Source organism: Triticum aestivum, chromosome 7D, assembly GCF_018294505.1.
Source record: "Triticum aestivum cultivar Chinese Spring chromosome 7D, IWGSC CS RefSeq v2.1, whole genome shotgun sequence".
NCBI classification, from domain to species: Eukaryota; Viridiplantae; Streptophyta; class Magnoliopsida; order Poales; family Poaceae; genus Triticum; species Triticum aestivum.
Genome location: NC_057814.1, coordinates 554,279,909 through 554,351,997, shown reverse-complemented (window position 1 = coordinate 554,351,997; position 72,089 = coordinate 554,279,909). Strand labels below are relative to the sequence as shown.

Sequence of the window (72,089 nt, the reverse complement as noted above, 5' to 3'; positions counted from 1 at the left end):
GGGGGAGGAGATAGCGATGTCGTGGGAGGCGCAGTATTTATAGCGAGCAATGGCACACCTACGTAAGATATGGACTGAGCTGCACTGACTTAACTACAGGTCCAGTTGCGTCACTGACATGTGGGCCAGACCCCTGTTGGGCCCATATGTCAGTGACCCAATGCACCTGCAGTTAAGTAACAGCTACGTGGGCATATTTGTTGGAGTAAATTACAGGGGAGCGAAGGGGTGGAAATATTGCTGGTCACAACGGATTGGACGAGCGTGGGGGGAGGAGAGTCATGCATGCAGATTTTTTCACACGGGGTGGAGTGGTGGGACCGCCGGAGGGAGAAGGAGAGTTTGGCAGGCATATTGTTTCCACACATGGAGAGGAAAAGATTTGGAGACGAACGGGCTTCCTGCAGGTATGGGGAACGGTGCATAATAAGTCATCTTGCATGCCGGGCTAGGTATAGTCTCAAGTCATTAAAAACATACACGCCCCACACATGTTCATATTTCAAGGTGCACTAAATTATTGCATGCGATGATTAAGGCTGGCCATAATGGTGGTATCTTAGCTGGTATCATGCACACGGGAATAGCAAACATGCTGATGTGGCAAAGAATTAAAGAAGAGAGGGGGGTTAGAGTAACTAGTGTTCATGCATGCATTGGTAAACACATTTTTTTGTGAAGAACGACAGCACTAGTTGAGTACTTTTGCAGACTTCAAAAACTATTCCACCGCCTCTACTATCTTGCTAAGAGTAGGTGAAATTTTTGAATCGAGCCCTTTAAACTAGAAGGGAGGTAGTGGTACTCTAAGGCTGGTCATAGTGGGGAGTAACTTAGACTAGTAACATGCATATGTTACTAGTCTATGTTACTACCTCTATAGTGCATAGTATCATAGATTAGTATCATAGGTGGTCTCATTTATTGCCATGCATGACACATAGTAGCATCACATTTATTATGTTACGGTATCTACCTATGTTACTATAATCATCTCTCTCTTATACTCATTATAATCAGTATTGTAGATATTGATATTTTTAGTATAAATTTGGTCGTGGGATTTCATTGATGCCTGTCAAAGCGTGGAGGAAGCGGAGCTTAGGGCTTGCATTGCCGGTCTCTACATAGGTATTTCTCTTCATAATCCTGTAATTTTAGAGACTGATTGCGCTTTTGTGGTAGCGTCTCTTGCATCGGGGGACTATGACAGGTCTGCTATGCGTGACCTGAAGATGAAAGCGTTGAGCATCTCGAAGTTGATCAACAATCTTCAATTGTCAAAGATTAGCCGTTCGGCCAATAAGGTGGCACACTTAATCGCTAAGTATAGCTTTGACAATAGATTAGATGGTATTCTTGTAAATAACGTACCGCCCTGTGTGGTGAATATTGTATCGAATGAGTGTACTGGTGTGGCTGGTTAATTAATATAAGGTGGTGTTCAAAAAAAGTATAAATTTGGTCAAACACTTTGCAAACGGTTGACGGGAGTAAAAAGGACCAGAGGGAGTATCATGCATGCGGAGTAGGCAAAAAAATTGCTTGTCTAAAAAAAGGCAAAAAAATTGCTCATTTATAGCCGGTCGAAGTCTCAAAGGGCGCGACCGCGCGAGGGAGGCGAAGGTCGTGGGAGGCGCGACGTTTGACGGAATTAAGTGAAGTTACATCCACGCGCCGGCATGGCGTGCGAACAGGCAGAAGCTATACCGTCAGGCCTACGATATGGGTCTAGTAGACATGACATCTAGTGGGTCCCGCATAGTTCTCGAGAACTCTTTGGGGCTTGCAGCCGTTTATCCATCGGGCAAGCCAGCAACCCCACGCCGTTCGCACGCCCTACTCGTCCCCGTCTTCTACCTTACAACAGTTCGCTCCCAGTCGTCCCGTCCTTTCACATTAGTTCGCTCCCAGTTTTTTTGCGGGGTACAACAGTTCAACTTCTCCTAACCCTCCTCCAAAATCCATGGCCTCCCAAATCTCCATGGTCGCCGCTGAGTACTAGGTTAGAGCCATCACCGGCGATCAGTTCATCGTCATCTACACACGTGGATCCGAGACGGTGAAAGCATGGCTTGCTCGCTTCCTACGCATGTTCAACAGGTCAACGGATGAGTGGGTCGCTGGGGTAGATGTTGAGTACACCACAGTCCTGGGACGAGAGAAGGATCTAAAGGACGAAGAGAGGAAGAAGCCCGCTGTGATCCAGGTTTGCGTACATAACATTTGCTTGGTCTACCACATATGCCATGCCGACGTTGAGTGCCAGGATTTTAAGAACTTCCTCAAGGACAAAAGAGTGAAATTCATTACTGTAGGCTTTAAGAACGACAGGGATGTACTGCGTCGGATAGGTCTCGTTGTAGGCCAGCCCTTCGATCTCCAGAAGGCAAGCCTGGTGTCCTCCTCTCAACCTTCAATGCTGACCCTGGCAGCAGCCATGATTGATCCTTCGTACGCTAAACTGAAGAAACCTCATCACGAGTTTCATCATGCATGGGAGTCGAAGACATTAGATGAAGATCACATCCTGTACGCAGCAATGGATGCCTACCTTTGTTTAAATATCTACAAGGGTTGGATGAAGAAGCAGAGCCCAGTGTCCGGTTCAAGCAAAGAAGCGTCGGCGAAGAGGAAGAGGAAGAGGGACGAGGACGAAGTCGAGGACGTGGACTCGGACTCCGAGTAGGTGGCAGTGCCGTCGCTCATGCTGGTTCTACTGCAGTGTCAAGCGGACTAGTTGCTTAGTTTATTTTCAAGGGTGTGTTGTGTTGAGGCCCCAGCAGAACTATGTTTATGTTCTTTCTCGTTATTTGAACTCTTTAGTACGTACAGTAGTACTAGTACTATGTCTTACTACTGTTCTTCTTGCAGTTGGTACTACTGCTCGTATCTTCGTGTTCCTACTATACTTAATACGTTTGTACTAGTAGTATAATTTGGGTCAGTCGATTTGTGAAAGAAGTTCGACGGAGCGAAGGAAGAAGACGGCAGAAGAGGTGCAAGAAGCCCTTCTAGCCATCCATGTTGCATCAAACGGCTCACATGAGTCGACTGACCCAAATTGCTCCTTCAGATTGCAGGATCCACGTGGCATTCAAGGTCTCGAAGGTAGATTCCGCGTCCGCACCCGGTTTGCGGGCCCGACGCGCGCGCGACCGGCTTCCGCCACGACAGCCACCATGCGCGCCTCCTCCGCGCGGGCGGAGACGACAATAACACGCTAGTTCCTCCTCGTCGGCGTGCTGGAGCACGCGCTCGTCCTCCTCTTCGTACGCTGCGTGCATAGACACGGCTCCACCAGCTACGCGCATGCTTGGCAGCGCGGCGGCATCGCGAGGAGGGACTGCAGACGACGTGAACGGGTGAGCCTTCGGCTTCATGGCACAGGGATGGCGGCGACACGGCGGTGATGGGCGAGAAATTGTTGGCCGGAGCAGGCGGGCGGCGGCATGCGCAACGGCGGTGGCGGCATATTGATGAGTGCATGTGTGGGAGCTTACTTTAGTTTTATATATAAGGTTGGTCAAACTTAAAAGAAAACCGTACTAGTACACGTAAACATTAGACTTAGGCAGTGCTTTTATTAGTTAGTACCACAGCCACGATACGGAATCCTGTGCAAGCGCGTGAACCGCGGCCGCGCGGTCGATCGAACGGTGCGTCCGTGTCGCGCTCGAAGGACATCCACCAAACCTTTTTGTGTGTGTGAAAACAATCCTCGAATATTACTCAACTTTTTTTCCTGTGAAAGTTCTTGAGGCTGCAATATTTCCATATATTTGAATTTAGCTCCAGTTCGTGTTTATTTGGATTTGGACGTTTTAGGTGCGCCCTAGTTTTTTTTAATACTGATTTTGTGTGTGTGACTGAGAGGGAACGTGTGTATGTGTCCATATGTGTGTTGTGGCGGAAGGGCAATGTGGAGACGGTGTGCGTGTGATACAGACATAGAGAGGTGTGAATGTGCAAATGATCATGCATGAGTGAGACATAGACAGATGCCGATACGTTGTGTATACATGAGAGAACGGTCTTCTAGTTTACTTGTGTGTGTGTGTGTGTGTGAGAGAGAGAGAGAGAGGGAGAGAGAGAGACAGAGAGAGGAGCATCCGTAACACAACAACCATCTCTCTCGATTCGTCCGTCCCTCGCACGGTCGCATGCAACACATGCATCAACGCGCACATTTTGACACCCTCACCCGGCCCCTGCCCACCTCAAGGCCCGCACAATCTCTTCGTGAATACCCATTTCTCTCCTTAGGTTTGTTTTCTCTCAATATCTGACACACACACACACAGAGACACACGCAGCACAACACACACACACACACACTCCCCCGAGCACACAATTCATCCCCATCCAAGGTTATACGGCGACCACTCTCGCTTGTGCTTCTTTGCACCCCAACATGCACAACACCTCAATCTTCAAAGAGGGCATCGAGCAGATTGAAGACGGCGACCACACCGCGCTAGAGAATGCGGGGTCATTTGGAAGCAGGGTGATGTGACGACGGCTGACTGACTCCTCCCCCACCCTCTCTCTCTCTCTCTCTTGCACAAAATTACCAATCCCTCTCTCCCCCGCACAAAATTGTCAATCCCTCAACCCACGAGATCCTTCCCCTCTCGTCCATGTTTTTCCAGCTCTCTCATCAAACATGTTGTCTCTTCTCCTTCCACGTATACAGAATCCAGATGCACACGCATCTCATGTATATTACATGTATCCATCTTTCTCACAGACCTAACTTCTTCCTCTCTCTTTCTCTCTCTATCTCTCTCTCTCTCTGTCTCGTTAGGTTTGTCTCCTACTCTCTCGTCCACATACATACAATCTTTCCCGCCCTATCTGCTCCATCTTCAAAAGCTCTCTCTGCACGTTTCATTCACACATTGGGATATGTCAAAATGTTGCTTCTATAATGGCTGATGTAGAGTTATGGTTGTTTTTGTTGCATCCTACAAAGTAATAACTATGAAATGCATTTAGATTCTCATTTGACTGGGATTATGTGAGTTTGAGCATGTTGTGAAGTACTATAGACCTTGTATACATCTTGGGATTCGACAATGATTGTAACTATTGAATTGTATAGACCATTACATTCGAAGTCAATAGCCTAATATATTTATTTCACAATTTCAACAAATGATTAGTTCACTACAAACTAAGAAAACAAATGTGTACTCCCTCCGTTTTTATTTAAGTCCGCGTATTAGCATTGGTCAAAGTCAAGTTTTGTAAACTCTCAGAAAGCTTATAACAAAAAATATTAACATATACAATAACAAATAAATACCATTAGATTCATTATTGAATGTACTTTCACATCATACATATTTGTTATGGTAAATGTTTATATTTTTCTATAAACTTGGTCAAACTTTAGGAAGTTTGACTTCGGTCAAACCTAATATGCAGAGTTTACTACTACTACTCGCTAGTTGCTTAGCCGAATCACTCAACACGCCACACGGGGAGTCCAGTGTCACAAAATTTTGAGGTCGGCGGGAAAATCTCCCGCGACCCTGATTCGAGCAGTGGGAAGTTACCATCATAGCCTTCGGAACAGGCCTACGGATGACGCTTGGTAGGGGGCTGTTTTCGTAACTTCAGGTTCACCCTACCCAGCCAACCCCACCCCGGCACCCAGAGTAGTACACCTGAATACTCCCCATTTTCTATCCCCACCGCAAAATAGACTTCTCCACGGCACCGCAGCCTTCGTGCTCCTCCCCTTTACATCGGCGCACTCGTCCACCGCAGCGCATCTGCCTCATCGACGACCTCGTACGCCGCACTGGAGCCGGTCCACCGTCGTCGTCGTACACGGAGCCTCTTCCCCGGCATCGTCTTCCACGGTCTCGGATCTGCTTCCCGGAAGCCGACGCCAAGCGCAGAAGTACCACCGTCGTGGACAATGAACTGACTCCCGTTGCCGACCATGACTCACAGAGGCCGCCGCGACCATCGTTCTCCTCCTCGATTGGTAATGTGTGTATTGAATCACTTAGCAGTACATGTGCAGTTCCAATTTTGTTCATACCTACCCTTCAAATTTCCTGGGTGCTATTGTTCCCGTAAAAGTAATTGGTTATAGCCTCCATTGTCCAACAGAATATCAGCTTGTAATTGTGCGTCGCTCCTGTATCGCGCTGTGCTTGGGTAGGTTTTTCATCTGCAACCAGTAGTGTGGCAAATGATGGAAAGGTTTTTAGAACTAGCAAGATGCCCATGCGTTGCACGCATCAAGATGCATTTGTATGAGTAGTTTATCTTGTGGGAGAAAAGGATGAACGAGGGAAGGCCTTATTTGCAAATCTGGAGAGGGGTATGGGTATCTTTTTGCAAAATTCCCATTTGTTTCCTTCCTATCTGTCAGATATAAATCGGACGGCCTATATTGCAAGAAAAAAAGTATAGAGAAAAAAGTAGACAGTAAAGGAAGTAGAGATAAATATTAAATATAAAATATAAAATAAATATAACAGTAGAGAAGAGAGTAGAGATAGCAGAGACGTCGGGAAAGGATCGCGCGCGCGCGGGAAAAAGCGGTCGGGCGTGCGCTAGTTTTGGCGCGCGGCGTCCGGCGCGCTTTATAAAATCCAACGCCCTCCCACCGCTCTGTGCCTTGCCACCGCTCTCTCCCCGCTCTGTGCCTCGCCACCGCTCTCTCCCCGCTCTTTTTCGCCTCGCCGCCGCCGCGCCACCATGCCGTCGCGTCGCCGGGAAACTTGGGGATACCGCGGCGTCCGCGCGCACCCCTCCGGCGACTTCTCCGCCGAGATCCGGTTCCGCGGGATGCGCCTCGGCCTCGGCAATTTCGACATCGCCAACGAGGCTACCCGCGCGTACGACGCGGCGGTGTGGCGCCTCCGGTGGCCTCATAGAACATTGAACTTCCCCAACGTGCCGACGCGGGAGCGGGCGCAGGAGCTCGCGCCTCTGCCGCGGCTTAGCACCGACGAGGATCGTCGCGACAACCGGAGGCGGGAGCACCGTCTCGGCATCACCAAGATGGACGAGGAAGCCATGGCGCTGTGGCGCCAACACTTCCCGCAGGACATCATCAACGAGCGCGAGTTCTACGCGCAAAGGAGGGCGGAGAGGGATAAGAGGAGGGCGGAGCGAGCCGCCTATCACGAGGACAAGCGTAGGCGAAAAGCGGACGCTCAATTCAACATGAGGCTAGGAGCAGCGTCGCCCTGGGAATCCGACGACGATCGGTATCTTCACGCCTACAGTCAGACGTCGGAGGAGGACATCACCAAGGAGGAGTCGGACGACGAGGAGTAGTTGAATTATCTTTTTTTATCTATCTATGCTGAGAACTATCCTCTACTCTCTAGTATCTACTTCTCGATCTCAGCACTGTAAACGCTTTTTTAAAGCGCCGCGCGTTGCGATTCTGTTGGAGATGCTCTAACATGGCAGACGAGTGCTTTAATGTTGCCCACAAGATGCGCGAGTATTACTAGTAGTATATTTTTCTTGCCATGTTGAGATTTTAAAACCACGAGTGCGAACATGCAGAGGAGCAATGAAGACCAAACACGGGATATTCGGGACATCTTCAAGGAGCGTGGCAAGTTAAAGAGGAGCTGCACCGAACCTGTAAAACGAGCTTTGGTAAGTAACACCCTTTCAATTACTTTCGTGTAGCCTCGTGTTCTTCGATGTGTATATGTTGTAGTTTCTGTTTCTCTTAAGCGTGGTGTTCTTCGATGTGTAATAAGAAGAGTCTTAATCGTCCTAATGCTTTCGTTTTTAGCTTGATGTAGGAAGTGGGTGTTCTCACCTTGTAGTCTGTTTTTATTTTTTTCCTTTTGAATTCACTTCTCCGAGTTCTGTTTATCTGGATTCTACTAAATGGATCTAGGTTTCTCTGAGTATTGATCTAAAAAATAAGTAACTTCATGTCAGGATGCAGTTCCTGCGAGGAGGGAAGTATGGTCAACCTCGAGATCATGTTTCCAAAATGAGGCTGGATTACACACAAGGTGCCAGTTCCCTAATGATGCTGGATTAGACACAAGGTGCAAATTCCCAGATGATGCTGGATTACACACAAGCCAGGTGGAGTCGTCAGCTGTTCGTGTCCACGTGGCATTAGTAAAGGCTGGAAGAAAGCGTGCTGCAGCCCTTGAGAATGTAGCTGAGTTCCTGAAGAAGCGAAAAGAGCAATCAGATGCTCTTCACCCAAGCCAAAGAAGAGATGGAAGAAGCCAGAAATAAGCTAGCAGAGGCAGAGCAGGCTAGGCGTCTCCTGCTATCTAAAACTGTTGTCAATACAAAATTTCCTTCATAATAGCTAGGTTCAAATGTTTATCCAGTCAGCATGCCTGTTGTGATGTCCGTGCATCTACTGATGTGGCACAAAATGTTTTTTTCGGGTCATGTAATAACAGCAATTACTTTCCAAACAATAACAGACGAAGCATTGGACATGGTATAGTTCACGCGCAAGCCCGACATTCCAAGTTCAACTTCCACATCAAACTCATGTTCACAGATATCTGCACATTCATACATAATGTCCACAACCATGATTCACTTCAAAGCCAAAAAAATGTGAGGAGAGTTATAAATAAAGAAAATCCTCTACTAGTTCCTGCTACCAGTGCGAGCACAACAAGTCAAGACCATGCGTAAATTAATTATATTTTAGTCATTTTTTGTGTTCTAAAATGCCTGCCGGCTCGCAGAAGGACGTGTTGCCGGCACACGCGCGGATTCAATGAAGGCAGGCGGGGCAGTCTAAGCTGGTTGCACGCGGCGAGGAGGCGTGCTCAGCCGGGCCTGCAGCGAGTGCGGCCCTCTTGGCCGGCGCGCCGGTTCAATGCCTGCGCTATGAGAGGTCGCGTCCGTGTCAGAGCAATCACTCCCTCCAGTCCTTTTTTGTTTGGGTATAACAAAATCTCGTTTTCCATTCACATTTTACAAGTAAAATTCGTGGACAAACTTTGACCCAAAGTACGATGGGGACTAGTAAACCAGAATGGAGGTAGTAGTTTTTTTAATCAAAGAAGGGTTTCCCCTTCCGATTTTCATTACTGAAAACCAGCATCTAAATCTAAACCATAGTATTTGCCCTAGAACTACCAGGTTCAACATCTCGCAACATAAACCCATACAACCTCCATCGCAAAAAAAACCATACAACCATACGCCAAGGAGGTACGTAGTACTATGAATTCCATTTTCGCTCCATACCAATCGTTCTAAAAACTACTTACTACTTATAACGCGCCATTGAAAATCGGAACTCTTAACCCCGCTAAAAAACGATATTTTAAACGTGGCTACTCGATCTGTGGCAACTGGCGAGCCACCGCGCTCCAAGTCGTTCACCTGTGGTCCCGACCATCAACTCCTACGGATCAAATTATCACGCGAGCTGACTATTCCTACAAAGGTGCTCCACCACGTACCCGGTACCCGCGAATGCAGCAATCGTGCACCTAGGGTTTTAGGGTTTATTTGTTAACGTCGCCTTTACGTAACACTCATGTGTGCGAGACAGCGAGAGGCCGACTGCGTGCGTGCGCCTCTTCTCTTCGTATATGTACTCCACCGTTTGTCTGGTGTCCAAAAAATTATAATAACTACTAGCAATGTGCCAATGCGTTGCCACACGATCAAAGTAGATTAATACATATTCACCGATTTGATAGAAAAAAAGTCTAGTTTTGAAATACGTATATCACTAAAAATATGTTATGTTTCACTCAAAATATATTCCTTTGGCGGTTTTGATGAGATAAGGGAGGAATGTTGTTGGTTTCAAGATTCGAGAAGTGGTATATGTCTAATTTCTACTCTTACTAGCAAGATGCCCGTGCGTTGCACGGAACATCAAGATCTTGTGGGAGAAAAGGATGAACGAGGGAAGGCCTTATCTGCAAATGTGGTGAAGAGTGCGGGTAAATTGCCATATTTTCCTTCCTATCCGTCAGATATAAATCGGACGACCTACATTGCAGGATGGCAGGCCCACCATCATCACCAACTCTATTTTTTATCCCTACTCTTATAAAAAGCATTGTCGGTGATGATTGTGTGCCTGCCATCCTGCAATATAGGCCGTCCGATCTATATCTGACGGATAGGAAGGAAACTATGGCAATTTTGCAAAAAGATACCCACACCCCTCTCCACATTTGCAAATAAGGCCTTCCCTCGTTCATCCTTTTCCCCCACAAGATAAACTACTCGTACAAATGCATCTTGATGTTCCGTGCAACGCATGGGCATCTTGCTAGTTGTTGCGGAAAGCCCATGTGTGTGTGAGAGAGAGGGAGAGTGGAGGAGGATGGAGTGCATGTGTGACAAAGACACAAGGAGTGTGTGTGCGATAGGTATCAGCTTAAAATGAGGCGATAGTGTGTGTGTGCACGATCGAGAGGGCGTGTCTCAAGAAGGGAAGAAAAATCTACATAGATACAAGGAGCGGGAGAGGGACATGTATGCGATGGTGGAAGCACGAGTGTGCGGGTGTATAAACCTATCTAGAGGCTAGCTAGTCGATAAATGTTTGTGAGAGAAATATGAGTCGGGGTGCAAAAGCGAGAGTTTTGTGTGTGTGAGAGAGAGAGAGACGGTGTCGGGAAGGGGAGTGGAAGCAGGAGTTGTGTGTGTGTCTGTGAGAGAGAGAGAGGAGACGGTAGTCAGGGTTGTCCGATCGGTAAACAAATGAATAATGTCAGTCTGGGATGGAGACGAAAAGGAGACCGCAACAAATGTTGTGTCTACAGGAGAGAGAGAGAGAGAGAGAGAGAGAGTAATTTTAGTGGTATGAGTCATATGTAGAGACATATAGGGTGTGTGAGAGAATCCCATAGAGAGAAAGACAAAGTGAAAGACGAGTGGAGACTGTGTGTGTGGCGGTGAAAAAGAAAGCTTAGGTACCGAGTGATACCAGAGAACAGTAGAGACGTGAGAGATAATGAAAACCGTGTAATGTATAATGATAGGGAGAGTGTGACACTTCTCAAGGGAGACGTCGAGAGACCATGTTTGCGAGGATAGGAGAAACATGAAGTGAGCGTGCGGGTGAGCTGGAGAAAAGAGAGTGATAGCTACCTGAAGGAGCATGCATGCGAGAGAGATGGGCGTGAAAGGAGTGAACAAAAAAGGGATTCAAATATTTGAATTCGAGATGATGATACATGTAATCCATACTCGAACCAAAATTGATCTATCAAACATGCATACTCATACGAATTCACGCACATCTATGTTATTTAATATGTAGATATTACTGATCCATACATTTTAGTAGAACATAATTTGGTTAATTTTTTTCGAATTCAACCTTAAGATTTCGAGATCGTTGTATTTGTAAATCATATTATACATATAAAGGAGCAGAATTCTTTGTTGTGCTTTTGAAAGTATATATAAAAAAATGATGTATATAGAATGTAATTCCAATTGAAAATGGATCCCGCCCAAAAAAATAGAATACAAACGGGATTCGAATTGAGTTGGCACGGTAAACGTACACTCTGCAAAATTTGAACGAAGCGGGGAAAGTCGCAGTAACCGCCCGAAACCAAAATCTGCGAGATGGAAATCACTACTGCCTATCCCTGCCACGCAAAGCCTATCTGCTGGATTTCTATAGGTTTCGATAGGGGTAGGTTTGTAATTTCACCCAAACGTGACGTAACCGCCTCTCACCCGGATTCATACACGGTGGGCGCCAAAACACAGTGTGTCCTCGGCCAAAATCGACTCCCTCCCCGATTCATATTCATACACGGTGGGCGCCAAAAACAAACTCTCGTCGGCAAATATTCGGTGTATGCGAGATTACCGTCCTATCCCCAACCGACTAATGTTGCTGTGATGTAGTAGAAATTTGAAACGGGGGCTAAGTTTGTAAATTTCCTCGCATTTGAGACAAGCACGCCCTAAATACATGGTTCCCCCCTTCCTCTCTACCTCCCTTTTCCCCATTCGTACTCCATGGGCGCCAAACACCCTCTCCACCCCACCCTCCTCCGTCTGCCGCCGTCTGCCACCCCATCCACCGCCGTCCTCCTCCACCATGCCGGAGCTGATACCCCGACGCCGCCGTCCTTTACAAGAGATCGACCTCTCTCATCCATGGCTTCGGACCGGGATCCTTGCATCCCGTCCTCTCGCTTCATCCCCGTCGTCGTCCACCTTGTCGGCGCCGCTCCTACGACCGTCTCGTCCACCGCGCCCCGCCGCCACCGTCTACCCGCCTAGATCTGCTTCCACGCCGCCAACAGCCATCGCTTCCCCAGCCCCATCAAATTCTCAACAGATGCGTACACGGCGCCGCACCAGAGGTGGTACTCTTTCGTATCTGCTCAACTTATTTATCACAGCAAGAAAATAGATCGCCACTGCTTTACTCTGATTTATTGTCTTGGTTGCGAAGTTGCCTTTGTCCGGTTTGCACCTTCAGATCCGCCATGGCACGCTCAACACTATACTCCCAATGCTTATGGTTTTCCCCTTTTATATTCCACACTAGTTAAATCACAGTAGACTAAATTTCAAAATTGGGTCAGTCGATTTTTCAGAGCTCGCCGGAGTTCGCCGGTGCGAACGAAGGGGCTCGGGTGGTTGTGGGGCCTCGCCGAACGAAGAAAACTTGACGCGGGTGGGGGTTGGGGCGGGGGTGGGGGTGGGGTGACGGAGGAACACAGGCGGCGGGGGCCGGTGGTCCGGCCGGCAGCCCGTGCGGTGTTCTGTATGGGAAGAATCAGAGACGAGGAAGAAGATGGGTTAGGAGACGTAGGATCTTCATCCAACCGCCTGAAATGGTCGAGAGACAGCTGGGAGTTGCATTCTTAATGCGCTCTGGTTCATCATGTGTGGGCACTGCGCAACCAACATTTTATTATCCAAAATCTGCTTGCTCTTCTTTACCATGTTCCTCTTCCGTTCTTCTTTAATATGTACTCTCTCCGTTCCTAAATACAAGTCTTTGTATAGATTCCACCATGGACTACATATGGAGCAAAATGAGTGAATCTACACTCTAAAATGTATCTGGATACATCTGTATGTGATCCATAGTGGAAATCTCTACCAAGACTTATATTTTGGAACGGAGGGAGTATGATAGTGGTACAGTATGTTCCTTGTACTGAAGATGAGCAGGGACTTTTGCAGTGTAGAGGTCTATATGGTCGGTTGTGAGGGACACTTTGAGCCTCTTTGATTCATAGGATCTTGTAAACATATGAATAGGATTTGTAGTCACCTGCCCACTTGAATCCTATAAGAATAGCAAGGAAATGCGGGGAGCTGTGTCGCCTTTGAGAGTAACACTGATATTAACAGTACCGCACCTTCACTTGAAGAGAGCTGGTATCCAAAGCCTTTCTAGCCGTACCGGCAATACTAGCACATATATTCCAGCAAGTTCCACTTTGCTGATTTTACTCTGATGCTTACGGTTTTCCTCGTTATATCTACACTATGATCTATGTAGCTGCTTTGTGTCGCACTAGCAGCAGTCCACTCTTGAAGCTAAACACTGCAATGACTTACAAAATTGGCACCAAGGCATTGAGTGCCATTCTGGATGCAATGAAACTCATACGCTCCCCACCTGTTGATTCTTGTTTAGAATATGATCCTAATGACTATTCTAACCTCGAGGAGTCAAAGGCAGATGGCCTGTCCTGTTCACCCATCAAGGTGCCTGTTCTAATTTGGCAATATTTTATTGATTGCGGGTATCTTGCATATGTTGTCTTGCATTTCTTACTTTGTTGCACCGCCATCTGCTTAGTTTACTCATCATATATGTCGAGATGCCATGCCCATCCATTATCAATACATATTCCATCTATCATCATACCATGTTTTTCCACTCAAATGTTGTTCTTGTGCATCAGACATCAAAAAGGAAGAGGGTGATTGCCGAACCTGAAGGAGCACCAGCAAAGTCCTTGAAAAACGTGGTGGTGCCGGAGAAATCAGACAGCACCCCACTTATATTGGTTGTACAACCAGTGACACAAAACGTAGGACCGACTCCAGCAGACTGTACCCATACTTCACTGGCCACACCACTAGCCCCACCACACAGGACCTGCACTCCAGCAAAAGGTATACCAATTTCATTTGCCATAGCACCAGCTGTACCACAGAAAAATCCCACTCCAGCAAAAAGTACAGCAAGTCCACCGGCCGAAGACCTATCCCAACTGCAGAGACGGCCAATTCCTGCAGATTGGAACCCCATTCCATTTATTCCCAGTTTAAAAGACAATGCTTTCAATGTTGTTACGGACTACGTGCATATATTCCCATCATGGGAAGATTATTGTGAAGACAAACACCATTTTCACATCTTCCTGTCCAACTTACGTGTAAGTGCTATTATTCATGGTTATTATTTTCCTGTTTTCTGCTGATTGAACACATCAATGATTTACATTCCATTGTTGTAACTAGGCGAGGGTCAATCTGGATAGTCATGACGAGCAAAGCTTGCTTGTGCTTTTCAAGGAAGCATTGCAGCAGTATCGGTGTTACCTGAGGAAATCACACTTTGATGGCAAGTCTATAAACGAATTTCCGGTGAAGTCTCTTGTGCTAAATTTAGAAGACATTGAATGGAAAAACCTTGTTATGCACTGGTCTCGTTCCCAGGGTGAGGTACTGTCTATGAAATCACATGACAATTTGAACTTCTACTTTTCCGCATGTGCCTTACGAATCTTTTTTGCAGGAAATCTGCTCGAAGAAGAATTCCGGTTTGACAAGAACGACAGGATATCGCAAATATGCTGCCCGCTGCTTTGCTCTTGTTACTACCTGTTGTCCTGTATCACTGTACTTGCATACATACCTGGTTCATTATGTGACAGCAGTATGCATGATAGCTTGCTTATCAATTGTTCGCTCCAAATTATCTGATCTGTATGAATGGTTACATTAGTGTAGAATATATCCAATGCCAATGTTTTTTTAGCTCTGCATTGTTCTTGTAAGTACATGATGTCCTTTATCAGTGTACTTATAATGACAGGTAGTTGTTCATGTACCATCACTCTGCAACTTATTTTCCTTTGCCCTCCATTTTCTACACATCAGATCTATATTTACTCTTACCATAAGGTTGGTACTGAAGAAGTTTAGCTGTGCATTGCTCTTGGCTGTACCTTTTGCCTGTATCGCTGCACTTACATTTATAGCTACTTGGTTATGTAGCATCACTCTTCATCTTATCTTAAATATTCTCCATTTTTTCGTATATTATCACATCTATATTTACTCTCAACAAAATGTAGAATAAAGGCAATGCTTTTGAAGAAGATTCTGTGTTAACTTCTTGAATTGCACCCCCCCCCCCAATCAGCATGGACAAGGCCTTTATAGAGCCTGTCTTCACCAATAATGTAAGTTTGTCCATCTCAAGCCTTCAAACTTTGTTGTATATATTTGGTTAGGCATGACTGCAACAGCTGTTTATTTTTGGTGTTTGCATCAAATTGCTTGTTTAAAGTTTATTATGTAGTTCATAAACAAAAGTTTGTCCTTTCTCAATTTAAGTTTTCAGTTGTACAACCAAGTTCCTTCTTCATACCATGTAAATTAAACTATACAGAGCAAGTGATCTTCTTTTGCACTGCATGTATGCTTCTGTTCTTCATCCGTAATCCAGTGGTGTGGTGAACCTACCCACTACAGCACAATGTCATATTCTGCAGTGTCTTAACTATGAACAATGTCATATCATTCTACTATTATTTAAACCGTCTCTTTATTTACCAATCTGAAATGGTATAAATTGACAGCACACTAACCATTGATACTTATGAGTTCTTGATCTGTAATCCAGTGGTGTCGTGAAGCTGCCAACTCCTTCACAATGTCATTTCCTGCCATGTCTTGACCTGAACAATACCATATTGTGTTAATGCAATTTTAAACTGTGTCACTTTATTCGTCAGTAAGAAATGTGATGAATTGTCAGCACTGATACTTTTATGTGCAAAACCTGTCATCTGTCTGCTTGTTTATCTTTCAGAGTGACGAAGATATAAGTGTTGAACAAGCGCAGTCTCATCATCTTGCTCAGCTGCTTGCGCTGCAGCTCCCCAGCAGGGCTAACCTTTCTTGAACTCTATTGAAGTGCTGTCGGTTTTGTATATTATTTTGTCGACATGTTTATTTGCACTGGTGGCGATCTTTGATGCCCAGTGTATGTAATCTGCTGTCTGCTTGTGCTTTATTATCATAGTGGCGAACTTTGATGCCTAGTGGATGTAATATGCCGTAATTTCTTTATTGTATAGTCTAGGTTTTTTCTTATTCACGATGCTGCAGTTATTTTACTGTATATATATCCTGTCTTCGCAGTAAACCGGCCAAACCATAAAATTACGGTACATAATCGGGCCATCATGCAATCACGATGTAGGTTGGGCCTGAAACGTGCCGAACAGCTCATGGGCCGGCAGCAGCCCGAAATGTACCCCGGCCCATGATTGTGCGAATCAAATCACGGGCTTTTAACAGGCCAAAATTAATATAGGGCCGAAATGTTAAACGGACCCTTAATAGGCCAAAACTAATATCAGGCCGAATTACTAAGTGGGCCTTTAGCAAGTGGGCCCAAAAGCATAGTGTCCAGTTGACGGGCCGAATCTGATATGGGCCATAATTGAGCCCAAAGCCTCTTAAAGGGCCGGACATGATCTGGGCCGTAATTTGGCCCAGAACGTGGTAGGCTTTTAACGGGCCGGATCTCATATGAGCCACTATTAGGCCCAGAGCGTGGCAGGCCATTAATGGACCGGATCAAATATGGGCCGGCATTTGGCCCAAAACATGGCAGCCAGTTAATGGGCCGGCCTACTAGGGTCCTCAAAATCTTGTGGGCCTACAGCTGGGCCGGCCCATTAATGTCAGCGAAATCTCGTGGGCCTTTAGCTGGGCCGGCCCATCATGATCCGCAAGAATCTTGTGGGCCTTTACCTGGGCCGGCCCATTATGGCACACAAAAATCTTGTGGGCCTTTACCTGGGCCGGCCCATTATGGCCCGCAAAATCTTGTGGGCCTTTAGCTGGGCCAGCCCATTATGGTCCGCAAAATCTCATGGGCCTTTAGCTAGGCCGGCCCATTTAAACTTGATGGGCCGGACCTGACACGTATCTCCTCCAGCCAATGATGATTTTACACGTGGAAAATCCCCATTAGTCGGGGCTGTTAACGGGTTATCGGATCCAAAACCCGACCCGATAGCTTAACGGCGTTCCGTTACGGTGGATCCCGTGTGTCGGTCACCCTTGACGAAAGCACTTCTGTGACGCGCGATTTATCGTCATGGAAGTGGACACTTCCGTGATGATAATTTTGGTAAAGTCATGGAACACTTCTACGACAGCACAGGTATGACTATCTTGATTCTGTCATAAATTTGTCATCGATGTACATGCATGACAAAAGCCGCGACCTACTGTGACAAACACGTATCATCACGGAAGTGTATTTTTTTGTAGTGATAGCTGCGGGAGAACAAGTGACACTCCTCTTCATATTTTCATAAGAAAGAAATCTAACATTGGAAGGGATAACCGAGTTTGGAATAGCTGAGCTATGTAGTTCCCCCATCGTGAACCCAGCTCGGAAGCGAGAAGTGACTTCTTGATCCTCCTCCATGGCATCTACCCTCATCAAATCGGCCTCCATCTCTTCCTCCGTTGCTGGCCCAAAGTGGTCAGCATCGCTGTTTGTCCTTGATCTCGATGCCGGATGAGACACCCGGCTCTCCCCGACTGACTCTTGAGAAGACATCTTGCTCTAATCTGCAGCAACAACAACTCGAAACAAGAATAGAAGACAATTGCGTGATACGGGAGTCAAAACCTTCGGGAGATTATATAATGAATTTTTACCGACCAAAATACGTACCATGCAAGAAAATGGAGTCCGGAGAGCACACGAGGTAGGGGGCGCGCCCTGTAGGGTAGGGTGCGCCCTCCACCCTCCTGGAGGCCTCGTGTTCTTCCCGGGCTGCTTCTTATTTTTCTATTTTTCTAAATATTCCAAAACGGAGAAATATTGCCATAAAAACTGTTTTGGAGTCGGTTTACTTACCATACCACATACCTACTCCTTTTCAGAGTCTGAAACGTTCCGGAAAGTGTCCCTTATGTATTCCTCCGGGGTTATGGTTTCAATAACATTGGTTTCAACATTTATAGGATTACCTGAGATATAATGTTTGATTCTTTGACCATTCACCACCTTCGGATTTGTGCCTTCGAAGTTGTTGATTTTTATGGCACCGGAACGATAGACCTCCTCGATAACGTATGGGCCTTCCCATTTAGAGAGAAGTTTTCCTGCAAAAAATCTTAAACGAGAGTTGTATAGCAATACATAATCACCTACATTAAACTCACGCTTTTGTATTCTTTTGTCATGCCATCTTTTAACCCTTTCTTTAAACAACTTGGCATTTTCATAGGCTTGGGTTCTCCATTCATCAAGCGAGCTAATATCAAATAACCTATTCTCACCAGCAAGTTTGAAATCATAAAAAAAAATTGAATATTTACTGTGAGGCAAATCCCCACAGCCCTTTATTAAAGAAAGCACAACCGTACAAACAAATTACAGACTATACAAGGAAGGAAAAAGAAAAGAGTCTACCTATGGCTAAACAACCCTACCTGCTTTACAACAAAGAATCAACCCAAGCCAATAGTTTATGGCTAATACAATCCTTCACCCTATGAGCAAGCAAAGAAATATCATGGATGAATTTACACTTCCAAGCACTGAAAGTAGCTCTCTCAGCTCTGAAGGTTCTGCCATTTCTTAAAATCCAAATATTCCATGCTGCTGTTAGCATAACTTCAAAGAAGAAAGGGTGCGTGAAGCTGGACCTAGCATGTATGATACATTGCAGAATATCTGAGCCTCCAGACCAATCAATGCCCAAGTAACTCCAGACTCTACAGCTAAAGGTGCAGTTAAAAAACAGATGGATTCTATCCTCATACACCAGCTCACTGCAAATGAGACATAGATTGTCATCCTGGTTTGAGCGCCAGTGTCTCCTAACCAGCATATCCTTGGTGTTAAGTCTATCAAAGAATAACAGCCACCCGAACACCTTGATCTTCATGGTGCACTTACTCTGCCATAGCCATTTGCAAGGTTGTATTGTAGGTAGGTGTGAGTGCATGATCGTGTAGAAACTTTTGGCAGTGTATCCTCCTGATTGACCAGGCCATATCCAAACATCAGGTATAGTGGGGTCTCTGTCTAACTGCATGATCCAACCTTCCAGCATGTGTAACTCAGCAGCAGCCTCATGAGAAAGAGGCAAATAAAAAATAGAGTAAAGATCCTGGGATTGAAGAAATTCCTGCACTGAGATCCTATCATTATTGACAAATGAAAACAACCTAGGCAATCACCAAAATAGGGGTCTAGCAGAGCCCCCAATGTGCCAAGAATCTGTCCAGAACAGAGCAGAATCACGCATGTTGATATGAGCTGAGGCAATAGCAGTATAAGCATCATGCAGCTTCAGAACATCCCTCCACCAGAAAGATCCAGCATGAGCTGTTGCCTGTGGAACCCCATGATCATAGTAGCTATTCCATATCAGGGTCACCCAAGGAACATCAACCTTGTTATAGAATTTGTGAAGATGCTTGATAAGAAGTCCTTTATTCTGGATGTTCAGATTAATAAGACCTAAACCCCTTTATCTCTTGGCCTGCAAACCAGCTCCCATGCAGCCAGAGACTGTTTTGGAGCATCACTATTACCCCTCCAAAGACATCGCCTGAAGATTCTGTCTAGCTGCTTAATGATCCCTGCTGGAATATTGAGGCTGCACAGAAAGTATATTGGCAGAGAGGTCAGGACAGAGGTAAGAAGCTGCAAGCGAGAGCCTTGATTCAGCATAGAAGAACTGGCAGTTAACCTCCTCTCAAGACTGTCAACTAGGGGCATTAGGTCAATGATCCTTGGCCTTGTAGTTCCCAAAGGCAATCCAAGATAAGTAAATGGGAGCTGGCCAATTTTACAACCAAGAATAGCAGCAAGCCTAGCAGCCTCCTCATCAGTCATATTCAATGGAATCATTGAAGATTTAGCAAAGTTGACCTTTAAACCCGTGTATTGTTGGAAGGTAAGCAGCATGTTCTTGAGGGCAACAAGCTCATCATCCTTAGCTGCAAGAAATAGGATCGTGTCATCCGCATATTGAATGATGGGAAACTCTCTGTCATGGGTTTGAATAGGCAAAGAGAGCATGCCATGCTCCAGCATTTGGTTGACCACAGACTATAATAGATCTGCTGCGATGACAAACAACAGAGGTGATAGTGGATCACCCTGTCTGACCCCACACTTGCACTTAAATTGCTTTCCAGGAATGCCATTTAACAGCACAGACGAAGAACCTGTGGACAACAGTTGTTTAACTCAAAAAATCCATTTGGCATCAAACCCTTTATGATGTAACATCTGAAGAATAACCTCATGCTCGACAGTGTCAAAGGCCTTAGCAAAGTCCAACTTAAGAATTATGATTGGACGCTTGGACTGTTTGATGAATATACTCAAAACTCCAGGCCAGACAATCCTGAATTGACCTACCCTTAAGGAACCCATACTGTTTTTTGTGGATACACTTAAGGATCACCTTCTGCAACCGGTTGGCCAACAATTTTGTTAGAAATTTGAGACAAGTGTTGGTGAGAGATATTGGCCGGAAATCATCAGGCCCTTCTGGTGAAATGATCTTGGGTATGAGCGTAATGAGGGAGGCATTAATGTTTTCCAACGAAAGCTTCCCCTCATAAAAATCCTGAATCATCCTCAAGAAGTCCTTCTCAATTATAGGCCAGCGGCGCTTGACAAACATCCCATTAAAGCCATCCGGACCAGGTGCCCGATCCACCGGCAATTCCTTCAAAACTTTGTTAATTTCCTCATCAGAAAACGGCAAGGATAGCTCCTCCAGTCCCGGGATGGGCTGAATTAATTGATTCAAATCGAAGCCCATATTGATCCCTTGGGCCTGGCCCATCCTTGATTTAAACGAAGCCTAAAGAATTCCCGCCATCTGAGCGTGATCGGTCACAGGATCAAGCATGGAACTGATCTTCAGACTGGAGATTGAATTCCTCCTCATACGCTCCGAGGCCATGGCATGAAAAAATTTGGAATTCTCCTCGCCAACCTTTATATACCGAATAGTGCACCTCTGTTTCCAATAAATATAGTGAATTTTCAACAGATGTTCATAGTGGAACTTCACAATTTTTCGGAAATTGAATTCCGGCCTTGTTAAAGGTCGCACTTCCTCCAGCTGATCAAAGTGTAGAATCACCTTTGAGCAATCAACAGTAAGTTTTTTGATGTATGATAACTTTTTGCTCCAAATTTTCAAATCATACCGCAGCCGCTTAAATTTCCTTGTGATAACCGCAAAAGCAGAAAGATCAGAGAAGACTGGTGCATTCCAAGACTTGGTGACACAATCCATGAACCCCGGCATATCAAACCAGAAATTTTCAAACCGAAAAGTCTTGGCCGCAGGGATGGTAGTGTCAATGGACACCACACAAGGCACGTGATCCGAGGCAGTTCTGGCGAGTGGATTAACCACAGTGTTCGGATAATGTGAAATCCAATCAGCAGTAGTAAAGAACCAATCAAGTTGCTCGAGCAGGGGTTTTGCTGCATATTAGACCAGGTGAAGCTATGGCCTTTCAAGGGCAGCTCCAAGAGACCAAGGTGACCAATTATTTCGTTGAAGAGGAAAATATCATTAATATCACCACCCGGGAGGTTTCTGTTATCCAATGACCTGATGAAATTAAAGTCCCCCAACAATAGCCAATTTTCAACGAGAGGGATGTCAAGATGATATAGCCAACTAACGAAATCGTCCCTAGGCTGACCCTCACATGGCCCATATACACAGGCTAAGGTCCATTTTTCAGAGTTCTGCAACGATTGGAAGGAGACCACAACACCAAATCTCTGAATATCAACAAGCTGGCTGTGAAAGATCAAAGAATTCCAAACGACTAAAATCCCACCAGAGGCTCCAACAGAAGGCGAGAACGCGAATTGATCAAACCTCCTAGGGCAAAAGGATCTAATCGTTCGAATATCAAAGTTCTCGCATTTAGTTTCCTGCAGACAAAGTACAGAACATCTGCTCTCCTCAATCTTGGCACGTAGGTCATGCTGCCTAGCCTCAGAATTCAGCCCACGCACGTTCCAACAGAGCACATTCCAATTTCGAAAATTACAATTATCCATAAAAAACAGCGGTGGGAAGTAGTTGCAGATCCAGCTGCTTAACAGCGTGGACAAGATCATAACATAAGTGGCAATAGCAGTAACCAAGGATTTTAGACAGTCACACAAACAGAAAGTACTAACATAAAACAGACACAAAAACAAAAGTGCCCAACTCTCCATCAAGCTTCTTGGGCTGTCAATCATCATGTGGACCATCGTCTTCTTCAGCAGGACGTGGAGAAGCCATAAGCTTCTCAACCGATAACTCAGACGGATCAATGCCCAGAGCCACTCCAATTGCCTGCATTGTTGGAATAGGCGTCGGGGGTGGGAGAGGAAGCTGGTTGTGCTCATCATCAAGACGAAGCTTCTTTGCCTTCGGGCGACGCAGGGGGGCAGACCTCGGAGGGATTGCAGAAACTGGCTTCATGCCCGTCCTTTTGGCAGAACTGCATGTCATTCTTCTGGTGGAGAAGTCCAGAACTGGCTCCAGAAGCGTGATAGAATGCCTGGAGCGTGCAGACTGACGTGGTCGCTTGCCCAGCGGAGTTGGAGAGACCGAAGTAAACTGGAAATCCTCCTGAGAAACCTGTGAAGGAGAAAGTGGAACCTGGGAATTGGAGCATGAGAGATCATCAGGTGTCAACTCTTCAATGACCACCGAAGAGCTGCTTCCAGGATCGGAGACACATTGCTTGGCAGACTTGAGCAAAAATTTCTGTTGCAGATCAGCAGACCCAAATTTAACTTGCATCAATGTGGCAGAAAATCCAGGCAGACAAGCTGGTATATCCCTGATGACAAATTCAGGCAATAAAGATTTGAACGATCTCTCCCAGATCATTGCTGGCGGAAGAACTGGCCCATAAAAGACCCTGACCATTCCAAGATGAATCGGGTCCAACTGCACTATCGGTGGAGCTTGCAGTGGCTGCTGGACTTCAACCATATCCTCATCATCAAAAGAGTCCACGGATGGGTTCAAAATCATAGAATTTTGGTCCTGGGCTGGTTGAACCTCCTCATGCTGCTGCTGATCAGGCTGAACCTGTTCCTCCCACGGGCCCCATCCCGCTTCATGTTGCACATTATCAGCCCATCCTGCCACATCATTCTGTCCTTGATTAGGGCCCGGTCGAACTGCATTCCATCCCAGAGCAGGGTATGGAGGCAGGCATTGCCCAAAACGGTTGCGGCACCTCAACTCCAGGCAACGGGTGGGAATTCCCATTAAGAGGCATAGGATCTTCATCCGTTGGGATTATGGCACCAGCAAATTCCCCTGGTAAGATATAACAACCAGCTGACCGTGACACCATGACATCACCCCAATTGGCAAATTCCCGAAAGGTGACCGAGCGAGGGACTAGCGCATTATCAGGGAACGAGGCACGGACCAAAGATCTAACCTTACGCCTATCAGTGCTATTCCAGTAGTGGAACTGTCCGAAGGAGCCAACCATATCAGCAATGCACTGAGTGTTTCTATAATCTAAAGGGATGCCGATGAACATCAACCACCCCGTCCGCTGGCCATGAATAGCACGAAAACCTTCACCCTGATTATGAGGGATAAAGCGGACAAAAAACTCATTGCCTTCATCATCGACCCCTAAAGGAAACGGCGGATGCAGAGTAAAAGAGCCTCGGACAACTGGATCTTCCATCTCGAACAAACCAACTCCTTGAAACCAAGTTTGAGCAGAAATAACCGGAACATGCATCACTTGAACTAGGAAATCAAGAACCTGCTGACGACGGACACCAACCAGCTCTGGGGGCGGGATCGGCTCCACAATGGCCACCATGTACTGCTCATGTGCTCGGGGTGGTGGAACAGCCGGCGTGTAGAAGGTGCGGGGCAGACGATCTGCTCTGCCATCTTCAATGTCGAAACCCGCTGGGATGAAGTGATGCGGGTCAATCTCGAACACCGCCATTGGAGGCTGCAGAGCAGGAGCCGAACCGGAGCTGGAGGAAGCTTGGGTGTGTGAGGCAGGGCGGATAGGCGGCGATGGTGGCGGCGGAGAAGCAAAGGATGGGGTTTTCTCCCGAGTCGTTTGGTCTCGGGAAACTAGAGAGACGGGGGAGGAAAGGAAGTCCTATTTTCGGTCCCGCTTCCCAAAACCCAGCGATGGGACTTTAGGCACCCAGACGGACAAGTCAGGTGGCTTGCCGGTGCATTTTTTTAACGTGTCCCGAACGAAAACAATTGCGGCACGGGACCTGATTCGTGCATGTCTCTGACGTGTGGCGCATAGCCAAGCAATTCTGACAGTCCCAATAACTCGCAGCCATATCTTCAATCATATCGTCAAAACTTTGCAGATCTCTGATAATATCCTCAGGGGAGGAAGCTCTAGAGGCCAGAGGTGATGGGCTGCAACTCTCGTCATCACACAGGCAGATGGGCTGGCCCCTGGAGCCCAACGGAGGAACGTGGCCTGGTGGGGGTGGCTGAGGGGATGCAGGAGAATCCAAACCTTCCAATGCAAAAACTAATCGGCCACCCGAGGTTCCAGGGTTTAAACGGGCAGGAGATAAACCCTCCGGGGAAGGCGGGATTGTTCCAAACTGAATCGCCAGCCTTGCCGGCGGCGGGGTCGTCACCGGAGAAGGAACATCCGCATCCTCATGGGACGAAACATGATAACCAGCTGCTCTGACCGTGGTCACCTCATCGATGGACGGGCCATAGCTATAGCCCTTACGCGCCGGGTATTGCATGAACGTGGCGAACGTAGCATGTTTCTTAGGAAGAGATTTGGCCGCGCGAGCACGGAGAGAGGATTTGGCCGGAGCAATTTTCATGGCCTCTAAACCAAGGCGAGCTCTCCTCTTAGAGGGGCTAACTAAAACCCATTCCTCTTGGCATTCAGATTGCCAAAGACGAAATTCTTTCTGCCAATCTGGGCCGCCATGACCCCAAAGGTGGAAGAAACACTTGAACTGATCACAAAAAAAACTCCTCTAGTGCAGAATGAAAAAACCCACTTCCTTGCAAGAAACGTTGAATGAGAAAACGCCATGGTGGAGGAAAGATACCTTGAGGTGTGAACAATATCCTCCGATGGCCGCCTCAAGAGCGAACCCCACATTTTCCTCATCAAGCCGGAATGTATGTCGTGCAAAAGAGACCACCATAATGAAATGGCCCGTGTCCACCGTGGGGTGCACCGATCTGTTGAAGTTGCGTTGGATCTCAGACGCCAAATTCATCCCCGGGGAGAAAGCCAATCCCAAGGAGAGCGCTGCATGGACCGCCATGAGGAAGAAGACAACCAGAAAAGAGAGGGAGAGACGCCGGGAATGATGAGCTGATCAGATGGCAAAACCCACAGAGGGATGTGGGGATCGCCGGCGGTGGTGGGTGGCTAGGGTTAGGGTGGCGGTGGAGAGGTGGGAGTCGCCATTACCCCCCGGGCCAGTGCTCCTCTTTTGAAATCATAATTGAGCTCTTTAATAGCCCAGTAAGCCTTATGTTCTAATTCAAGAGGTAAGTGACATGCTTTTCCATAAACCATTTTATACGGAGACATACCCATAGGATTTTTATATGCAGTTCTATAGGCCCATAATGCATCATCAAGTTTCTTGGACCAATTCTTTCTAGATCTATTAACAGTCTTTTGCAAAATTAATTTGAGCTCTCTGTTGCTCAATTCTACTTGACCACTAGACTGTGGGTGATAAGGAGATGCAATTCTATGATTAACATCATACTTAGCGAGCATTTTACGGAAAGCACCATGAATAAAATGTGAACCACCATCAGTCATTAAATATCTAGGGACTCCAAACCTCGGAAAAATAACTTCTTTGAGCATTTTAATAGAAGTGTTATGATCAGCACTACTAGTTGGAATAGCTTCTACCCACTTAGTAACGTAATCAACAGCAACTAAAATATGTGTATATCCATTAGAGGCAGGGAAAGGTCCCATATAATCGAAGCCCCAAACATCAAATGGTTCAATAACAAGTGAATAATTCATAGGCATTTCTTGACGCCTACTAATATTACCAATTCTTTGACATTCATCACAAGATAGGACAAACTTATGGGCATCCTTGAACAGAGTAGGCCAATAAAAACCGGATTGCAATACCTTATGTGCAGTTCTATCTCCAGCGTGGTGTCCTCCATAAGCCTCGGAGTGACACTTGCGTAGGATCTGTTCCTGTTCATGCTCAGGTACACAACGTCTAATAACACCAACTACTCCTTCTTTATAAAGATGTGGGTCATCCCAAAAGTAATGTCTCAAGTCATAGAAAAACTTTTTCTTTTGCTGGTATGTGAAACTAGGTGGTATAAATTTAGCAACGATGTAATTAGCATAATCATCATACCATGGAGCAGTACGAGAAGTATTTATGACATTTAATTGCTCATCAGGAAAGCTATCACCAATAGGTAGTGGGTCATCAAGAACATTTTCTAACCTAGACAAGTTGTCTGCAACGGGGTTCTCAGCTCCCTTTCTATCAATAATATGCAGATCATATTCTTGTAGCAAGAGAACCCATCTAATAAGTCTAGGTTTAGCATATTTCTTTTCCATAAGATATTTAATAGCAGCATGATCAGTGTGAATAGTTACTTTAGAATCAACGATATAAGGTCTGAACTTATCACATGCAAATATAACTGCTAAGAATTCTTTTTCAGTAGTGGCATAATTTCTTTGAGCATTGTCTAGAGTTTTCCTAGCATATTGGATAACATTTAATTTCTTATCAACTCTTTGCCCTAGAACAGCACCTACAGCATAATCACTAGCATCACACATAATTTCAAAGGGTAAATTCCAATCAGGTGGCTGAACAATAGGTGCAGAGATCAATGCTTTCTTAAGTATTTCAAATGCTTCTACACCGTCATCATCAAAGACAAATGGTATATCTTTTTGTAATAAATTAGTCAGAGGCCGAGAAATTTTTGAGAAGTCCTTAATGAACCTCCTATAAAAACCGGCGTGACCAAGGAAACTTCTTATACCTTTGATGTCCTTGGGACATGTCATCTTTTCAATGGCATCAACCTTGGCTTTATCAACTTCAATACCTCTTTCAGAAACCTTATGCCCCAAGACAATACCTTCATTAACCATAAAGTGGCACTTTTCCCAATTCAAGACAAGATTAGTTTCTTCACATCTCTGCAAAACTCGATCAAGGTTGCTCAAGCAATCATCAAAAGAGGATCCATAAACGGAGAAGTCGTCCATGAAAACCTCACAAATCTTTTCACAAAAGTCAGAGAATATAGCCATCATGCATCTTTGAAAGGTAGCAGGTGCATTACATAAACCAAAAGGCATATGTCTATAAGCAAAAGTACCAAAAGGGCAAGTAAAAGTAGTCTTTGATTGATCATTGGCTGACACAGGTATTTGAGAGAAACCAGAATAACCATCTAGAAAGCAAAAATGTGTATGTTTAGATAATCTTTCTAGCATTTGATTGATAAAAGGTAAGGGGTAATGATCCTTTTTAGTAGCTTTATTTAATTTGCGGAAATCAATTACCATCCTATAACCTGTAATAATTCTTTGCGGAATCAATTCATCTTTATCGTTAGGTACGACAGTAATACCTCCCTTCTTAGGGACACAATGGACATGACTTACCCACTGACTATCAGTAACGGGATAAATTATATCTGCCTCAAGGAGCTTTAGTATTTCCTTTCTTACCACTTCTTTCATTTTAGGATTCAACCGTCGTTGATGATCACGAACTGGTTTGGCATCGTCCTCCAAATTTATTTTATGTTGACATAGAGTGGGACTAATGCCCTTAAGATCATCAAGAGTATATCCAATAGCAGCACGGTGCTTCCTCGGAGTTTTCAATAATCTCTCTTCTTCATGCTCTGAAAGGTTAGCACTAATAATAATAGGATATATCTTTTTCTCATCAAGATAAGCATATTTAAGAGTATCAGGCAACGGTTTAAGCTCAAACACGGGATCACCCTTGGGTGGAGGAGGATCCCCTAGGATTTCAACAGGCAAATTGTGTTTCAGGATAGGTTCCTGTTTAAAGAATACTTCATCTATTTCCCTTCTTTCATTCATAAACATATCATTTTCATGGTCTAGCAAATATTGTTCTAAAGGATCACTAGGAGGTACGGCAATAGAAGCAAGACCAATAATTTCATCCTTACTAGGCAATTCTTCTTCACGGTGTTGTCTACTAAATTTAGAGAAATTAAACTCATGAGACATATCACCCAAGCCTATAGTAACAACATCCTTTTCGCAGTCTATCCTAGCATTAACTGTGTTCAAGAAGGGTCTACCAAAAATAATGGGACAAAAGCTATCTTGTGGGGAACCAAGAACAAGAAAATCAGCAGGATATTTAGTTTTCCCACACAAGACTTCAACATCTCTTACAATTCCCATTGGTGAAATAGTATCTCTATTGGCAAGTTTAATTGTGACATCAATATCTTCTATCTCAGCAGGTGCAATATCATGCATAATTTCTTTGTATAAGTCATAAGGTATTGCACTAACACTAGCACCCATATCACATAAGCCATGATAACAATGATCTCCTATTTTAACAGAAATAACAGGCATGCCTACCACAGGTCTATGTTTATCTTTAGCACAAGGTTTGGCAATTCTAGCAGTTTCACCGCAGAAATAAATAACATGCCCATCAATATTATCAGCCAAGAGATCTTTAACAATAGCAATATTAGGTTCAACTTTAACTTGCTCAGGAGGTGTATAAGTTCTAATATTGCTTTTACGAACCACAGTTGAAGCTTTAGCATGATCCTTTATTCTAACAGGGAAAGGTGGTTTCTCAACATAAGAAGTAGGAACAATAGGATCATTATAAGTGATAGTCTTTTCTTCAACTTTAATAGGTGCAGCTACTTTTACTTCTATGGGAGGATGATATTTAAACCACTTCTCCTTAGGGAGATCAACATAAGCAGCAAAAGATTCACAGAAAGAGGCTACTATCTCAGAGTCAAGTCCATATTTAGTGCTAAACATACGGAAAACATCGGTATCCATAAAAGATTTAACACAATCAAACTTAGGTGTCATACCTGACTCCTTACCTTCGTCGAGATCCCAATGTTCAGAGTTGCGTTTAATTCTATCCAATAAATTCCCATTTGAATTCAATAGTCTTCATCATAAAAGAGCCAGCACAAGAAGTATCGAGCATGGTGCAATTGTTTTCAGAAAGCCGAGCATAAAAACTTTGAATAATTATTTCTCTTGGAAGCTCATGATTGGGGCATGAATATAACATTGATTTAAGCCTCCCCCAAGCTTGAGCGATGCTTTCTCCTTCGCGAGGCCAAAAATTATATATATAGTTGCGATCACGATGAACAAGATGCATAGGATAAAATTTCTGATGAAATTCCAATTTCAATCGTTTGTAGTTCCATGATCCCGTATCATCACATAGCCTATACCATGTCGATGCATCTCCCTTCAAAGATAAAGGGAAGACCTTCTTCTTAATAACATCACCGGGTATACCTGCAAGCTTAAATAATCCACAAACTTCATCCACATAGATTAGGTGCTCATCAGGATGCTTTGTTCCGTCTCCTGCAAAAGGATTAGCTAGCAGTTTTCCAAACATACCCGAAGGAATCTCAAAGTGGAGATCTTCATTTTTAGTAGGTTCAGTAGGTTGAGGAGAAACTCTTTACTCTTCTGGTCGGGGTGAAGATACCCCGAACAAGCCCTTCAGAGGATTACTTTCCATGGTAACAACTGACAGTAAATTTCAGCACACTATATAAATTTTTCCTTACCAAATTCCACCTACCAAAGGCGCTTCACTCCCCGGCAACGGCACCAGAAAAGAGTCTTGATGACCCACAAGTATAGGGGATCTATCATAGTCCTTTCGATAAGTAAGAGTGTCGAACCCAACGAGGAGCAAAAGGAAATGATAAGCGGTTTTCAGCAAGGTATTCTCTGCAAGCACTGAAATAATAGGTAACAGATAGTTTTGTGATAAGATAATTGGTAACGAGCAACAAGTAACAAAACTAAATAAAGTGCAGCAAGGTGGCCCAATCCTTTTTGTAGCAAAGGACAAGCCTGGACAAACTCTTATATAGGGAAAAGCGCTCCCGAGGACACATGGGAATTATCGTCAAGCTAGTTTTCATCACGTTCGTATGATTCGCGTTCGGTACTTTGATAATTTGATATGTGGGTGGACCGGTGCTTAGGTGCTGCCCTTACTTGGACAAGCATCCCACTTATGATTAACCTCTATTGCAAGCATCCGCAACTACAACAAAAGTATTAAGGTAAACCTAACCATAGCATGAAACATATGGATCCAAATCAGCCCCTTACGAAGCAACGCATAAACTAGGGTTTAAGCTTCTGTCACTCTAGCAACCCATCATCTACTTATTACTTCCCAATGCCTTCCTCTAGGCCCAAATAATGGTGAAGTGTTATGTAGTCGACGTTCACATAACACCACTAGAGGATAGACAACATACATCTCATCAAAATATCGAACGAATACCAAATTCACATGACTACTAATAGCAAGGCTTCTCCCATGTCCTCAGGAACAAACGTAACTACTCACAAAGCATATTCATGTTCATAATCAGAGGGGTATTAATATGCATAAAGGATCTGAACATATGATCTTCCACCAGATAAACCAACTAGCATCAACTACAAGGAGTAATCAACACTACTAGCAACCTACAGGTACCAATCCCAGACTTGGAGACAAGAATTGGATACAAGAGATGAACTAGGGTTTGAGAGGAGATGGTGCTGGTGAAGATGTTGATGGAGATTTCCCTCTCCCGATGAGAGGAGTGTTGGTGATGACGATGGCGATGATTTCCCCCTCCCGGAGGGAAGTGTCCCCGGCAGAACAGCTCTGCCGGAGCCCTAGATTGGTTCCGCCAAGGTTCCGCCTCGTGGCGGTGGAGTCTCGTCCCGAAAGCTTTCTTATGATTTTTCTTTGGATGAAAGACTTCATATACCAGAAGATGGGCACCAGAGGGCCAATAGGGGGGCCCACGAGGCAGGGGGGCGCGCCCTGGGGGGTAGGGCACGCCCCCACCCTCGTGGCCAGGTGGGGCCCCCCTGACGTACTTCTTCCGCTCAATATTTTTTATTATTTCCAAAAATAACTTTCGTGGAGTTTCAGGACTTTGGAGTTGTGCAGAATAGGTCTCTAATATTTGTTCCTTTTCCAGCCCAGAATTCCAGCTGCCGGCATTCTCCCTCCTTATGTAAACCTTGTAAAATAAGAGAGAATAGGCATAAGTATTGTGACATAATGTGTAATAACAGCCCATAATGCAATAAATATCGATATAAAAGCATGATGCAAAATGGACGTATCATCCGGCATCAAGCCCCGACTGGTCGAGCCTCTGGAGCATTCGGCCGGCTGTTGGCTCGATGAGCTGCCGGCCGTCCTCTGGAGCCTGCGCACAACTCCAAACAAGTAAACCGGCTTCATGCCTTTCTTCCTCGTCTACGGTGCCGAAGCCGTCATCCCGACGGACATAGAATTCGACTCCCCTCGAGTCACCATGTACACCGAAGAGGAGGCAAAAGAAGCACGAGAAGATGGCGTCGATCTGCTGGATGAGGGCCGGCTATTGGCACTCAGCCAGTCCACCATCTACCAGTAGAGTCTACGCCAATACTACAACAGGAAGGTCAAGCCAAGATCCTTCCAAGAGGGAGACCTTGTGCTCCGGCTGATCCAGCGAACAGCCGGCCAGCACAAGCTCTCGGCACGTTGGGAAGGCCGCTTCATCATCAGCAAAGTTCTGGGCAACGACTCCTACTACCTGATAGACGCTCAGAAGCCTAGAGCACGCAAAAAGACGACTCCGGCAAGGAGACAGAGTGGCCATGGAATGCAAATCTCCTTCGGAGATTTTACAGTTGATGCAGTATGTACCACGCTACCTTTTGTATTAAGTATGAAGACTCCGGTCCCCCGAGAAGAGCTCGGGGACTGCCCTCTTTTATCAATATGATAAGTATTATGCCTATGAATGTGTTATTTCATTATTCCGCCTGGCACCGGGTTCGACCAGTCGGCCCGGGGGCTCACCGCCTTGTACTATGTAGTGCTTCCTGCAGCCGGACAAGTAGTGTGTTGGCACTTAAACCTTCTCCTGCCAAGGCCGCAGCTCGCGGAGCGACAGTCCGGCAGGCAGGGGTCAAAGGCAGAAAAGGGTGTCCACATGAAAAATGGCTAAGGACCAAAAAGCATGTACATAGTTCAAGCCGGCTTCCCGCCTCACCGGCTTCTACTTAACTTGCTAAATGCTCTAGTCGGCTAAGTACTTGCCTTCCCGAAAGTGGCTAAGTACTTGACCCTACAGTCCGCAGAGCGGCTGTTCAGCTGGCAAGACGGCAACTGAGGGAGGGCGGCAAAGGAAAAAGGCCAAGGAGCAGAAAGCAAGAAGAGATAGAACTTGGCAAAAATATTTACATATCAAAAGGCCCTTGGCCAGCATTCAAGAGAGTTTAAAATACACCCCGCGGGTGGAATTGTGCAAATTTAACAAAGTTTGTCGAGACTGGTAAAACAGGAAAAGTAAAGATAAGTCGGCAGCCTAGGGAGCAGCCGAGGGGGGCAGCTGGTTGGCAGAGTCAGTGGTGCCGGTTGGTGCAGCGGACGGCCGGTCAGTCTCCGCTTGGTCGCCTCCAGGAGCAGTCGGCGCGCTCGAGCACGGCTCGTTGCTCGAGGCACGGTCCAGTTGAGGCTGGCCGTCCACTCCGACCACTGGTGCATCTTCTCCGCTTTCCTCATCCTCCTCGCCTTCTCCCTCGTCGCTGGAGTCGATCACCTCGGCCGAGTCCTCGTCGTCCTCCGGGTTCAGCCCAAACCACTCCGGTTGCGCCTCGGCACCATTCTCAGTCAGCTCCGGGATGAAGATGCTGGTGTTGGTGTACTCGGTGATCGCCGCCGCCGCTTGACAAGATCACGCTCCACCGCTACCAACTCCTCCTGGGCTTCCGGCCGAAATGTGGTCAACTGGGCTAGATTTAGCCCAAGGTACCACGCCTTGACGAACTCCAGGGCACGGCGTGCTCCAGCCCGGGCCGAGGAACCCTTCCAAGCCTCAAAGCGGCCGGCCGCTACCTCTAGCCAGTCGGCAGTCCGACTGCGAGTGCGCGGAGCCGGCATGTTTGGCCAGAGGGCGGAGATCGTCTGGGCCCCGACACGCTGAAGACGACGCAGCATTCGATGAGCCGGCCGAAGGCGAGCCTAGATGCTGAGAAGCTGCTCGCTAAGGGTGCGGGGGGCATCGGCAGCGATCTGCGCACCTTCCGCCCTCCGTTCCTTGCGATGAGCCTCAATGGCCTGGTTGGCGGCGCCGGAGTGGCCAGGGAAGAAGTCTACGTGAGCAGAAAGCAAGTAAGGCAAAAGTCAGAAGCTAGAAGCCGGCCTGGTCAGCAGCCGGCAGCTCAAAGAAAGAAAAAAGAAGAAACTTACCATCAACCATGTCTTCAATACTACCGAAGCCGGCAGTCAGATGCGTCTCTTTGTCGGCCCAGGCGGAGCGTTCGGTCTCGAACTCGGTGAGGAGATTGGACTCTTTCACCTCCGCCTCCTTTTGAGCCTTCTAGAGAAGCTCCGCCTGCTCTGCCAGTTGCGTGACCAGCCGGTCACGCTCCTCGGCCAACTTGCTGCACTCTGCCTCCTTGGCACGCAGCGCGGTGTTTGCTTCGCCCAGCTGCTGCTGCAGGGCGGCGTTGGCCTCTACAAAAGTAGAAGAAGAAAAAGACATCAACAATCAACAAGGAGAGATACAATTGCCGGGGAGATCCGGCCCGACTGCTCAGCACTCGGCCCAAATTTCGGGGACTACAGCCTGCGGGTGCGCCAGTGCGCCCCCGCAGAGAAAGAGGTTATCAACGATCGGCAAGGAAGGAATGCAGTTGCCAGGGAGATCCGGCCCGACTGCTCAGCAGTCGGCCCGAATCTCGGGGACTACAGCCCACGGGTGCGCCAGCACGCCCCCGCGGAGAAAGAAAACGAAGACTTACTCCGGCTTTCCGACAAGTCGGCGGTCCGTTGGTCCAGCTCCCGGACATTGGATTTGAAGGAGGCCGCGCGAAGGTTGTGATAATCCTTCAGTGAAGATATCAGACGACGTTAGCACTCGGAACTTGTCAATTAAAGTTCCGAGCCGCCTGCTCAGCAGCCGGCCCGAAACTCGGGGGCTCCACCTAGTGGGTGTGCTGACGCGCCCCACAGAAAAGTATAAAAGTCAAAAACAAAGAAGTAAGGAGCATACCCGGATGGCCGCTCGCGAATCCAGGAACGCCTTGTTGCACTGCTTGAGGGCGTCAGCCTCAGCTCGGAGTTTGGCCTGGACGTCAAGGACCGCCTTGTTTAAGGCTCCTGTCCCGCCTCCCCGCACCCAGTCAGCGGCCGCGGTGCTGGTCGCTTCGGCATCTGGAGCTGATGAGCTTGCGGTGCCGGCTTCCAGTGGTCGTGGCGTTGAGGCCGCCTTAGCGAGACGACGGCGCGTTGGTGTGAGGGCTTCAGGAGTCGGGCCCGTCACCACCTCGTTTCCGGCTGGTGGCGACGGCGGGGCGGTCGGCTGCTTGTCTCGCACCCCCAGATGGCGGTGGCGGTGGCACGACCACATCCGGCATTGCGACATCGCCGCCCTCCATCTCCATGATCGGGTGCTCGTCGCCGGCTCCCCCAGTCGGCGTTGCGACTCTGGTGGATGCGGCGCGGAGTTCAAGGAAACGATGAATAGCGGCTCCTGGCGGCGTGCGGCTTCTTCAAGCCGTTTCTTCACTGCGGCGTCAGCCTCGGCCTCCGCCAGCTTCTTCAGCGCGGCGGCCTCCACCTTGTGTGCCTCCGCCTTCTCCAGACGGGCGGCTTCCTACTCCTTGCGCGCCTCCCGCGCGTTTCGCTCCTGCGCCTCCCGGAGGTCGGCGGCCGGATCGATTCGCCGGGTGGTGGTGGAGGTCTTCGCCGACCCAATGACGGAGGCGGCGGCCGACTTCTCAAGAGAGAGCGGGGCCCTAAGTCAAGAAAATTAAAGCAAAGAAACTCAGACAGAATTGGCAAGGAAGAAAAGCACAAGAAAAGATACTTACGCCGACACCATGGGAGGTGCCTTCGGGAGCTTCTGAAATTTGGCCACCTTCGTAGCGGCCTCCTTCCGCCTGGTTGCGGCGGTCGGGTTCTTGGCCTTCTTCGGCACGCTGCCAAACAAGGCGCCTTGTTTGCGCTTGCGCGTGCCGGCTTGCGCAGTTGGCGCGGCGGAGGAGCCCGCGTCCGCCTTGTCGGCCCCCCGCGTGTGGCGCGGCGCGTCCTCCTCCTCGAAGTCGTCTGGCCACGTGTCGACGCCGCCCCCTTCTTCGGAGTCGCCTGCTTCATAGACGCCGCCTGTGGCGTCATCTTCCAAGGCGGCCGCCCCCAAGTCTGGGTCGTCCACGTCGCTCACGGCCCGGTCCGGGTCGTAGGCACCACCCGCCCCCACAATGGCGGCCGTTGCCTCAGACATGAAGATCTGTTTCAAAAAGCAAGAGGCTGACTGATCAATACACAAGATGGAATCAAGATGAAGTACTGAAGAGGGAAAAGATTGAAGAGCTTACGGCAGGCGGCGGGTCCGCGCAGGAGTACGACTGCTTGCCGAACCGCCAGGACCCCTCCAGCTTGAGGTAGGAGATCTCGTTCACCAAGTTCGCCACCTCAGCAGCTGACATCTCCTTGGTACTCAGCCGGCACGGGTCACGATGACCGCTCATCCGGCTGATCAAGTGAGGCCGGCCTTGGAGCGGGAGAACCCAGCGCATGACAAAGGCGACCAGCAAGTCGGACGCCTTGAGGCCTTTGGCATCGGTGAGCTCCCGGAGTCGGTTGATGGCGGCGGCGCCGTCTGCTGATACGGGCTTCGGCTTGTAGCCCCAGTTGGCCTGAGGCTCAGCCGGTGGGCCGGCTTCATAGGCCGGCAGGTTGATGAAGTCGACTGCCGGGTCGACATTCTCCACGTAGAAGTATGATTGCTGCCACATCTTGACCGACTGTGGCATCTTGATGGTGGGGAAGACATTCTTCGGCAACGGCCGGCGCACCGCGATGAAGGCACCACACTGGGACGCCTTCTCCTTGGCGGAGGTGCCAAGTTTGGTGTAAAAGAACGCTCCCCACAACTCGATGGTGGGGAGGATGCCGAGGTAGCCTTCGCACATCGTGACGAAGGCGGACAGCAACATCACGGTGTTGGGCGTGATGTGATGCGGTTGGAGATGATAGAACTCGAGGAACGAGCGGAGAAAGCCGCTCGCCGGCAGGCCAAAGCCACGGATGAAGTGCGAGAGGAAGACGACCCGCTCGCCCTCCCCGCAGGAGGCACGCGCGCCTTCACGTAGCCCACGCCGGGAAGGCGCCGCGTATCACGGAGAAAGGCGATGTGGTCTTCGGTGACGTTCGACCCGTCCCAATCTCCTCCCCGCTCGCGCGCCATGAGGAGCTCGACGAGGTAAATGGCGCGGCGGGGGAGCTGAGAATTGGCGCGGGGCCAAGAGGGCTCGGGGCAGAAGAGCTCGACGAAGACGAGCAGCGGCAGCACTCCGGCGTGGCTCGGGGGAGCTGCAGCAAGAAGAGGAAGAAGGAGACTAGGACGGGGCAGGAGGGCACGCGTGCTCCGCCGCTCCCCCTCCTCCCCCTACTTATAGCCGGTGGGCTATGAAGCCGAGGGGGCGAGGCGTGGGATCGTGGGATTAACTGTGCCCACGACCCCACGTCCCCGCGTTTACCGCGCGAGTTACTGCGCGCAGTAACTCCGCGAAGAAGCTCAACTGCATGCCTCGGCCGCAGCGGATCCGCTCACGTGCCGAGGCCCAGTGGTGGCGGGCCCAGCCTGCTGTCGCGTCCCATCGCGCGCGTGGGCTAGCAGGCTGGCCCGGCTGGCTGACGCCACGTGGCGTGCCCACGACGGGCGGCGAGCCAGGAGGCTTAGCTAGCACGCCACCTAGTTCCCGCCGTTGCATTCGAAGTTTTTAGACAAGTCCGTCTGGTCGTGGCCGACTTCCTCCAGGCGGCGCTCCGGGAGTCGGATGAAGCTTCCGTCCAGAGCACTCAGAGGAGGAAACTGCTGAGGCTGCTCGACTCATCAACCGCGAGGCCTCACCAGCTTCGGGGACTACTATCAGAGTAATGGGCCACGGGTAGCCTAACCCGAGTCCCTGAACCTTTCAAGACATTGGGCCGACTGCGCCCCATAAACATCCAGAATGAAGCGCCGCCTCCTGGTAGCCGGCTGGCCCGAATGGCCGGCTGCCGGAAGGCGGCCAAGCTCCAGAAGATGGCGCCAAGACGGGCCGACTCCTAGCAGGCGGCCTCCAGAGAGGCCGGCTCCTAGCCATCGGCCTGCGGCGCCCTCAAAGTCTACGCCTCCGTTAAAAAGACAAGATAGGGTGTGGCTACAGTGTAGTCCATCAGCCCCACGTCCAGGGCAAGGCGTGGCCGCAGTGCCCCGTACAGGCGGAGATCTCCGCACGGCGCGGCACTGTTGCCACTCCGCCCTTGACGTCACTCCTGTCAGGCGGTGCCCTGCCCCCACGACGGCCTGTCGGTACGGCCTGCAGGCGGCGGGCCCTACCAAGCAGCGAGAGCCCGGAAGACGGCGGAAGCCGGACCAGTCGGACCTGAGGGAGGCCGGCTTCCAGCAGGCGGCCTGTTCCTTCCTCGGGGCCCGTGCACCATTAACCAGATGAGACACGGTGTGGCTACAGTGATCTCCTACCAGGCGGCGGGACTGTAGCCATGCTTCCCTGACCAAGCATGCGTCATTAGCATCGCCGCTACAGTAATCAGCTGCCGGCAAGACCCGCGAGCGGCGGGAGCGGCCTGTCGGCTCCGTACCAGACCAGTCGGCGGGGCCCACCAGGCGACGGGCCCCAGCAGCCGGCGACCAGAGACACTGACAGCCGGGTCCTACACCCGGACAGATTACCATTGTACCCCTGGGGGGTAGGCCTATATAAACCCCCCAGGGCACCCATGCAAAGGGTTCCCAACCAGTTAGAACTAGACTCACACATAGAGAGAGGAGAGGGCGAGCCCTGCCTTCTTCCACCTCTAGCATGTAGCTCGAGGAGCACCATTGTACTCACGAGTGCCTTAGTGATCATGCGGAGACCCCGCAAAGCAGGACTAGGGGTGTTATCTCCTAGGAGAGCCCCAAACCTGGGTAAAGTGCGTCGGCGTTCGTGTCTATGCCTCATCCCGCTTCCAGGCACCGGCGAAGTTCTACTCGCTCCCACCATGATAAGCCATCCATTGGCATATGTCGCACCCAACCCCCGACAACGACCACCCGACAGTCCAGGCGTGCGTGGGAACATGGAACAACTTCCAATGTGTTGCATGTTTGCCGTGTGTCCCTCAGATGTGAACTGCCAGGGGCACCTACGTAATTGTGTTTTGTTGTCCCTCTCCTTATAAATACACATCACATCGCGGTCAAAATCCTTCTTCCACCTCTCCACCTCGCACAAACCCTAGCGCCACCGCTAGCTCCCGCCGACGCCGGCGACGAAGCGCTTAGCTGCCGCGACCTCACCGACGCCGACCTCACGCCGGCCGCGGACCTCGTCTCCTCCACCGTCGCCATAGGTGTCTTCCGCCGCCAAGTTAGGGCACGGAAGATCGAACTGCTCGGCCTCCTCTCTACTCCGTCTAGCAGTTCTTCGTGTGGTAATTAAAGCTTACTTTTACTGCCTTTTTGATCCGATAGATTCATCCTTCTCCACCAAAAGTGGTTTCTGTGCCTACAAATTTGGATCTATCCTGTTCTGCATCTCATAACATGCCTAGTATATTCACTTATGCTTCACACGTAGTTAGATTCCTCACTTGTACCTATTCTTGGATTCGTACAAATCTGGAACCAACTCTCAACATATAAGTGAATGTCTTCGCGCTATGAGGTCAATGTCTTCAAACTGGTTTATCTTCAAAATCTTCTGAGAATGCATATGACCTCTTCCCCTTCCCTCGCATCTCTAATGCTGTCACAGGTACATGTCCGTGGGAGAATCCCTTGGTTCTCATAGTCTGCATTCATTTGCAGAATTCTTACAGCGTCACATCAATTCTCCCGAAGCCAGTTCTTGTCTGACCAGCAGATGGAAGCCTTTGCAAGTTCTGAAGCCATTCAGTTTGAACTTCATGGCCACTGAAAAGTCAGCAAGAAAGGACGGCAGACAGCGCCGTGGGAATACATCCAAAGATTTGCCACCTGGTCTGTATGAAATGTACAAGACTGACCCAGAAGAAACCTATGGCGAACGCAAGACTCGAATCCAATGGATTCGCAGATACTAGGCGGAATAATGGTTTCTGTACAGACTTGTGACTGCAGAGTATGCTGAGAAGAATGCCATCAAACGACCATGGGGAGATATTCTCTTCAAAAATCTTCCACCCAGGTCCAGAACTGAAGCCATTGCTCAAGGCTTCTATCCTTGCATGGTTCGCGGACCACAGCCAGAGAATGCTGACCCATCTTCTCTGCTATGGTGTCGTGACGACAATTTGTTCAAGCGCAACTACAAGTTTGCCAAGGATTCTGTAGTGAAGAACAAGAAGAGTCTCGGATGCAACTTCAATCCAGGTTCTTCTGCTCCTAGGGCTGATGGCACACGTGATGCCAATGTCATCGGCCCCTTCGACAACTTTGATGGTTTCCTCTCCTACATTGCCGCTCAGAGGGCCACTGTGGATCAATCTGCCGATGATGCTGATTCTGATGAAGCGCCTGCTCCACCCAAGCCACAGAAGCAGAAGAAAACTAAGGCTTCAAGGCCTGCTGCTGCACCAAGCGCTTCGCGTGCGAAGCCATTGGCAACTGCTCCTCCTGCATCCAGTATGAAATCTGAAGATCTTTCTCGTGTCTCCAAGAAGACAGAGAAGCCCAAGAAGCAGCCCATCCAAAGTTCTGGTCAAGCACTTACTCCAGCTGCCGTTCTGAGGAACGAGAATGAAGCCATTGATCTGTCAAGTGACGAAGAACTTGGTGATGATGCTCTTGAGCTACTGATAAAGAGCAAGCAAGAGGCGGAGATCTTCAACGATCTGCCCCTCTTCGATGTGGAAATCTTGAATAACTTCATTGATGAGTGGTTTGAAAATCCAAGCGTCAGCATCGATGATCTTGAGCTTCCCATTGGCATTAGTGTCTCTTTTCACAGTGCCATTGCAAATGAGCTGGCTCTGGCTCATAAAATCGTTGAACTGAAGAACAATATTGACTATGAGAAGGCTCAGTTCAAGAAGCACATGGCCAAGTTCAGCGTGGCTGACGTTCAAAACTTCAAGCAAATGCCGCATGACCTCAAAGAGCAGTTTCAACAGAAACGTGGAGCAGCAAAAGGATCAAGAGAACGTATGAAGCTCTCCGCTGCAAAATGTGTTCAAGCTCACAATGAAGCTGAGAAGCGCAAGGCACTTGGGTGTCCAGGCATCGACCCCAAGATGGCTTCCAAAAAGAAGAAGCCTGCTGTGGCCCAAGTTGAAGCACCAGGGCGGGAAGCACCTCGCATTGTCTTCCCTGCCAGCATGACAGGCACGAAGCCTAAGGCCCCCACAGCTGCTTCTGAACTGAAGAAGACAAGGGCAGCTGAGGCCGAAACCAGAAAGCACAAGAGCAAGAATGCCACTGACGATGCTCCTCGGGCCAAGAAGACGAAGACAAAGAAGAAAGATCAGGCTGCTACTACAGAGCCCCTTGTCGTCGAGCCAATCTCTGTTGCTCGTCCTGCATCCGAACACCAAGAGCGTCAGTTAATTGTTCACGAGCCTGCTACCACAGAGGTTCCTGAAGCTTAAGAAGATCCAGTTGTTGACCACACCGCAGATGAAGACATTGGTCCCCAAGACAATGTAGATGATGATGAAGTCCTTCCTCAGATTGAGCACCAAATGGTATCATCACCTGTTCTCACGAACAGCGAACTCATCAGCATTGGTCGGCCTTTGACGCCAATTGGTCAGGATGATTCATGGGCTAATCACCCTCAAGGCCTCCCCCGTCAAGAAGAATCACCAAGTACTCCCTCACCTCAAGTCACCACTCCGGTGCTTGACGATGACGACTATGTGGTCCAGCCAACTCCCTATCCAAAAGCGTCGCCCGCATTTTGTAGGCTTCCCAAAGGACCAAGGCCACAAGTCACTCTGTCGAGTGTTCCAGAAGGGGAAGAGCAACACAACTCAGTGGCACGCCAAGTGTTTCCTGACGCCACTCCAACTGTGAACATCTCTGTGTCTGAAGCCAGAGCTGTTGAAGACATTCTGGCTGCATCAGCCGATGACCCAGAAGAACCCCTTCAAGAAGAAGAGCGAGTTGCCACACCACCTCCCAACCAAGAAGCTGTTCTCGAGGAGAACGAGTCTGTGCCAGACCCTCCAGCCACACATGTGGAGGTTGAAAATACAGAGGCGGCCACCAACACCAATACTGAAGCCAATGACGTTGTCATGGCTGAAGCTAATGTGGCGCCTCAAGTTAGTGTGGCGCCAGAAGTGAACGTGGCACCTGAAGCCATTGTACAACTTGAAGCCCATCTCAATGTTGATGCTCCTGTACCACCTCCAAGGCCTCACACTATTGAGCTGGCATTTGATCGCGGCCAACCTGTCATGGTTCGTTGGCCTATTCTGGTTCCTCCTCCTGCTCCCGGACCTCAATTTGACTATCATGTGGAGCACAGGCCTCAGGTCCAGAAGCCAAAACCTAGGCTGCCAAGGTTTCCAGGTACAACAACTTCACCAGGATCGTTTAATGTGAATGGCTTCATTGCACACAACACCTTCTTTGATAGCGCCAAGAACCCATACTCGAAGACATTGGTTTTCTATATCTTCAATGGCATCAGCTTCAATGCTCAAGACTTCTTCATCAGGCAATTGGCTGGATCTGGCTCTGATTTATTTGGTCTGAAGTTTTATGCTCCATGGGTAATGCGTCTCATCAAGCTTCACTCGGCTGTCAACTATCAGCCCTCTGCGCGCAACCACATTATCTTCTTACCAGAGGTTGATATGTCTGTCGAAGCCATATACCCAGAGCCTACCAAGGAGCCAATTTATCTTCACAATGTCGATCGTCAAAGTTTCACTCAACCCATTGAAGGAGTTCTTGCTGCAACTCGTGTTTATCCTTTGGCTGGACATACACGTGCACCTCATCGTGCCCATACTGAAGCCACTGAAAGCACAATTGCTCAAAGGCCTCGGAAGCGTTCTCATGTTCTCAATGACCGAGAGCTTCTCGTCGCCCTACATCAAAAACAGGATAAGCATCATTACTGGCTGAAGCGTCAGATGCAAAGCCTCTTGGTGGATGTTAATCGCATTCGCAACCTTGCCACCAAGAATGCATTTGTCACTCATGAAACCTGTCGACGGTCGTCGAAGAGTCTGACATTGATGAGCTCTGAAGATGATCTTCAACAAGATGGCTTCACAAAGAGATTCAAATTTGATTCCACTCCTCCCAGAAATGCTGTGTTGCGTCGGACTCCCTCACTCAAAGACTCTGACTACTCCTCCTCGGCGGCAACTGCAATGCAAGAGTCATCGATGATGAAGATGATGCTACTTCGCCAACTACAACGTTGCCGCGTATCAACACTGCACCAAGTTCTTCTGCACCACCGAACCTCAACGACGACCCTGCTGCTTCACCTACTCCTCATGGGGACGAGTAGACGCTCTATGTCTTCAAACCTTTTTGGTCCTTACTGACAAAAGGGGGAGAAGCATATGAGTTGACAGTATTCAAGCGGGTCTTTATGGGTGGTTGCTATACTTTTTGCCAAGTGTTTATAACTCTCGCTTTTGATACTTTTGGTTCTTTGAGTTGTAACACTTAAACTTGATGGTCGTCTGCTACCTTTCTGTCAACTATGTGATGCGATGATAAATCCCGCACGAAGTCATTCCGCGGACGTCCATTTTCCATTATGCATGTCATTACCTTCGTTATATCCTTTCATGCATGATGAATTGTCTTCATTAGTTGAAGAGGATCTCCACAAGTAAAACCTGCCATGTGCATTTGCATTCAAACGCAAATTACTTATATGCACATCTTCAAGGGGAGCCTTTTGCTACTTATGAAGACAATGTCTTAACCCTTACAATTTGACATACTTTTATCCCCGTTGAAAACTTCAACCAGTTTGTCATCAATCACCAAAAAGGGGGAGATTGTAAGTGCATCTAGTGCCACCCCTAGTTGGTTTTGGAGTATTGACGACAAACCTGGTTGAGGGACTAATGTGTTTGTGAGAATTGCAGGATAACACAGGTAGTAGTCCCTCATTGATTCGGTTTACCTACCGGAGATGACCCCTAAAAATGTGTGAAGACATTGAAGACAATGCTGGTATGTGAAAATATTCACAACGAAGATTATGACTCGAGAAGACATTCACGTGAAGACTATGGAGTGCGAAGACATAGCTGTTTCGTAGTTTCCTTTTCTTCTTTGTTGAGTCATAGGAACCACCGTACTGTTAAGTGGGGTCCAAGTGAACAAAGTCAGAGTGAATGAAGTGATGCTCAACCAAATCATAAGTCTTCGAGCGAAGACAATGAGAGCAAATCTTATCCAGAGCTGGATGAGTCAGCTTTACTTGTAGCCCAAGTTAAGCTGCAGCGTTCGTTTGAAATCTGACCATTGGAACACATGTCAGTTCCTTAGTGATCCAGAGTCATTTCGGACAAATCAGGTCAGGTTGCCTAGTGGCTATAAATAGCCCACCCCCTACACCATAAATTGGTGGCTGCTCAGAGTTAGTGCACGGCTTTTGTCGTTTGAGAGCAACCCACCTCCGAAGCTTTGAGAGAAAGATCCTTGCGAGGACAAAGCCCAAAACACCCAGAGCCTAAGAGTGTTAGGCGTCACTGAAGTCTTTCTGTCTGCGTGACCTGAAGACTTGTTACACTTGAGGACTGTGAATCCTCCAGCCGGTTAGGCGTCACGTTCTGAGCATCCAAGAGTCATTGTGGATTGCCGGTGAACGAAGTCTGTGAAGGTTTGGAAGTCTACCTTGAAGACTTACCAGAGTGATTGGGCGAGGACTAAGTGTCCTTAGCTCAAGGGGAATAAGGTGAAGACGCGGTCTTCTGAGTTGAATCTCAGCCTCCCTAACCAGACGTACAGTTGTCACAGCAACTGGAACTGGTCCAACAAATCTTTTGTCTTCACCAAGCAACTGGTTCTATCTCTTCCTTCACTTATTTACAGTTTGTCTTCGTGAAGTCTTTTGCTTGCTTGTCTTATCTGTTTGACTTCACTGTGTGACGACTATTGTTGTTTGGCTTCATACTATCTTCCATCTTGATCCATACTACCTAGCTGCTAATAGTCTTCGTGCTTTAGCTTCATTACTTGCTTGACTATGGCTTGTCTAGTGTAGTCTACCTTTGCGCTGCATGTCAATAGGTTCATTTTTATTGTTTGTCTTTGAAACTCCCATGTTTTGAAGACTTTCATAAAAATCGCCTATTCACCCCCCTTCTAGTCGATAACTAGCACTTTCAAGAGCTTATCACACCCGATCATCACATGGTGTCTCGGCACGACGAACTGTAGCAACGGTGCATACTCAGGGAGAACACTTATACCTTGAAATTTAGTGAGGGGTCATCTTATAATGCTACCGCCGCACTAAGCAAAATAAGATGCATAAAGGATAAACATCACATGCAATCAAAATATGTGACATGATATGGCCATCATCATCTTGTGCCTTTGATCTCCATCTCCAAAGCACTGTCATGATCTCCGTCGTCACCGGCTGACACCTTGATCTCCATCGAAGCATCGTTGTCGTCTCGCCAACTATTGCTTCTATGACTATCGCTACCGCTTAGTGATAAAGTAAAGCAATTACATGGCGATTGCATTTCATACAATAAAGCAACAACCATAAGGCTCCTGCCAGTTGCCGATAACTTTTACAAAACATGATCATCTCATACAACAATTTATATCTCATCACGTCTTGACCATATCACATCACAACATGCCCTGCAAAAAAAAGTTAGACGTCCTCTACTTTGTTGTTGCAAGTTTTACTTGGCTGCTACGTGCTTAGCAAGAACCGTTCTTACCTACGCATCAAAACCACAACGATTTTTCGTCAAGTGTGTTGTTTTAACCTTCAACAAGGACCGGTCGTAGTCAAACTCGATTCAACTAAAGTTGGAGAAACAGACACCCGCCAGCCACCTGTGTGCGAAGCACGTCGGTAGAACCAGTCTCGTGAACACGATCATGTAATGTCGGTTCGGGCCGCTTCATCCAACAATACCGCTGAATCAAAGTAAGACGTTGGTGGTAAGTAGTATGACTATTATCGCCCACAACTCATTGTGTTCTACTCGTGCATATAACATCTACGCATAGACCTGCCTCGGATGCCACTGTTGGGGAACGTAGTAATTCAAAAAAAATCCTACGATCACACAAGATATGTCTAGGAGAAGCATAGCAATGAGCAGGGAGAGTGTGTCCACGTACCCTCGTAGACCAAAAGCGGAAGCGTTTAGTAACGCGGTTGATGTAGTCGAACGTCTTCACGATCCAAGTACCGAACGTACGGCACCTCCGTGTTCAACACACGTTCAGCACGATGACGTCCCTCGAGCTCCTAATCTAGTAGAGGGTCGAGGGAGAGTTCCATCAGCACGACGGTGTGGCGACGGTGATGATGAAGTTACCGGCGCAGGGCTTCGCCTAAGCACTACGACGATATGACCGAGGTGTGTAACTGTGGAGGGGGGCACCGCACACGGCTAAGAGATGACTTGGTGTCTCTTTGGGGTAGCCCCCTCCCACGTATATAAAGGAGGGGGGAAGAGGAGGCCGGCCCAAGGGGGCGCGCCAAGGGGGGGAGTCCTACTTGGACTCCCGGTCCAAGTAGGATTCAACCCCCCCCTTTTCCTATTCCAACTAGGAGAAGGAGGGAAGGAGGAAGAGGGGAGAAGGAAAGAGGAGGGGCGCCGCCCCCTCCTAGTCCAATTCGGACCAGCAATGGGGGGGCGGCCACCCCTTGAGGCCCTTCTCTCCTTTCCACTAAAGCCCATTAAGGCCCACTACTTCCCCGGGGGGTTCCGGTAACCTCCACGTACTCCAAAAAATACCCGAAACACTTCGGAACCATTCCGGTGTCCGAATATAACCTTCCAATATACCGATCTTTACCTGTTGACCATTTTGAGACTCCTCCTCATGTCTGTGATCTCATCCGGGACTCCGAACAATCTTCGGTAATCAAATCACATAACTCATAATACAAATCATCATCGAACGTTAAGCGTGCGGACCCTACGAGTTCGAGAACTATGTAGACATGATCGAGACACATCTCCGGTCAATAACCAATAGCGGAACCTGAATACTCATATTGGCTCCTACATATTCTACGAAGATCTTTATCGGTCAAACCGCATAACAACATACGTTGTTCCCTTTGTCATCGGTATGTTACTTGCCCGAGATTCGATCGTCGGTATCCTCATACCTAGTTCAATCTCGTTACCAGCAAGTCTCTTTACTAGTTTCGTAATGCATCATCCCGCAACTAACTCATTAGTCACATTGCTTGCAAGGCTTATAGTGATGTGCATTACCGAGAGGGCCTAGAGATACCTCTCCGATACACGGAGTGACAAATCCTAATCTCGATCTATGCCAACTCAACAAACACCTTCGGAGACACCTGTAGAGCACCTTTATAATCATCCAGTTACATTGTGACGTTTGATAGCACACAAGGTGTTCCTCCGTTATTCAGGAGTTGCATAATGTCATAGTCAGATGAACATGTATAAGTCATGAAGAAAGCAATAACAATAAAACTTGAAGGCTTGGTAGCTTGGCTTTCAGAATGCAACCTTTCTTCTTCGTCTCTTTGCTCCAGCTCCTCTCACTAAAGAAGATGATCTAGCTTCGGCTGTTGCAGCTCTCTTTCTTGAAGGCTTGAACCTGTTGGCATTGGTACCTGGTGCAGAGGCTTGTGGAACTGAAGTGGTTCTAGCTGGTGCTTATACTTGAGCTTGAGATGCAGAGCCAGATGCACTGATTCTGGTTGCTGTTGTGGCTGAGATGCAGAGCCAGAGCCAGATGCTTGCTGGCATTTTCTGAAGACAGAAAATAGAGAGACTGGTGAGTAAATATACCAAGTAATCATGTGTAAGCATTTAAAATCAACTACAATCATCAAGTAATCATGTAAAGCAACTGAGAGCACCTGTAATAAACTAAAATCATTTAAAATCAACTACAACCATCAAGTAATCATGTAAATCAACTGAGAGCATATGTAAACATAAAAAAGCATTTAAAATCAATTGCAATCATCAAGTAATCATGTAAATCAACTGAGAGCATCTGTAATCATCTAAAAGCATTTACTAATGGCACTAATGGCATGATGGCAAGGGAGACCAACCAACTGGAAATAGACACAGGAGCATGTCCCTTTTTCAAGATCAACAGTGTACCGCCTTCCCCTTCCATTGATATGCTTCACTTCAAAGACATTTTCTCCATTCCAAAGCACCTCAAGATATTGTGTTCAAGCAATAGATTTCTTGATCTTTTTAAAGATGCCAGGGCATATTTTCCCTATCATTTTGTTCCCCCTTCTCCTTCTGTTCTTGAATTCTCACCAATATTTTCTTCCTAATCTTCTATTGCATAGAAACAATTGGATAGAACCTAGTATCAACAATGGCATGGTCGAATGACTCACAGAGATTATTGTCAACTGACTCACAATTTGACCCCACTAGGAAAAGCCCTTGCCCAATGCACTGGCTCTGTCCTCATCATGTCCTTAGCCCCTTCAGGTGTCTCTTGTGCAAGCTTGGCTCTGTAATAGTTGAAATCTTGCTTATTGGAAGCTTTGGCAACAACCCAAAAAAAATCTGCCAGTCATGAGCTTTGTGCTTCTTCCTCCAGTTAGCATATATGTGCCTAGCACACATCATGTGCTCTGCAGCTGGAAGATAGTCCTTCATGGCATTGATTAGGACCTTTTGTTTATCAGAGATAAACACCCAATCAACTCCATTATTGTTGATGTCAAAATCCTTGATGAGTAGCCCAACAAACCATTTCCAAGTTTCATCGGTTTCCTGCTCAACTACAGCCCAAGCTAGTAGATACATCTAATTGTTAGCATCCCTACCTATGGCACACAAGAGCTCACTCTTCACTGCCCCTTTGAAGAAGCATCCATCAAGGCCTATCACTTCCTACATCCAGCCTTGAATCCTTGGTTCATTGCATTGAAGCAAACATAGAAACTTTGAAATATATTTTGGTCCATGTTTGTTGAATCCAGACACACATCAGCAGTGCTTCCAGGATTGCTCCTAAGTAGCTCCAATTGGTAATCAAACACTCTGGTATACTCACTCTTCATACCACTCATCAATCTGTCCATCACAATTGACTTTGCATGTTTGCACTTTGAGGTCGAAACATCAGCAAACATGTCTTGCAATATTGTGGTTTTCATGCTTTCTATTTTCCACATAGGATTAGCTAGTATGAAATGATCATACCTATGTGCAATCAACTTAGCAGTCACAAGTTTGTTGCACTTACTCTATGCACATTCATGCTCATCATTGAAAGTGATTACTTGGAATCTGGATGTTCTTGATATTTTGGCTGCATAGATAAGCCAAGGTCATCCATCCCATCCACACTTAGCCCTAACTATGTCACTTTCTGATTTCATGAACCCGATACTCCTCTTAGTAACAAGACCATACATTCTCAAAGCTTTGCAAAGCTGGTTCTTGCTTCTGAAAACCATGGACAATGAAAAATGTGGTATCTCGGTGTCATTGTTATACCTTAGAAACCTACTATTTCTCTTAACTACCTTTCCATCAGAATATTCCTCATAACTGTAATCCTCATCAGAAGAATCATACTTCCAATCCCCTTCTTCTCCTGCTATTTTGTTGCCCCATGTTGGCAATAAGCTCAATTGGTACTGGACCCGATGCATCTCTTCCAATCTAGCTCTTGCTCTTTTTCATTATTTTCTTGAACTTTCTAACATGCCTCCTTAGCTCCACCATCTTTGAATCTTCTCCACTGTCATGAGTATGTGGAATGTACTCAAAATCACTCTCTGAATCAAAACCTGATTTGTTACCAGTAGCAACTGCACCTCCAACCTGGTTTTGATCTGCTGCATCAACTGTACGTTGAGTTGGATCAAACACTTGGGAAACTACAAGTTGACGGACATTTGGATGTTCATCTACATTTTGATGGCCTTGAACTGCTGATTCATGTGAAGAAACTGCAACTTCACTTGGCCTTGCACTACTTGTTATATGCTTCAATAGGCTGCTTATAACTTCTGTGACCATACCTGTTTCATTAGTGATGAGCACATCATTCTCAGACTCAGCAGGTTCTGTGATGACAAGATCAGGTTCAGAATCTGTCAATGCCACAATCTCATCCTCAAAGTCACTCCCACTCCCACTGTCAGCACTATCTTCTTCTCCGTGGTACTCCACAAACACATTTGCAACTGCACAGACACATACATAATCTGCCATCTGCACACACTTGCTGACATCATTCAGAAACATCAGGCCATTGAGAAGTTTTGAACCAGGAATTAGAAAATAGAACTTCATTGATTCCTTGAGTTCCATGTGATCCTTCAGATAGGCCTTCACTTCCAGCAGCGATAATTTGTCCCCTTCTATCTCTGACATAGCTTCCTCTCCCCCAACATATTACAAACTAGGGCCAATTCAGACAAACTGGCCACCCAAACTGAAAACGGACATTCAAAATCTCGGTCGGGTTCATGATTTCACTGAAATAGACAAATAAGACGAACCAAATTAACCTATCTTTATTGGATACGAACAAAATCTACGACTAAATCACACAAAAATCATACCTTTTGGCCCGCAAAACCACCCCCAAAATCATGGCAAAACCCTAACCATACTGGCGCAATCACATGCTAAAATACGGGCATCAGACGAGGAGGGCGGCGAGGTGATTACCTTCAATTGTTCACGCCACCGCGCCGTCACGATCGTCGCCGTCCCGTCGATCAGCCGCCGGTCGCCATTGTTGCCGCGCGAGAGAGGTGGAAGGCAGGAGGGCACGGAGTGCACGAGGTGGACTGCCCTAGGGGCCTGTTGGAATGGTCGATGTAGGGGTGCTCTGCCTCCTGGGCCTCCGAAGGACGGGCCTCATCGGGTCGGCCCAATCTAATTCTATCTCGTGTGCCATCCAACCCCGGCCATGCCTTGCTACGTCAACAATCCCCGTTTGGCACATGACCCCAAGGTTTGACTTGGACAAGGATCAAATAAATTAGGGTGCAAACGACAGGGATTTGAATGTTGAGGTTCATTTCGCCTGACCTCTACCAATTCAGGGTTTAAAATAGATTTTTTTTCCAAAAAAGGGTTCAAATGAACCACAAATTTTTTCTTTTTGAACTTGCAAATGATCCACAAATTCGTCAGGACCCGTATCTCGGAGGATTAGATGATTTAACACGCTTTATTATGGGTTTGATCATTTACATCAGGCTTATCTCAATGGCAAGTGACCCCGGTCCCATCCGTCAATCTCAGCAGGAGGCAAATGATGAAAGTGAAAAATAAAGCGTGGGCTATGATCTAATTTCTTCGCGTATATCACATGAGTCGGTAATCCCGTCAGAGCGGATAGACACCGGTCGCCGTGAGAGTCCCGGCCGACAACGACGCCCGCGGCCACCCCAAATCGGAAACCCAAACCCAAACAACCCAGCCCACGGGCGCCCGAGCACCACCGCAGATTCCGCCGGACGGCGACGGAAACCCTCGACACAGGCCCCCATCGCCCCCGCCCCCGCCGCCGCCACCCCTCCCCCATCGCCTCCCCGCCCGCGCCGCGCGCATGGCCGCCTCCTACTACAACCCGCCGCCTGCCAGGACCTCCTACGCCACCCTGCCCCCTCCCCCGCCGGGCACCTCCTCGTACGGCACGTACCGCCAGCACGAGCACGCCTACCTAGCGACGCACCCTCCGCCCGCGTACGGCGGCTACTTCGACCGCGCGGAGCCCCTGGCGCCGCCGCGCGACGAGCTGCGCACCCTCTTCATCGCCGGCCTCCCCGCCGACGTCAAGCCCCGCGAGGTCTACAACCTCTTCCGCGACTTCCCCGGCTACGTCTCCTCCCACGTCCGCTCCGGCAAATCCACCCAGGTTTGACCCCCCACCCGTCCTTTCGCCCCACTCTAGGGTTTCCTTCTGGTGAACTCGTCCCTGGACGTTGTACTTAACCCAACCTGATTTTTCTGCGCCGCAGTCGTATGCGTTTGCTGTGTTTGCAGATCAGCCGTCTGCGTTAGCTGCAATGAGTGCCACAAATGTAAGATCTCAACTTGCTATGATTAAGCATCGCATCCAGTTATGTTTTCCCCATTATACAATTGCTCTCACTTCCTTCTGAGTTGAATGAACTTCTGTTTCGAGACTGAGTTTCTGTGTCAGAAGTTATGCTGGACAGTAATCTGTTGTGTCTAAGTTCTGAATTGTGAGTGCTGATTTTCTGAATCACTTATTTTCTACAGGGATTGATATTTGACCTTGAGAAGAACTGTTCTATCCATGTAGATCTTGCAAAATCTAATTCAAGATCAAACTCATCAAAGCGCCCAAGATCAGGTTGCATACTTTGTTCTTTTATGTTATGTGACTGTTGGTTCTTCTCCTATTGCTCACCTTTTTTTTTCCTTTTTGCTTAGACTATGAGGATTTCCCTAAATCTACTGGGAAAAAAGCTAGAAGCCCAAGGGGACGTCCTGATTCAGGTATTATTCAAGTAGTTTGCGAATAGTATTGTGTTTTTTTCCCTTCTATTTTTTACACTAGATTGATCTATCCACTACCATGTACTCCCTCCGTTCCTAAATACTTGTCTTTCTAGGCATTTCAAATGACTATCACATACGGATGTATGTAGACATATTTTAGAGTGTAGGTTCACTCATTTTACTCCGTATGTAGTCACTTGTTGAAATGCCTAGAAAGACAAGTATTTAGGAACGGAGGGAGTATTTGTGTTGGTGGTTGGTCACTACAGCTTCGTCACATGAGCAATACATATACTGTTCAAAATTCACGATTCTGTACCAACCACTAAAATGATTTCCCTCACCACGGAGCTCCTATAACTGTTATCTTGTTATTTTCTTTATGTTCATATCCAACTACTCTTGTTATCTGCGACTTCATTTCCTTGGTGGAATGCCACTTCATCAATACAAAGCACTCACCTTGCACATCTTTGGCACATTGCGCCATATCAGGTGCTGGAAGCAATATTCACATGTCCGGAATGGGTAATTCTTCACACAGCCTGAATGGTTATCCTGCACAAAGGTTATTGCAATACTTGAGCACGGTCTTATTATGTGATTTTGTTAGGACAAGCAGCCTTAAGTTATCCCATGGCTGATACTAGAAAGAAGACATCCAACACTAGGACATCTGCATTCAGGAAATGTCATAACACTAACTAATACCATTTTCAACTTGCAGCTATATGGATTTTGGTTCTAGTGCTGCTTTCAGCAAGGTGAGTTGATTCTTGCATCTTGATGTGTATCTCAGTCAGGGATGGGATCTGTCAGATTAAAGTAATAAATCAAGATATTCAAATAGTGATCCCAATTTCAGCTGCTTGTAGTTTCATATGAGGAGGCTTTTCTATTATTTCTTGATAATTTCTCCTTGACTGATTTTCTGAAAATTTAGTTGTTAGTTTGGAATAAGAATTTAACTATATAAGGCAACTGTGAACAACTGCTGCAAAGCGTATTAAGCTTACCATCATCTTTAACATTAAGGAATTAGGAAAGCTGTTTGGAAAACTTTAATAAACAATCTCATGTTTTTTCGTGAATGAGGAGAGCAAAAATCAAATATTTAGGCAACACAAATTGATACTCTTTATTTTTCCTCCTTTTTTGGGATTAGGCGCAAGGCTAACTTGTTTTTGTATGTGCACTTACCTGCAGGATCCGGCAATATTTGCTCCTCAAAATAATCCGCCATGTCCTACGCTTTTTGTTGCAAATCTTGGTCAGACTGTTTCTGATCGTGAGCTGACTGATGTTTTCTCAAGGTATGGACTAATAAAAGCCTTATGATATGCCATAAATAGTAATTGTGTTTTAACAAGCTTCATGTTCAGTTGCGAGGGATTCATAAAGTTGAAGATGCAAAACAAGTTTGGAGCACCAGTTGCATTTGTTGATTTCAAGGTATCATCAACAAAATTGTCATTCTCTCTTATCACGATTTTTATCTATTTGTAGTATATAGTGCTTATGATAAGGAGCTACTATGCTATGCTACATCTTCCTAAACGGGTGATAAAATTGAGGTTTTGTTCTTTTGTGTTTATTGCCAGTTATCTTGATTGCATATGGTTCATTGAGTTAACTTGTACTACAAAAACTCGCCTTCTATTGTGCTCTGTTTGACGATGTGTATCGAACCTTTTTTACATAACCAGTAAGGACTATCTCTAGAACTGATTCCTTCTTGGTGGTAAAATCATGTGAAGACTTTACCTTTCTCATTCGTTTTGATTCCAAGAAATTGAACCAAGAAGATGCAATCCTTCTCTGTTATGTCAATCTCAATTAAGTGGATATTGAGAGGAAAACATATCGTATTTGCCTGATAATCTATGTTAACAAAAAGCAAAGAAGGGGAAAAAAAACTTAAGACTATGTTACTTCTTATTACAATGTGGATGGTTCCAGATTGGCTGTTATTACTGAGAGGTCACTTGCTACCTATATATTTTAGTGTTCCTGTGTCGTGACATGAATAAATGCTATTGACCGCGTACTACATAGTGCATTCTGCATATGTAGGCATCAGTACACAAAATAGTTATGATGAAATAGTTGTGACTATGACATTGCTAAATGACTTAGTATTTCCATTCATGTTATCAATTAAATTTTTATTAAAGAGTTATATCCCAAAATGTAATTTTCTTCCTGCAGGACGACCACAGTTCAACTGAAGCCCTAAATCGTCTCCAAGGAGCTATTCTACATTCATCATCTGGCGAGGGCATGCGTTTAGAGTATCCTTTTTTGTATAATCATATGGTTGCCTCTAAGTAGAAGTATCATCTTATGAGATCTGGTGACACTAAATTTGGTACCCCCTAATCTTTCAATTACATCACCAGCTCACTGATGCAAAATAGTCTATGAAATGTTCAGAGTCTGATTTTGATTCATGTTGGTTCGCTCTCACTCGCACCCGAACCGATGAGTGTCTGCAAGCTGAATCTTACCTGCACATGCTATCAGTCAAGCAATTACTATTTGTCTTGACCAATGACATATTAGACAACCATCATGAGTAATATATTGATGATATAATAGAGCTTATAAGAGTAACTAACTATTATACTGATGATATAATAGAGCTTATAAGAGTAACTGACTACATTGTCCTTATTTTGCATTCATAATTTCCCACTGTGTTTTATGGTGCAGTTATTTATATTCCCTTAACATGTGTTAGATATGCTAAATCTCGGATGGGCCTGCGCAAGCAGCGTGACAGCCGGTCCTAAATGGTGTTCGTCGTCGGCTGGCGCTCAAATGCTGTTCAGTCCGATGCCATAATGTATGCGGTGGAATGCGCTTGCACGTGATGTGTTAGGTTATGGAAGGAGGTCTTTCGGTTGCATAACATGGTGTAATTGATTTTAGCTGTATCGCCTAGTTCTGATTTGTACTAGCATGACTCGCTCTCTTGGATATCCTGTTTCTGCATCCTGTATGATATTTCAGCCACGCGTTTCCTTCAGTTGAATGCTGAATTCAGAGTGTTGTTTTGGGTAGAGGGGTGTTATAATGAAGGTTCAGACTTCTGACAGTGGTGTACCATGGGTGGTGTGTGTCAGATGTTGTACTCCCTCTGTAAACTAATATAAGAGCGTTTAGGACACTAAAGTAGTGATCTAAATGCTCTTACATTAGTTTACGGAGGGAGTACTAACTAGTTCGCCAATGTGTTAGGTTCAGCTTGTGTATATGCAGTATGGGACTGGATGAAATTTCGATGACTTTACGTCCTAGTCGGTGTTTCCAGTCCGAGCCGTGGTTTGATTCGGACAAGGTCTCGGTTGGCTGGTTCACCCTGCACAATAATCCTTGCTGGGAACCCTGCAGGTGAGCCGACAATAGTTGGCCAATGTGTTGGCTTCAGCTCGTGTTCGCCAATGTTTCGATTTAAGCACCTGGTACCTGATTGGGTCCTCGCACGACTGGCTGGTCACTGCCGACGACAGGTCCGATCGCCCCCCCGTCAGTGACCACGCACGAGAGGGTGAATTGGACGGTCCATGCTCTCGACGAGCTTCGTGAGTCGTGACTTCTTGTACGGTACGCCAGGGCATACATATTCCCCGATCCGTCCACGGGGAGCCACGTCGGGGTTCTCGTCCACGGCCCGTCACTCGAGTTTTCGTTTGCGAGGGCAGGGGACTGCAAGTGGACCTCGCTGCCGTAGGGCTGGGTGGGACTACCGGGACTGCATCAACGTCGACGGTCTGCTGTATGGATTCACAAGCTTTGCGCAGGTCCGCACGTTCGATCTCACCGGTCCTACCGTCACGAGGAACAGAATTATAGACGGCATGTTGGAGAATTATCTCCGTGCGCGGCTCTACCTCGTCCAGACCCCGTCCGGTGATCTGCCGCAAGTTCACACAGAAATGTTGAACTTAGAGCATCTACAATCGGACCTTTCAAACCAGCCTCGTATGTCCGGGCGGACCGTCCGGTCACTGCCCGGTCATGATTTTTTGACCCAGACGGGCCTCTCATACGGCCCTCAAACGCCTGGGCTGACCGGCACACCTCATATCCAGCTTAGATATGGGACGCCTGGGCACGCTCGCCACGTCGGACCCGACCCACGCTGACCCACTCGACCCCACATAAAATTCTTCCCATCCGCTCGTTGGACCAAACCCTAACTAATTCACTCCCCTCCGCCATCCAAACTCGTCTCCGGCTCCTTCCGGTCCTCTCCAGCATGCCAGACAGCGGATCCGAGTCCTTCACCTCCAGATCCGTCGACCCCAAACTCATCCCATGCGGCCCCGAGGAGGAGGTGGTCATCCGGCTTGCGCTCTGCCGCGCCCGGGAGGAGGCCCATGGACGGTTGCGCTCGGACTCCATCCGTTGGGAATCCATTGCGTCCGCCCAAATGGGGCATGGATCCGGCGCTAGGCCGGCCATAGCTGCCTCGTCGGAGGCCGTGCGGTCCGTCTAGTGTCCGAATGCGCTGGCGGACGCGCAACTCCTCCGGTGGCGCGCCGATATTGGGGATGAGGCCATGGCACGGCGGGCACGTGCAAGGCACCGAGCGCGGGTGTTGGGAAACGTAGCATGCAATTTCAAAAAAATTCCTACGCTCACGCAAGATCTATCTAGGAGATGCATAGCAACCAGAGGGGGAGAGTGTGTCCACGTACCCTCGTAGACCGAAAGCGGAAACGTTTGACAACGCGGTTGATGTAGTCGAACTTCTTCTTGTTCCGGCCGATCAAGCACCTGTTGACACCAGATTTTGGCATGGTCAAAAACACAATTAAGATGGCCTCAAATAAAAAGTGCTCAAAGTGAGAAAGTTTTGTATCTTCAAAAGGAGAAACTTTGATGTTCGGGCCATAGCCATCCGATCTCATCTCTAAGGCCGAAGTTGTGTTCGAAATACTGAGATTTTGTATTCAGAACACTATTCGGCTGATTACTCCTTCAATACGGCCTCATATGGAAAAATGATCTAGATGATTTGTCTTCGTCTCGTCGAAACGATCGAATTTTGTATAAAAATCGTCTCAATCCGAGTTCGTATGCAAAAGTTAGAGGCAATACTTTGCGGACCGGTCCTGAGTGAAAAAGTGACGCGAGGGACCAGACACCCACCTAGGTGATGTCTGATGAGTTGCGTGAGTTATTCGCCCTTTGCCGGCTGAATGAAGCTTGCCGGGCGAGTAAAAAGCTTGCCGGCACAATGAAGAGCTTGCCGGCGTGGAAAGCTTGCCGGCACGAAAAAGCTTGCCGGCATGGAAGCTTGCCGGTGTAAAAGCTTGCCGGGGTGAAAGCTTGCCGATGTGAAAGCTTGCTGGGTGGAAACCTTCCCGGTGTGAAAGCTTGCCGGGATGGAAACCTTGCCTGTGTGAAAGCTTGCCGGGGTAGAAACCGCGCCGGTGTGGAAAGCTTGCCGGGGTGGAAACCTTGCCGGGGTGGAAAGCTGGAGGCTGTCAAAGTCAATCCGACCAAAAGTTGGAGATGAGCTCGAAATGTTATTCAGATGACCTCGGATGGAGAAGTGTTCTACACGGAAGTTTTGCATATCGTTGAAACAGTCAACTTTTCTTTCGGAGTCATCATCATCGGAGATAGTATACGGCCTGCAGAGTTGTTACAAGACACGGAGAGTTCAGAAAACTGCGTAATTGAATCCAACCCACAGTTAAAGATGGGCCCTAAAAATCATAAAGATGGCCTTAAAAGGAGAAGTGACACGCGCTGTATTACGAAGATCATTGAGGCGGACAAGTTTGATGTTGAACTCGACTCCATCCGAGTTAGTATGCGATTTCCACGGCCCGCGCAAGAAGAAGGACAAAAATATGGGACAGATTCGGGCTGAATCCGAGTTGGACTGGAACTAGAACTGCAGGACATGAATTGATGTAATTTTCTTGTAAGGAAAGCCTGGATGAATCCTTTACTTGTACGGAAGTCCAGCCGCCTCTTATATATGTTGGGGTTGACGGCCGATTGAACAACACACAATCGAACAAATCAATACACTACTTTTTCATCTACGTTTTATCTCTCCACCGTTTTTCTCTCTCGTTCTTCGCTATTCCTCAAGTTTGAGAGCTATGAATCCCGAGGCTCTAGGGGTGAGTGAATCAACCTAGGGCAGCCCATTGCCGCCACACTCCCTGACGGGGTCCCTCCCGGGTGTGCGGGGTTTCGGGTCTAAAAAGCACCCGCCAACTGTCCTGCATATCGCGCTGTCGGTCGGGTCTCCTTCGACGTGAGCTGCGGTGCATCACCCCCGGCGTCGAGGGTACACGTGACGTGTTTGTGTGCCAACACACTTTTTGGTGACTCCGCTGGGGAACGAAGATCAATCGTCATCATCCACCATGTACGATCTTCCCAAGCCATCTGAGGAAGACGCCGATAACATCATTAAGCCCAGTCTTGATGAGATATCGGCTGATCATCGCCAAATCTATGAGGAGTACAAGAAGGCGCGAGGAGAAGGACCTGCAGGAGTTCCTTGCAAAATTCAAGAAGGATCGTCAAGGCAACATCACTCCGATTGAAGAAATCAAGTTCCCTCCTCTCCAAGCCGAGCAGGTTAAACCCTCTGTAAGTACTGCCTTTTCTCCTGAGCAGTGGGCTGAGATTGAGAGTCGTATTGCTGATGGTAACAATCTGGTTTATCAAACTTTCATAGAAAATACTAATGCTCAGAACAATATATGTCAATCATCTAGTGGTAATGGTGGTATAGCTGCTAGTGTACAAAACCCTAATCTGGCTTTACCTATTTCATCGGCGCCTCTCGTGCCGATGACTTATTATCCTACCCAAAAAAATCAGATTGTGGTTGCACCCATTAATCCTATTATGAGCATGACAGGTTCGGTGGCAACGCCGAACAAAATCCTACCTACAGGTACAACCACTCGGCCACTACCGAACTATGGTTCGGCATACATGCCACAGTTCCTACCTGCAGCTAGTAGTCCTACTCCTCCTACGCCACAACAACAAGCTTCATCGTTTACTACAGACGATGCCCTAGCTAATTTAAGAGAGGAGATGTCTAAGATGCTTCGAGAGAATTTTGGAGTTGAGTTACCTCGGAATCGGATTTACTAGAAGCCGTACCCCGAGTACTTTGATGCCATCCAGTGCCCTCCGGGATATAAAATTCCAGATTTTGTTAAGTTTAACGGAGAAGGCACAAAAACCACATGGGAGCATGTTAGTCAATATTTAGCACAATTAGGTGAGGCAGGCTCACTAAATGAATTGAAAGTGTGTTTGTTTCCTTTATCATTAACCGGTACTGCATTTTCATGGTTTTCTTCTTTACCACATGGTTCCATTCGGGTTTGGTCGCAGCTAGAGCAGAAATTTCATGATCACTTTTATAGCGGCGACAATGAACTCAAGTTGTCCCATCTAACATCGGTCAAACAGAAGCATGACGAATCGGTATCTAATTACGTCAAGAGATTTAGAGAAACAAAAAACGGGTGTTATAGTTTGGTGATAACCGAAAGAGACTTGGCAGACCTAGTGCTGAGTGGTTTGAGAACTCCCATTAGAGAAAAGCTAGAAGGCTATGAGTTCTTAAATATCAACCAAGTCTTACAATGGGCTTTGGATCAGGAAAGCCGAAGCAAAGATCTCAAAGAAGTGCATAGATACAAAGCCGACCATCCAAAGATGAATATGGTTGAATATGATAGTGATCGCTCGGACAATGAGGGTGATATTTATGCTACTGAATTTATTTGGCCATCTAAGGCCAAACCCTTTACTTGCAATGATCTGAAATCGATTCATAAGAATCGTGATGAAGAGATGAAGTTTACTTTTAACATTGCTAAGTGTGATAGAATATTTGATGCTTTGCTGCAAGCCAAAACTATTAGAATATCTCATACTTTACCGCCGTTTGAAGAGCTGATACGGCGCGCTTATTGCAAGTATCATTTTTTATTCTTTTTCTCATGCTACTAACGATTGCAATGTTTTTCGACGATAGATACAATAGGCCATTAATGACGGACGATTGAACTTTTCTGAGATGCAAGTTGATAAACAACCTTTCCCAATGAACACCATGGATTTGGAGGGGAAGAAGATGTTAATTCGGCCCAGCATAGCCGAATCAGCTAATAAGAATAATATTGTCATTGGTGAACCTAGGAAAAATAAGGAGAGCGACAAGGTCTTGGGGAGACAAGTCGTGCTTGACAAGCAACCCAGTGGCAAGGAGATAATCAAGATCACCATCAAGAATCCGACACTCGGGGGGCAACCACAAGTGCAAGAGAGCATTCATGTCAAATTTGTTAAGCCCAAGAGTCTAGAGGTTGGCAAGTGGAAGACGAATGAAGCTAAAGTGCAGTGCAAGCGGATCAAGCCAACTTTTGATATGTTGCTGTCCAAATATGCCAATCAGTCGACTGGTTCCAGCTCTAATCGTCCATCACACTTGAAGCGACCAAGATCACCATCAAATGATATGTTTAGTCAGTATATGAAACCGAGTGGACCAAGGGCGCTGTTTCCAGAAGAGCAAAGGCAATCTGTTTGGGATCGGCTTGACTGCTCATATAAGGGGCAACTGAACATTGGTGGCTCTCAGTCGGCTAGTCAAAATATGCGACCAAGTGGAATCTATCCGAGTGTAAGAATGCACCCAGGTGGAAGCCATCCGAGTGAGAAAATGTGGATGGGTAGATCCCATCTGAGTGGATTCCATCCGAGTGACATCCATCCGAGTAAAAAGGTGCGCCCGAGTGGAAATTTCATGCATTGGGGAGTCAGAAAGAATGGCGTGTTAAGTCGCCAAGTGCAATGGTCGAGTCAAGCAAAGGCAAGGAAAAAATCGATGCCGACTCACTCATCTTGGGCACCGAAAAATTCGCCATACAGCAGCCGATTATGCATAGCAATCCGACTGAGTCGATACTTGCTATCGGGCCAAAGCACTCGGCTACTGACCATGAAGCAAGCACGAGCCAAGTAAAGACGAGAGATCCTAAATACACTCAGCAAAAGTGGTGTCCTCCAGGGCTAACAAAGACACAAAAGAGGAAACTATAGAGGTTAAGGCGTCAAGAGATGACAGAACAAGAGGCCGAGAAGCAAAGGGGTAAGTTGTTCAATGACACTCAGCCCATGGTACCTACAAAACAAGTGTGGATGACTAAACAAATACAAGATGTAGTGGCTTCTACACCTATCACAGCAACACCTACACCACCAAAAGAGGACGATGCAATCATTGCATCATCTACGTTACCTATTGCTTCCTCTTTGCTCGGACAGATTTCAGAATCGGTGGATACACTAGGGGAAGAGGAGGATATGTTGGATTACCAGTCTACAATGGTTCATGAAGGTATGGATATCAATATGGTGTATTACTTACCCGCTGAATTTCGTGCTGTAGATGAAGAAGGGGAAGTGGCTCAGCTGGATTTTGTCCCTAAGAATGCAATATTCGAGAAGCCAAAAGAACTAGTAATGCATCTGAAACCATTGTATCTGAGAGGACATATTAATGGGTCGCCGCTCACTCGGATGCTTGTTGATGGTGGCACTGTGGTAAATCTTATGACTTATTTGGTCTTCAAATTGGGTTTGCCCGATGAAGAGTTGATAAAGACGAATATGGTGCTTAATGGATTTGAAGGCAAAGAAAAACTGAAGCCTAAGGTGTGATGTATGTGGAACTTACAGTCGGAAGCAAAACTTTGGCTACTGCGTTCTTTGTCGCCGAGGTGCAAGGTAACTACAACGTCATACTAGGCCGTTATTGGGTTCATGCAAACCAGTGCGTACCATCCACTATGCACCAATTTTTGATCCAGTGGGTTGATGATGAAGTGGAAATCATTCATGTGGATAATTCGGCCTGTGTTGCTTTGGCAGATGCATTGGTGGATTGGCAACATCCCAATGCTACTTGCTTGACGGGACGTGACTTGTCAGAGTTTGATTTTCTTAGCGCAAAAAAGCGGTTTCGTGCCCGTTTCTTTAAAGCCGGTTGGCGATAATCGACTCCAAGGTATGATGTATTTAAATGGATCCTAACCCAGAGTGGTTACAAAAGTGTCTTGTAGAATATCGGTCCAATGAGAACGATATGTATGAGTCCATAGAAGAGTTAGATGATATGGATAAATTAGGACAAGGTTTTACATCAGCCGATCCATTAGAAGAGATAGATATAGGAGATGGTTCAATTCCTAGGCCGACATTTGTAAACGAAAATTTAAGAGCCGATCATAAAGCTAAGTTGATCGAGCTATTGAAAGAATATGTTTGTTGCTTTGCATGGGAATATCATGAGATGCCAGGTTTAAGTCGAGAGCTAGTGGAGCATCGGTTACCTATAAAGGATGGTTTTAGATCGTACAAGCAATCAGCCAGAAAGTTTAATCCAAAAACATATGACCGGATCAAGGAAGAGATCGGTCGTTTGCTTAAAGCTAATTTTATTAGACCTTGCAGGTATGCCGAGTGGATTTCTAACATTGTACTAGTAGAGAAGAAAGTCTCCGGCAAGTTGAGGGTGTGCATTCATTTCAGAGATTTGAATAGAGCTACACCTAAAGATGAGTATCCCATGCCAATAGCCGATATGCTTATTAATGATGCTTCTAGACATAAGGTCGTTAGCTTTCTTGATGGTAATGCGGGGTATAATCAGATTTTTATGGCCGAAGAGGACATGTCCAAAACGGCTTTTCGATGCCCCGGTTTCCTTGGTTTATTTGAGTGGATGGTGATGACCTTTGGATTAAAGAATGCCGGCGCCACGTATCAAAGGGATATGAATTTAATTTTTCATGATTTACTTGGTGTTATACTTGAGGTCTATATTGATGATATTGTTGTCAAATCGGATGCTTTTGAATCTCACTTGGCCGATTTGCGTTTAGCTTTTGAAAGAATGAAAAAGTATGGACTGAAGATGAATCCTTTGAAGTGTGCATTCAGCATGTCAGCTGGCAAGTTTTTGGGTTTCATTATTCATGAAGATGGCATAGAGATTGATCCCAAAAAGATAGAGGCCATACAGAAAGTGGAGGCTCCAACATGCAAGAGAGATATGCAAAAGTTCCTTGGAAAGGTCAATTATTTGAGGAGATTCATAGCCAATTTATCAAGGAAGGTTGATGCATTTACTCCTATCCTTCGGTTAAACAATGATGTTGATTTTACTTGGGGGAAAAACAGCAAGAGGCATATTATATGATTAAGAAATTGATGGAAATATGCCCTAGAGGCAATAATAAAGTTGTTATTTATATTTCCTTATATCATGATAAATGTTTATTATTCATGCTAGAATTGTATTAACCGGAAACTTAGTACATGTGTGAATACATAGACAAACAGAGTGTCCCTAGTATGCCTCTACAAGACTAGCTCGTTAATCAAAGATGGTTAAGTTTCCTAGCCATAGACATGTGTTGTCATTTGATGAACGGGATCACATCATTAGAGAATGATGTGATGGACAAGACCCATCCGTCATCTTAACACTATGATCGTTTAGTTTATTGCTATTACTTTCTTCATGACTTATACATGTTCCTATGACTATGAGATTATGCAACTCCCGAATACCGGAGGAACACTTAGTGTGCTATCAAAGGTCATGACGTATCTGGGTGATTATAAAGATGCTCTACAGGTGTCTCCGATGGTGTTTATTGAGTTGGCATAGATCGAGATTAGGATTTGTCACTCCGATTGTCGGAGAGGTATCTCTGGGCCCTCTCGGTATTGCACATCACTATAAGCCTTGCAAGAAATGTGACTAATGAGTTAGTTACGGGATGATGCATTATGGAACGAGTAAAGAGACTTGCCGGTAACGAGATTGAACTAGGTATGGTGATACCGACGACCGAATCTCGGGCAAGTAACATACCGATGACAAAGGGAACAACGTATGTTGTTATGCGGTTTGACCGATAAAGATCTTTGTAGAATATGTAGGAGCCAATATGAGAATCCAGGTTCCACTATTGGTTACTGACCGGAGATGAGTCTCAGTCATGTCTACATAGTTCTCGAACACGTAGGGTCCGCACGCTTAACGTTCGATGACGATCGGTATTATAAGTTTATGTGATTTGATCTACCGAAGGTAGTTCGGAGTCCCGGATGAGATCACGGACATGATGAGGATTCTCGAAATGGTCAAGACATAAAGATTGATATATTGGAAGACTATATTCAGACACCGGAATAGTTCCGAGGTGTATCGGGTATTTTCCGGAGTACCGGGGGGTTACCGGAACCCCCGGGGGGTTATTGGGACTCATGGGCCTACCGGTGGAAGAGAGGAGGCAAACCAAGGTGGGGCTCGCACCCCCCTAGCCCAAACTGAACTGAACTAGGGGGGCCAACCCCTCTTTCCTTCTCTCCTCCCTCTCCTTCCCCCCTTCTCCTTGTTGGAATAGGAAGGGGGGGGGGGGGCGAATCCTACTTGGAGTAGGATTTGCCCCCCATGGCGCGCCTCCTCCCCCTGGCCGGCCTCCTCCTCCCTCCCCCTTTATATACGTGGGAGGGGGCACCCCAAAGGCACACAAAAGTTTCTCTTAGCCGTGTGTGGTGCCCCCCTCCACAGAAACACACCTCGGTCATATCATTGCAGTGCTTAGGCGAAGCCTTGCGCCGGTAACTTCATCATCACCATCACCACGCCGTTGTGCCGACGAAAATCTCCCTCGGCCTCAACTGGACCAAGAGTTCGAGGGACGTCACCGAGCTATACGTGTGCAGATCGCGGAGGTTCCGTGCGTTCGGTACTTGATCGGTTGGATCACGAAGACGTTCGACTACATCAACCGCGTTACTTAACACTTCCGCTTTCGGTCTACAAGGGTACGTAGATACACTCTCCCTGCTCGTTTCTATGCATCTCCTAGATAGATCTTGCATGATCATAGGTAAATTTTTTGAAATACTGTGTTCCCCAACAGTGGCATCCGGGCCAGGTCTATGCGTAGATGTTATATGCACGAGTAGAACACAAAGAGTTGTGGGCGATAATAGTCATACTGCTTACCAGCATGTCATACTTTGATTCAGTGGTATTGTTGGATGAAGCGGCCCAGACCGACATTACATGACCGCGTTCATGAGACTGGTTCTACCGCCGTGCTTCGCACACAGGTGGCTAGTGGGTGTCTGTTTCTCCAACTTTAGTTGAATCGAGTGTGACTACGCCCGGTCCTTGTGGAAGGTTAAAACAGCACACTTGATGAAAAATCATTGTGGTTTTGATGCGTAGGTAAGAACGGTTCTTGCTAGAAGCCCGTAGCAGCCACGTAAAACTTGCAACAACAAAGTAGAGGAAGTCTAACTTGTTTTTGCAGGGTTTGCTGTGATGTGATATGGTCAAGACGTGATGATATATAAATTGTTGTATGAGATGATCATATTTTGTAACAGTTATCGGCAACTGGCAGGAGCCATATGGTTGTCGCTTTATTGTATGAAATGCAACCGCCATGTATTTGCTTTACTTTATCACTAAGCGGTAGCGATAGTCGTAGAAGCAATAGTTGGCGAGACGACAACGATGCTTCGATGGAGATCAAGGTGTCAACACTACAAAATAATACACTTCCGTGATGATACATGTTTGTCACAGTAGGTCACGTTTTCTGTCATGCATGTACATCCATGACGATTTTATGACAGAATCAAGATAGTCATACCTGTGCTGTCGTAGAAGTGTTCCATGACATTACCAAAATTATCATCACGGAAGTGTCCACTTACATGACGATAAATCGCGCGTCACAGAAGTACTTTCGTCAAAGGGTGACCGACACGTGGCATCCACCGTAACGGAACGCCGTTAAGCTATCGGGTCCGGTTTTGGATCCGATAACCCGTTAACATCCCCGACCAATGGGGATTTTCCACGTGTAAAATCATCATTGGCTGGAAGAAACACGTGTCGGCTCACCGTTGGGACAGATTTCATCCACTCATTGGACCCAAAGCGCCTATGATACGTCAACACGTGGCACGACCCAACAGAGGCCCATTCCTGTGAAAAGGCCGGCCCGTTTGACTTGGTCAAAAGGTGGCTGGCCGGCCCACGGCAAGCCTGTTAACAACATGTTCGCATATAGCCCATTTACAGCCGGCTAACCCAAGGCCCGTTTACGGCCTATCCGAATTAATTAGGCCCAGTAGCGTCATCTGGGCCGTCCAATATAATTCCAGCCGTTTTAACTTCCGGCCCATGTATGGCCCATGACGTCTTTCGGCCCATATGAGGCCCTTAGTAACTCTCGGCCCATTAACGGCCCATGGTAAAACTGGCCCATAATGAACAGTGTATCACTTTATACCCATTAACGGCATGTGGTGAAACTGGCCCGTAATGAACAGTGTATCACTTTATACCCATTAACGGCCCATTATTCCGTTGGGCCGTTTCTAGCCCATGTTATCTTTCGGCCTTATCAGGGCCCATTTATTCTTGGGCTCATTTCCAGCATTCGTTTACTTACGGCCCGTTACTGTCATTTTCTGCTTGTGGGCCAAATTCAGCCCGTGGTTACAGTCGGCCCGTTTGTGGCCCGTTAATACGTTGGGTTGTTTTCATAGCGTCATCAAATACGGCCGATTAACGACGGCCCGTTATGGTCGGCCCATGAACGGACGATTTCAAATCTAGCCCATTTACGGCCATAATGTGGTCTGTTATTGGCCCATGTTTGGCCAACCGATCATACGCCCCGTAGAAGGCCCATTGATGATACGGCCCATAGAAGGCCCATTGTGTCTACGGCCCGTATAAGGCCCATTGTTTCTACGCCCCATAGAAGGCCCATTGTTTCTACGGCCCGTAGGAGGCCCATGTTAACTACAGTAAATATGTAGCCCATGGTTATTGTGGCCTAGTTTAAAAAAATAGGTTATTGCGGCCACTAGCAAACCGCGGAAAAAGAACTGCACTGACTACAAGAAAACAAATAAACAAGAAATAAGGAAATAAATAAGCAAGCAACTTACGCTAGGCTATCACGGCTATTACTCATATTACATCCACTGGGCATCAAAGTTTGCCACCAGTGCAAATATAGGGAACAACCTACATTATACAAAAAATGGCTTGCTGTTTTCTTTAGCCGGTGGCTGCACGTCAAGAACAAATTTTGTATCGCACCAAAACAAATTACAACTATAAAACTAAAGGAAGGTTGGCATAAAAGTTAACAGTCTAGCAGATAAATGCACCACCAGAAGTTCAGAAGCTCAGTTCATTTGACCTGACTGTTACGTTTTCATGCTGTATTGTCCGATGGAGCACCATAACCTTCGCCTTCAGTTCTCCCAGGCTCCTGAACAACATAGAAAATGTCTGATAGTCTGGTTTCAAAACCATGCATATCTTGACAACATCGAACAATGTCTCTCCTTGTTTCACAAAGGGTCTTGGAATGGACTTGTGTCTGGAGCGCAGATACAACATTGTTTTGAGCTTGCATATCTTGATCATGAGGCAGTTTGGACGAGATTGCCTTAACAACCAACCCAGTATTACGCAGGAACATGCTTTTGGCACTGTTAGTGGACAGGTACTGACCCACTGCAGCAAGAGCTGACATTGCGGTTATAGTTGCCTTGCCACCTTCAGAAGGTGGCGGTTCCACCATTTTTTCCATAGCTCGCTGAAAAGTTGAGGTTTTACATTAGTAGTACCAGAACAGAAGATATTAAGGAGGCAGCAAAACCAAACAAAATAGCTTTGGTCTATATACATAACTTATTCTGGTGAACCCATGTAAAATATTAGTTGTATTTTATTGCAAAGTACATAATAAAACCAGGTTCCAAACATATGACCATGTACCATCGCTAATGTATTGTCTATTTCTTCACATTGTATTGAGGGCTAAGGATAAAGAGACGAAGTTTATAATACGGTAAGCATAGTATGACATCATTCATATCACAAAACAACTGAGAGCAGACAAACAGGCATTTGTAACGTTGTGTGGGCAAGTCCAGCACGGAACTAGATTACGGGTCAAGATCAAAGGAACATCACTCCTCTCTTTTAAACCTTGTAAGGTGCAATGATACGCAAAGACAATTGTGTATAAAATTGAAAAGAGTAATAGACATTGGCTGCAAACCATGCATTCAAGGCACAAGTCAGAGTAAGTAGTAGTTAAAAGGCATGAGGATTAAGGACTTACAATAGCGGCTTTGACTGGTGTAGTCATGCCCTTCTTCTTGCTGGTGTGACAGTCCTTGAAGATTTCCACAGCATCTGGTTCAGGTACTTTTTAGTCCTTGCGGGCTTTCCTCTGCATTTGGAACAAGTCAATATAGATCTGATAATATGGTACAACGAAAAGAGTGAAACAGCAGCTAATTACAAGAGCCTCGCAGTGTGCAATATAGCCACGAGATCCTGTCGTCTGTTGGAATTTCACTTTCGTACGGTTGGCCTTGTTCTTTGAACAGTTCACCTACAAGAAGATAGATTTGTGTGGCACATGCGTAAATAGGACTTCAACATGTGATCTGATCACATATATATAATGTACCTGATACTTCGGATCAGACCAGTGTTTAACGAGGCCCCTCCAGTCTTCATCCGATATATTTTCCACTGGAGATGTTTGGGAAAGTTCACTGTTAGCCTTGCTTTCAAAGTGAGTTTTCCTCAAGTTATACCGATACTGTCGTAGAGCAGACTTGAAAACATGGGTGCAAGCTTGTCTGGTTGCATCATCTTGGCTATCCAACTTGAACCTCATCTGTTGGAAATTATGGGAGTCTCATTATCAGCAACCTAGAAAGTATGGGACAGAGCAAGACGATATTACTAGTTTCCATACATAACCATACTTACAGATAAATGGTCGAGGAAGGTGTTGAACTGGGTTTCATCTTTGTCATTCCTGTACTGATACCATGTTGGGAGGATACGTACATGACACCTAACGGCAACCGCTGCCTCTGATACTAACTTGGATGACTCTGTAGCATCACGTGGCCTTTTTAAACCTGCCTCAAAACGGATCTCCATTCTCCCCCCTCTAGATTTAGTTAACCTATCGAGCATTATCCCTGATGTTTGTTTCCTCTTGCGCCTAGGTGCTAGTCCAACAACGAACATAGGAAGTGTTAGTGTACATCAAACTGTGAGACTACATATAAAGAAGCATGCAACTGTAACTTGACTCCAGCAACTACCTTCTTGCTGTTGAAGCTCACAAGGTTCATCTGATCTTGCCAACTCGTCTTTTGTCAAGAGTGCTTGGGAAGTAGTGTCAGGTGGCAAGGGAGTTTGGGAACGTGCTGCTAGCTCAGTTGACGCACGAGTAACTCGTGCAACTAGTAGTACTGTGGAAGGTGTTGCAAGAACTAGGGCTGTCTCTGCTTGTTTGGTGGCAGCTATTTGTTTCTGTTTGGCTTTTTCTACAGCTCGTGTAGCATGGGATACCCTGTTTGTAGAATTTTCCGCTGGACTTTGACCTTTATTGCACCATCAGTACCAGCAGAATCTGCAGGATTCTTCCGGTTCCCATTCCCTGCCATTCTGCGTTTCTTCCTCTTTCTCTGTGCCATGTTAAGTCAAGCCGACAAGAAAAATGAATAACAATTTAGTTCTTCAGAACAAATTGATGCGTGATACAGACGAACTGAACTTTGATGTTAGACAACCACATGATAGGAGGATGTAATATGTACGAAAAACAAGACGGAAGAGATAACCAGAACTATGATGTGTAAACTAAGCAGAAGACATTTCACTAAATTAGAAGCAATGCAATGGAAGGTAGACACCATATGAAAGATGCTACAAATATCGCTCTGCCAAGTTAACAGTGTCTCATCATAAATGGCGTTTAAACAAATGTGAAGCAGTACAAGAAATAAATCATATGCAAGATGCAAACAACATCACACTACCAAGTTAGAGGTCTCTCGTCATTAGTGCCATTGCATATTCACAGCTTATGATGTGTAAACTAAGGAGAAGGCATTTCAACAAATTAGAAGCAATGAAAGCTAGGCACCATATGAAAGATGCAACGAATATCACTCTACCAAGTTAAAACTGTCTCGTCATAAGTGCCATTTCAACAAATTAGTAGTACAAGCTAGAAAAGAATGCGAGATGTAACCTATATCACACTCCAAAGTCAAACGTGTCTTATGATAAGTGATTGTTGCAGGTTACACAACAGTAGTAATTTGATGTAAGAACATGGTGTGATAGACAGATACTGTATGTTCTAGAAACAGGAGCACGTGTCTTATTCAAGTATAATGTGTAAAGTAAGCAGATGGAATTCAACAAAATTAGAAGCAATACAAGCTAGACATCACACATAACATGCAACCACATATAACAGTGCCAAGTTAGAGGGAGCACCGGTGATGGTGCACTAGGGGAGACGTGCTCATCATAAACAGCTACGTTGAGTGTCTATGCATGTGTTGTCTTGGAAATCATCTTGGGGGGATGGAGGAGTAGAAACTGTAGAGGCCCTCCGTTTGGAAGGAGCACCTTTATCCGCTGCCTTGCTAACTTCCTTCCGCTTTATTGATTTTCAATTGTCAAGTAAAACCGACAAGAAAAAGCAATAAATTCTCTCTTCAGAACTCATTCATGCATGATACTGACAATTACTACTTTGATGTAAGGCAAACACATGATACCAGGATGGAATATGTACGAAAAACAGGACGACATGGCATTTTCACAACTGTTTGTCTAAACTAAGCAGAAACCATTCCAACAAATAAGAAGCAATGCAAGCTAGACACCACAAGAAAGATGCAACCAATATGACTCTGCCAAGTTAATAGCGTCCCATCATAAATGGAATTTCAACAAATTAGAAGCAGCGCATGCTATAAATCATATGAAAGATGCAACTAATATCGCACTGCATATACTAAAGGTGTCTGATCATATTGATTGATGCGGGATACAAAAAACAATAGTTTTATGTAAGGACATGCTTAATAGATAGATGTACTATGTACTAAATATAGGAAGGCATGTCACATTAACAGGTATAATGTATAAGCTAAGCAGAATAGCACATGCAGTTTAACCAGATGGGAAGAATTACAATCTAGACACCATATGCAACATGCAACCACATATCACGCTGCCAAGTTAGAGCAAGCACCTGCGATGCTAGTGTAGGGGAAATGCGGTAATCAACTACAGAGCTACGTTCACTATCTTCATCTAGCCTTGTTGTTTCTTGAGAATCATGTCGGGAGGCTGACGCTGCATTCTTTAAATGAGGAGTAGTCCACTTTCCTGACTGCCTCATCATAAGTGATTGATGAGGGATACACAAGAACATTAGTTTGATGTAAGAACATGGTTAATACACATATGTACTAGTATGTACCAAAAACAGAAAGGCATGTCATATTCAAAGGTATAATGTGTAAGCTAAGCAGATGCAATTTAACCAAATTGGAAGCAATACAAGCTAGACATCCGGCTGGAGTGGTGAGCATGATCATCTAGGACCTGAGAGCCTGGTGGGAGGAGGGCTGCTTCGCCACCATCGCGGCTTTTTAGTTGGCTTCCAGGTGATGCCTGTCTTTGCTGGGCTTGTCACTGGCTCGGCCAGTGCCCTGACTAGCTATTTGTCTTCTGGTGCTCACGGGATGGTGGTTCATGTAAAAAATATCTTTCCTTATCTTAATAAAGACCGACTTCGGCCTTTCGAATACAAGCTAGACACCATATGGAACATGCAACCACATATGACACCGTGAAGTTAAAGCAAGCACCTGTGATGGTGGTTCATTGCGAGCGAGGTCATCAACTCCAGAGCTACGTTTACCGTCT

The 72,089-nt window shown here is 46.7% G+C and overlaps 1 protein-coding gene across 1 annotated transcript; it reads left to right on the top strand.

The window, feature by feature from the left end:
* Positions 1–51,069: 51,069 nt before the first annotated feature.
* Positions 51,070–55,304, top strand: LOC123165987 (protein WHI3). The gene is made up of 10 exons (XM_044583749.1): positions 51,070–51,596; positions 51,700–51,762; positions 51,965–52,058; positions 52,139–52,204; positions 52,703–52,775; positions 52,935–52,971; positions 53,414–53,520; positions 53,590–53,659; positions 54,416–54,498; positions 54,948–55,304. The coding sequence occupies exons 1-10, from the start codon at positions 51,288–51,290 to the stop codon at positions 54,997–54,999; spliced, it is 954 nt and encodes a 317-aa protein (XP_044439684.1). The 5' UTR covers positions 51,070–51,287; the 3' UTR covers positions 55,000–55,304.
* Positions 55,305–72,089: the final 16,785 nt, after the last annotated feature.

Bases quoted from the DNA above. Each gene is read 5' to 3' on its own strand.
- LOC123165987 (XM_044583749.1), top strand. From the start codon at position 51,288: ATGGCCGCCTCCTACTACAACCCGCCGCCTGCCAGGACCTCCTACGCC. The intron at 51,763-51,964 runs GTAAGATCTCAA...TATTTTCTACAG, and splicing joins CTGCAATGAGTGCCACAAAT to GGATTGATATTTGACCTTGA. The intron at 52,059-52,138 runs GTTGCATACTTT...CTTTTTGCTTAG, and splicing joins ATCAAAGCGCCCAAGATCAG to ACTATGAGGATTTCCCTAAA.